This window comes from Mytilus galloprovincialis, chromosome 7, assembly GCF_965363235.1.
Source record: "Mytilus galloprovincialis chromosome 7, xbMytGall1.hap1.1, whole genome shotgun sequence".
Taxonomy (NCBI): Eukaryota; Metazoa; Mollusca; class Bivalvia; order Mytilida; family Mytilidae; genus Mytilus; species Mytilus galloprovincialis.
In genome coordinates, this window is record NC_134844.1 from 82,209,895 (window position 1) to 82,281,983 (window position 72,089).

Genomic DNA, 72,089 nt, shown 5'->3' on the forward strand with positions numbered 1-72,089 from the left:
AAGCTACCCTTCATAAATTATTTGCATACAAACATAGATACCACATAATAGAAAGCTAAACTTTTCTTCAAAAATTACACCACAGATATTAGCGTGTAACACAGCATTTTTGTTTTACGATAACACCATGCATGGCCAACACATAATCAATAACAACAACAGTAGCACTACCCATATTTTTGTACCAACCACATATATCATCTATTTCATATTTACCTATACCATGTATATCCTCGTAAATACCTTCAAAAATCAAACTGACACGCAAGGAGACGGTGAATAGCAATGATTTTATGTTGAACAATGCACATACGATGAACGATTAGCATTACACCGACAATGAATTCGAGATGACGGACGAAAGCAACATAAAAAGACAAAAGACAATCACTAATACTATTGTGCAATCTAATTACAATTGATTGGCTTGAGATATATACCTAAAAAGAGACAGTGGCAAGTCTAATACTGAAATAACAATGATAAACTGATTGTTTGAGTCCTCTATATGAATGCACCGTTCAAATGGTATTAAACATAGGAAAAAATCAATCATTAAAAAATGAAATGAATTTTCTTCATTGCATAGAACTGTTTTCGTCACAAACAAATGTTATGATTTGAATATATGATAAGTTACTCTTAAAAGTTCCAAACGTTTGATTATTTATGTCCCGTAAGATATTTTGTGAAATGGAAAATAAAAAGATTTTTTAAAATGAAAATCGAATTGCGATTATATTTTTTATGATTATTTAATGAATCAAGCTCTGAACATTAATTATTCTCTCATATAAAAATATACATAAACGAATGTTGAAAAGAGATGCATATATAGTTATCAAAGGTACCAGGATTATAATTTAGTACGCCAGACACGCGTTTATATATATATATATATATATGTAACAAGTGGTTAATTACATCCCACCACGAAGGTCTCTGTCAGGCTGCAAATTTATTAACAAAATTCAGGTTACAATTATCCACGCCTTTACCATTTTCTCCATGAAATGTTTTCTGTACGAGGCGTAGAAACAAATAAAAATACTTGGCTTACAAGCTTTGAAATCCTGCTTCGTTTCGAGTACATATATATTTTTATTTCCTAGATAATGCAGGAGTGTTACCCTTATACTGCAACCCTAATAATTTAATATTTTTGGAAGAATGTTTGTTTGTTTGATATTTTCAATCAGGATATATTTACCTTCTATGCAATCTTATGAATAATAGTATTCGAAATTTAAAGGATCTTCACATTGTCACAAATAAATAAGTTACATAATCCATAGATCATTTTGGTAAAGAGCGGTATGAAAGCTAACGGTTACGAACTATATAAAGTTGAGGGCAAATCACTACATTATATTTAAGAATCAAACATTTAATCATGCTGCCGCAGTATGTTTTTGAACGGCCAAAAACAATCAGTGATTGTCCCTTTAATATTAAGTTAATTTTGTGGTGATGTTTGATTGTCTATAAAAATAGTTACCATGACTTTTGAACAACCGGGGAGCTTAATAGAGACTTGCAAAATGCATTTACTGTTGCATTCGTTTAGTGTCCAGTATCACTAAAACATTTGAATCTAGACGCTGGGAAACCGACCTCAATCAATTGATCATTTAGTTTCTTTGAATTACAACTTTTTCAATTGATAAAAACGTCTTTGACAATACTTAGAAAAAATATGATAACTTATCTACGACTTGAATTGGGTAATTGTCACTCATATAACAACAATGGTTTAGTTTGTCGGTGCAATAAAGAGATTACAAGGCAGTTAAGCTCAACATGATACATGAGACATGAGATGAGTTCTTGTCCATTCGTTTTTAATGCGTTTTGCTATTTGATTTTGCCATGTGATTTTACTTTTTTCCACCGAACCTTCCTCTGTAACACAAGAAACGTCAAAAACTTATTTGATATGGCGTACAATACAGAACAGAATTGTTTCCTTAATATTTTCGACCCTGCCATGTACGTTGGTATATACACTCATTAAACCCCACTCCAATTGAAGACCCGAAATTCCCAAATGTTGTGCCAAATACGGCTCAGGTATTCTACACCTGGGATAAGAAAATCCTAAGTATTTCGAACTATGCATACTTTTTGCAAACAGTAAATTTATAAAAATGACCATATGATTGATATTTATTTCAACCCTGAAGTGCTGACTACTGTACTGGTGATACATTCGTGACCGAAACGTCCACCAGCAGTGGCATCGACCCAGTGAGTGTAAATAGTTATTATAGGTACCAGGCTTATTTGTTTTTTGAATTTTAAGGGATGTTTTCCTCTTTGATATGTGATCTAACTTGCCGAATCGCTTGACTTCCCGATGCCGTACTGATAGCTAGTCCGACTAATATTGTATATTTTGGTTCTTAAATCATGCTGGTTTGAGTTATGAATTGGGATACTGTGAGATGAATCTTATTGATTAGAGTCTACACTGAAATTGATTACCGATCCATGCGTCGATTCCTAGCTGTCACTGTTCTTGATACTGGTACGTTTTGTACATTCCTTTGAGTATATACTAGAATTATTGTGGGTATTTCTTTAATCCATAGCCTTTGATAGTGTACGTGGTTCTGGCAACTGTTCAAATCGTTTTGATCTGCTGTTATTTTGTATATCTTGCTGGTCCTGGCTGTTAAGATTACTGTCTTTGAACGATAGCAGTGCCTTTTGGGTAGTTTAATTTTTTTTTAAAGAAACGGATGGCGTATATTTTTCATTTTATCTAGAAGTTTGGCCAGATCCAGGGGGTATAATGGTACATGATATTAATGTGAAAAGAAGAAACGGAAAAAAAGATGCAAGAGTTATATGCATGAACAATGAAGATATCAACACTCTTTTAATGAATTGATTTATTATATAAATGAGATGCACAGATTGTGAGACTTGTTGGACAAAATAGACTTATATATATTACAAACCGAAGAACAACAAATATATGTTTATTTGAAATTCCCTAAAGATTTAGCGATGAATAAGAAAATAAAAATGTGCCTTTTGTAGGAATTTTATTTCTTATCCAATTGATTAGCAATACCTTAGCCATCAACTGAAGCAACGTTTACAAATATTGCCAAAAGACTCCCAAGAGATCAATCCAAACACTCTAATATAATTGTACGGTGTGGGAGTAAGGTCACTCATAGCGACTTTTATGTCTTTGAAAAAAATAACGGAAATCAGCAGTTTAAGACATATAAGACAAAAGGGAAAAGATATCGATCCTAAATAGAATGAAGTAATAAGTAAATTAAAGATATTTGTTTAGCTGATTAAATCCAAGAGAGATGGTTGTTTATCGCTCTTGTGAATCATTTTCTGTTATAACGTCAATATTTAGTATTAATGTAAAATGAATTATATATATGACAAGTTTAATAGCATCAGACATGATATATACAAGGAAAGTACAGATTATATCAGAGTGTCTGGACAATAAGACTGGCAAACATTTATAGCCCAGAAAGTCAACTAATGACTAAACACTTTGCAAACACACAAAATTACAGAAATGTAAAAAATAAATAAACTGAAGATAAGGAATACATGTACTATAAGGCTACACAGATTGTATTCAATTAATTAGATAAAAGATACTGAATTTTGCCAAGATTTTATATTTGAATAAAAAAAAAAAACAACAGGCAAAACATGGATAAAAGCCATTTTCCAATTTCTTGAGTTTCGGTGTCTCAGTGGTCTAAGTAGTTCAACTTCAGTATCAGTGGCAAGTGAACACTGATTGTGTGTTCGAATGACTTTGAGCGTCCAGTTACCAAATATTTATGAATGATCTCATGAAGAGTGACCTGCGGTAATTGATTTAGTTGACAAAGTGGTATGTAATTCAAGATTTAGTTTCAAGACTTTTGATAAGCTTTGGATTCTTTAATATTTTGTTTGGTCTCACTGAAATGAACATTCTATTTGTAACTTATAAAAATAAAATATCGAAGACTGCAAAATGTCGCTAGTGAGTAGATACAGACACATATAATCGGTCAACCAATGCGTGATAGTGAACGTTGTACTAATGTTGTTTTGATTTCTGTTATTCTTTCTCATAACTTTTTAGGAGCACACCCCTGTTCATATAGTGTGAATGTGAGTTATCGTATATAATTGCTTTCTCATTATCTATTGCACAAGTTATTCTGTGGTTCATTCTGAGCAGCAAAGGTTATACTGTTTTTTTTCAACATTAAATATAAAGATGTGGTATGATTGCCAATGAGACAACTCTCCACAAGAGACCAAATGACACAGACATAACCATCTATATGTCACCGTACGGCCTGTTACATTGAGCAAAGCGCATACCGCTTAGTCAGCTATAAAAAAAAACCGTAATGACAATGTAAAACAATTCAAACGAGAAAACTAAGGGGACGACCATTTGATATTCGGGGGGGGGGGGGGAGGGGCAGGATGATTTGTTTTTGATTGGTTATTTATTTTTGTAAACTAAGAGGACATATTATTAACTTACTGCACTTTTGAAGCAAGATTTTTCATTTTCATTAAAGCAAGGGACTGATTATTCATTTTCACAACTATATTTATGATATTCGAAAACATACAATTTTTAAATGATTTGTTTATTATAAATTACGTCTGAGAGAAAACAGAACATGCTTGTTGCAAGGCAATCGCCGAGAACACAATTTGATATGCAGACAGCCGTTTGGTTTTGAAATTTCCTACATGAGGCATTTGCCTGAATGTTGTTACGGCCCTGTTGAAATAAAAGTGAGGTAAGGTTTCCAGAGAAAATATACTTCAAGTTAAATGAAACCAATTTTCAGACATTTTAAGTATATTTAAATAATATTCATACTTTTATTATTAAAAAAATTGGGAAGTCTTTCCCGATTTCTTTTGGAAAAAAACATGAATTTATGAATATCTGGTGCCATCTCATACTTTTGATTAGACCTGCTGAGTTATTTATTTTCAATACATTGCAAGTCAGGTAGTTTATTTTCAAACTACCACAGAACAAACCATTTATTTTTGTGAGTATCATGGCTGAGTTTATTTATTTTCAAATCCTCCTGCCCACCACCACCCCCCCCCCCCATCCCCAGAATATCAAACGGTCGTCCCCTAACTGCCTAATTAATTATGTACAAAATATGAACGAATGTAACACATAAACGAATAACAACCAAAAACATTACAGGTTCCTGACTTGGAACAGGCACATACATACAGAATGTGGTTGGTTTAAACATGTTAGTGGGATACAAACCGTCCCCTAACCTGTGACAGTGGTGTAACAGTACAACATAAGAAAAAGCTATAAAATCAGTTGAAAAAGGCGTTACTCATCAGATTGATACAAATAGAAATACAACATAGAGTGGACATGGCCGGGAACTTGTATATCTCAACAACAAAAAGACACTGAGTGCAGATCTGAGAGTAATCACAGTAACTGACAGCTAGTTCAGAGCCCCTAACAACTAAAAACAATTCATGCATCTAAGACTAAATTATCAATCAGTACATATTCAACATCCAATCGACTAAGTGTAAAGACGTCATAAACAGTCAGAAAAAAACATGGCCTTGTGCATTGCCAAGATACATGTATCGACAGCTTGTAGTTTCATGAATGTGTATATGTATACAACAATAATATTTAGTTTACTTTTAATTTACTGATAACAAAATCACTATTAATACCAATAAAAACAATATTCAATGATTTAATTACAGTGATGAATTGTTTACTGTTACGAATAGGTTTATTTAAAGGATCGATAAGTTTGCCAGGATCGTTTCGTAATTTCAGGGCACGATAAACAACATTTCTGTAAAAATGAGAATGTGCTATCCCATTTGAAATAAGTTTGCTACATGTACAACCAAACTTCATGTTATGTCTTTGTTCATTTTGTTTTCATTTTGTTTTATTTTTTTCGATGCTCCTCTAGTTTGTTCATATTACTATGCTTATATGTTGCAATTTGAATTCCCAAAAGTAAAATTTGTACAAAAAAGATTCATATATAATTTCAAATTGATTGTTAAAACAAAATGAATAAAACGATTTTTGATTTTATAATACAAAAAAAATCTTGATAAAACATGGCTGTCTATGCTAAATTGTTGGGTTTTTTAAAGATTTGAATATACTCTATATTACTAGGCAAGTATCAAAAGGTCAATTGAGTATAGCAAATAAAAAAAGACAAAACATGCATTAACAAACTATAATATAATTACATTAACCTATGCATCAACGATATAATTATGTTGTCTCTTCGACTTTTGCTTAATCAATGAAGGATTTTCTTGAAACATTTCATGTTGCACTTCTGTGTTAAACCAATGTGCCTACTTTGTTATATTTAATGCGCTCTTGCATTTTACTGTTTACTTGTTAGCTGATCTAAATCTCCAATCAAATGATAACCTAATGGTCGTTAGAACCGTAACGTGAAAAAAGGCGACAACTGACAATCTTATAATACTAAGTTTTCTTGTGTATTAATTCATCTTGACGAAATTTTTGCTTTACTTTGATTGTCCTATCAAAAGGTTTCAATCGTCAATCATAGAAAGGAATCATACCGATAATCAAATTCACATTGTGTCTGTCTTTCAACCCTGGTGGTGTGAAACAAGAAAACTATAAAGATGTAAATAGCCGCTTTAGTCTTATCAACCATTGTCATTAACATTGTTCGACCAATCCATCTAGAAACGTCATGGGAACAGGAGTGCTATGTGAATGTGTGACGTCATATTTTATGAAAGTATTTGATACTTCTGGTACAAATCAGACTTGACATTGATGTTTTTTATTTAAATAAATACAATTCAGGAATACACTAGACGTATTAATGCGTCTCGTGTGGTCACATGCGTCTCCACTTAATAATACATTTATAGGAAAACGTGCATGAATATTTATTTGAATGAATCATCCATTCCTCGTGTTTTTTCAGGACAGAATATATTTGTTATCAAATAATACCAGAAATGTTTATCGATAGGATAACTAGAAAAGAAAGGAAGAAAAATGTTTAAAAAAAATTTCAACATAGAATTTAACACGACTTAACACAATTAAGGAGGTATAATAAAACATTATATGTACGCTACAATGTTGAACATTTTAAAATTATTCCAGACTTTCAAAATTAAGTTAAACGGGCATTAGATGACGAATTCGTGTTCATCGATGACTTTTATTCTCATATTTGATTTATAAAAAGTAAAAACACAAAAATACTGAACTCCGAGGAAAATTCAAAAAGGAAAGTCCCAAATCAAATGGCAAAATCAAAAGTTCAAACACATCAAATGAATGGATAACAACTGTCATATTCCTCACTTGGTACCGGCATTTTCTTATGTAGAAAATGGTGGATTGAACCTGGTTTTATAGCTTGCCAAATCTCTCACTTGTATGACAGTCGCATCAAATTCCATTATATTGTCAACAATGCTTATTCGTGTATCCAAATAATACAAAAATAATTACAATCAATTTAAAATTAATAGACATGAAAGCATATATAAGCATTTCGTTTGTATTTTTTAGTCCAGACGCCATCTTATTAACTATTTTGCCCACTTACCCATAATTTGCAAATATTTTAATGGCACTACATGGATAAAACTAGAAGATTCCAAATATCAGGCAACAATTTTAAAACAAATTCGGGAACATTTGGTATTAAATATGAAGTCTCCAAACCCGAGCCCGTCACACGTCACGCCTTTTTTTTCAACTAAGAAATTGAATTTTTTCTTAACTTTGTTGAAACACATGCTAAATTGTGCGATGGGGCTTTTAATGAATTTGTCTATGTAAAATTTGTACCACGTTATTTAATGTTATACGCAAATGTGCCACTATAATCTGACAAATATCTAAAGAAGTAGCTCTGATAGAAGTTTACGAAATAGTCCCTTTATTAACACTTCAAACTTATTAGTATTTCAACAAATTAGCACAATATACTGTTTTTACAAATGAATATGATTGAAAAAATAATAACCCTTTTACTAAAGATGATTGACCATATCTGTTTATTCTACATGAAACATTGAGGATAACATATATATTATCATTTTCAAAATATTTCCAGGAAATATATGGCTATTCTGGTAATTTATGACATGATATATTATTCCGTGAGTCACTGTATTACTTTAGTATATATGTTTATTGTTGTAATCGAATAATACTACATAAAAACAAAGGCAAGGGATGGCCAAAATAAATATGCACTAAATCAAGACATAGTTAAAATATTAAATCTTTTAAATGTTAATTGCATCCGAATATTTGTTTTTATATATTAAAAAAAAGCATTACTCAACGCCATATCAGTGTTAATCATTCATAACTTAAAATATGTTCGAAATCTGTTTTTATGGTAATTAATTAAGATAAACAATTGTACAGTTTGTCCGGTTCTGCTGAATGGCCTCAAAAAGTATTAAAAAAAATAATGATTTAAATAGAAGTTATTAAAATCTCATAATTTTTGTAACATTAAAACATATATAACTAGATATATTCCAATGCAGTGAAGATTTTGTGTGATAAGTCAATAATTATTACTATATAGTCCAATGAACAATACTATTATTTTCGATGATTGTTCTTGTAATATTTGTATTGAATATACACTTTTAAACGATTCTTTCAAAAAAAGAATAACAAAATATGTACATCAGTACAGAACAGTCAACTTATTTTAAATTTCATCATCAAAAACATAATTGTAAATACAAAAATATGTATGAATCAATCTCAGACACGTGTCAACAAAAGTTGAGATAAATTAGTTATTAATCTTTTCAGATTTGCAGAAAAATCTAAAACTTTTTTTTCAGCTATAAGCATGATAAGTGAACTTACAAAAATAACCCGAACCCCAAGGAAAAATTAAGACGGGAAGTCCTTTAGCAAATGGCAAAATAAAAAAAAAAAATAAGTACGTCAAACTAGGTACAGACATTTTCTTATGCAGAAACTGATGGATTGGACCGTTTTTGTAAATTTAGCAAAACCTATAACTTGTAGGGCAGTAGTATAGAATTTCATTATATTGACAACAATGTGCGAGGAAAACAAACACAGGTTTAAAATGTGAAAAATTGGGATACAACAGTCAGCAGTGTTTTTTTAATGTTAATCAACATAATAACATATCGACACTCGACAGGCAAAGTACACGAGAATATAAAAAGAATATGTGATATGGTCGCCAATGAATCAACTCTCCAAAAGTGATCAAATGACACTGAAATTAACAACTATAGGTCACTGTAACAATTAGCTATTCATGTTTTAATACATTATTAATCATGTATACGAAGAACTTTTTGAAATAAGCTTGAGTAGGTAAGCTCAAACCCGAATAATAGACAAGAATGCATATTACCCGAAACAGTTGCACAACTTATTTACCAAAAAGTGCCTAGCCAATAGCTAAAGTAATCTAAAGGTGAACTTTGTCTGAGGAACCTTACTTTCTTTATAATTTCAAAATTTATAAATGATTAATTTATTTTAACATTGTAAAATTGCACTATGTTACAAGATGTAAAGTATCAATAAGATGAATAATAACTATTTATTTCCTGTCATGATTTCCTTGATAGAGAGTTTCTGCTCACAAGGAACCTATTTAACCAATAGTTCCTAATGGTAAAGTTTACATCACCCTTCGTAAATTTTACTGACGCATTCACGAGTTGGTTGACCGTTATGGAGTATACCGTCACGAATACGACTTATTACCGAGTATGCACTATCACGAGCTACACGACGGGTGCCACATGTAGGGCAGGATCTACTAAACCTACCGGAGATCACCCCCCAGTTTTTGATAGGGTTCGTATTGCTTAGTCTTTTGTTTTATATGCTGTGTTCTATTGTGTGTCTGTTAGTTATTTCTTTTTTGTCATGGTGTTGTCAGTTTATTTTCGACTTTTGAGTTTTAATGTTCTTCGTGTATCTTTCGTCTCTCTTTTATATTTACCTGTTAAATGATTTGTGAAATTAAATGTCATTAAACCGACAACTGAAATTATGGTAAAATATATAAGCAGTATAATTTACTCTGGCCTTTGTAAGTCTTGTATGATTTTTTATTTTAGTTTCTTGTGTATAATTCGGAGTTTAGTATGACGTCCATTATCACTGTACTAGGATATGTATTTTTAAGGGGCCAGCTGGGGGACGCCTACGGGTGCGGGAGTTTCTCGCTACATTGAAGACCCATTGGTGGCCTTCGGCTGTTGTCTGCTCTATGGTCAGGTTATTGTCGCTTTGACACATTCCCTATTTCCTTTCTCAGTTTAGTAGTAGGTTAGACAAACATGTGTATTGGCACAGAGATAACGATATTAAAATACTGAGCAACACGAACCCCAAATTGCATAAAATAAAATGATAATAGGTCACTATACGTTCTTCCAAAATGGGCAAAACATATACCGTATAAAGATCTATAGCAATAACATCACTTAAAAGCTCAGAGAAAACAAATATATCAAACGGTTTGATGACAACAAACCGTGAAGGAACAGAGTTAACCGTATAGTTTTGGAAATATCATAGAGAACGGGGAATGTGTGAAAGATACAGCAATCAGACCAAAGAGCAAACAGCTAAAGCTCACAAAGGGGGCTTCAACGCAGCGTTACATTGTTTTTTTATTTTTTCCCCTCCCTTTCGTCAATGGTTTTTTAATGAACAGAATATCAACTTTCATTCTGCTTTCCTCAATTATAAACGGTCTCCCTAAGAATGGTTTCAAGTAATATATTCAACAAATAACAATAGAATAAAACATATCTTTATTATCATATTATCTCCTTCGTGAATAGTTTAATATAAAGCTGATACAACGGTTCACTCTTTGTCATATTTTTTCCACTCTGCGTTTTGTTTCTCGTCTTTGAAAATTATACTCCAAGGTAATAGTTAATGCCTCCTCCAGATTGAAACATGCAGTTCATATTTCCTCTATAAACCTCTTGTACAGGCTGGTCAATTGTATTGTAGGTTACAATGAAATTAGTATATGCTCCAAATTCTTTTGTGGTATAACTAGTTAAGATAATGTATTCAAAGTTTGTCATGCCACCTTTTATTGTAGCTTTCTTGCTTGTCTTTATTACTGTTACATTGTTGACCTTTGTAATATCAAAATCTGTAAAATACATATAATACGAAATATAATCATCACAACTCAGAGTTATATGTACATGTGCAGTGCAACGCAGTTCCCAAATTATATATGTTTTATTAGATTAAAGGTATAAATGATTGATTGATTGTTGGTATTTAAACGTCATCATATGAGCAAACATTTTATGCATGTATAGGACGAATGCAAATTAACAATAAATTCCATAGGTGGGACGGGCATCTGTGGCCGAATGGTCTAAGTAGTTACTACTGTAATCACTACCCAGTCAACACTTAAGTTGTGAGTTCGAACCCCATTCGTGGAAGCACTCGCCTTACGTCTTAATTCACTAGGGTTATCAGTTTTCAGTAGGAGGATTTGAGACTGCCACTGAGCAATTATAATATTTTACAGAGACAGAAATCCTGTCTTTCAACAGGCCACGTACGAACCCCTCAAAGACTTGTAACAAGGGTCCTTAAAATGCAAAGAGCTATCAATCTCTTTACAAGAGGCTTTAACGTCCTCACTATCATGACGTGGCTGTGTACTTGTACACTCTGAACAACCAAACGGACGACCCACAATGAAAAGGTAGATACTGCAATAGATACCGTTCGGAATAAAGGTAGGAGGATTTGAGACTGCCACTGGGAAATTGTAATATTTTATAGAGACAGAAATCCTGTCTTTCAACATGCCACGTACGGATCCGTCAAAGAGTTGTAACAAGGGTCCTTAAAGTGCAAAGAGCGAAGCAATATCTCTACAAGAGACTTTAACGTCTTCACTCTCATGACGTGGCTGTGTACTTGTACATCCTGTACAGCCAAACAGACGACCCACTATGGAAAGGGTTATCTACCTGTCGGGAGAAAGCCATATTTCTATATATAATCCCCAGTGTTCTTGGGGGTAGGTATTATAATGATAATGGTGACATGATCAAATGTTCAGCTTACGTTTCACTGTTGTTCAAATTGATTTGAATAATAAGAAATTTCGAATGACGGTAACACTAGCAAAAAAGATAACTAAAAGTAAACAACCAATTTTCCGCCTAAAACACGGCATATTTGACTCTCATCTTTTTTTGGGTTTCAATTAACTATTTTACAGACATATCATAAAACACAAAAATCGAGATATTGAACAAAAATAAAATTGAATGGAAATAGGAAATCAGTCAAAGAGACATCAACCCAACCAAAGAGCAGATAACAGCCAACAATGGGTCTTGAACGCAGCAGGAAAATCTCGAAAAAACATTTGTATTTATTGCTTTAATCGTAAATTTTATTTTTTCAGCACTTTTTGAAATTGACCCTAATGAATAAAAAGACAATTGGTCCTACCTCTTTTACATTTGTGGTGATTGGACTACAGCATCTATGTCTAGAAATAACATTTACTTAAAACGATGTTTACTGTGAGGCTAGTCAGAATAATGTGTGACAAAGTTAAAAAGGATAGGATATTGCGAGGTACTTAGTTAACAATGTCTAGAACACTGTTATAATCGTGCCAGAAAAATATGTAATGAGTAAACCATTAGTCCTACATCTGAATAAAAAAAGGACAAAATGATATCGATGCAACTGAACGGAAATAAAAATACTGATTTAAAATACAGCTAGCTTAATGTACTTCACTTTAGAAGTATAATGTTTTTCACAATCTAAAAACAGACATTGCATTTTTAATAGATTTCAAACATTTTTCTTCCTTGTCTTCAAATTTCAAAAACATGTTGGTTGCACCTGTGTAATATCTTCATTCATATATAATTCGGCTGGTCATGTTATAAAAAGAAACTTGAATATTATCAATAACATTTCCATGCAAAGTATGTTAATTATTTCTTGTTGACATACAACGAGTCTTAATCCATAAACTTGAACCACAACGTAACATACTAATGACTTCAGTCGAGGATTATGTCAGATGAAGGCAGAACGTGAAATAGGGGGCGTAAATACTTTCTGCAAGAACGTCGATAAAATTCAGAAATAAAACACGTATTGGTTCTCTAAATATATCTATATTTGAAGATCCTTAACGACTAACATGTTTGTTTGGCAGAACCTGTGATAGCTCTATTAAAATACGTTGTAGCCCCAACAACATATTTTGTTGTCGGTAAATCACATTACATAAACTGCTTTTAAAATAAGACAATTGGGTATTCACAATCCCTTTACATCGAACGTGTACGTTCCTGACACATACCAAATAGAAAGTTCTAAACCATTGTATATCTGTTCTCTTTTCTCTAGAATTTAACCAAAAGAAAGAGACGCTGGATATAAATAAACTATACTGGATGCCTTAATTACCAACACAATATCTTCTGAGTTACTGTGAAACTATCTATTCTAAGTGTCTGATGTGGATACTAAAAATTCAAAACAAAAATATATAAGAGAACATGAAATCTATTTCTCTTTTATCGTGCAATTATATAAAACATTTAAAATCTCTACCTGTACTAGCGCAATCAATTGGGAAGATGCCACTGCTGATGGAGATTTTCCACCTAGGTTATCACCTACCAAATACATATAGTCAGCACCTCTGTGTTGACATGAAGTGTCATTGTTTTGGTCATGATTATAAATAAATTGTTTACAAAACTTTGCTTTTTTCGAAATACTTAGTAATTTCACGGTACTTTTCTATCTCAAATTCATGTATTTGGTTTTGATGTTATATTTGCTATTCTCATCGGATTTTGTCTGATGCTTAGTCCGTTTCTGTGTGTGTTACAGTTTAATGTTGTGTCGTTGTTCTCCTCTTATATTTAATGCGTTTCCCTCAGTTTTAGTTTGTTACCCCGATTTTGTTTTTGTCCATGTATTTTCGAGTTTTGAACGGCGGTATAATACTGTTGCCTTTATCTACCCCAGGAACAGATTAACTTTGCTATATTTGGCAAACCTTTCCTAATGTTGTGTCCTTAATGCTTTTCAACTTCGTTTTCTGGTCATTTAACTTTTAATTAAGTCCCTTGTGGACAAACGCATGTTTGGCGTACAAAATTGTAATCCTGTTATCTTCTGATGATTTTATTTACCGGAGGGTTTGGCGCAAAAAACAGGTACTGATAATTCAATACCTGAACCAATCAACAATATGATGAGAAATTAAATATAAAGTTCTGAACTTAGATTAACAATGCGTTAATTAAATGTTTACATATACATAGAGTTTGTCATTCGAAAGAGTATAGTCACAGAAATAGTGAAGGCATTACATACAATGTTTAAGTGTAGCGTACGCTGTAGTCAGCTTCATGTTGTTCTCAAGTGGATGGTACTCCTACACCTTGTTACTTCTGATACTTGAGATAAAGGCAAAAGGCATTTAAGCCTCCGATTTAAATATTCCATTTCTATTTAGCAACATTTTAGCAGCGCCTGTATCTGAAGTAAATATCTTAAAGAGCTCACGTTTCCTATGATGATTTTCTTGATAGAGGGTTGATGCTTAAAATGAAGCGACTAAAACGTGACTTACAAGTGTTTAAGTTGAAGTTATCCGTGCAAAAGATGTGTGTACACCATCACGAGTTGGCTAACCGTTATGAAATATCTATGCCACATATGAAACATTTTGTTCTAATAATCGTTACTACGATCGCGACCACTTTTCCTAAATGCATGGTGACATCGCCGATTTAGATTCATATCACAGTATTTGTACTCAGCATGAGTAAGATATCATGCTGTCACTATATAATTATATATATAGCTAGAAGAGTCGTATATGTGCAACCTTCAACAGCACACGAGATCACACCTAGGGTTCATGTTACTTAGCATAAAGATTCTAAATGGTGTTTTCAATGGATTTATTTAAGTAAAAGCAACGTGATCCATCGTACTTAGTCCTACGCTGTACCTAAGAGCCCATATCGGTTATGCTTCATTATCGTAAAAGATTCTCCAAACTCTAAATAAGAGAAATGGTTTAGACACCCAACCATTCTGCAGTATAAATAATTCCTTGTCTTTGGAATTGAAATTCGATTGGGATTTTGTAAAATCCAAACAAAAATGTCAGACAGTAAACTTATAACGGTTTATGTATATGATTTAAATACCTTGATTATACCGGTACATTTTCTAATTGCATTTCTTATAACGTTCTTATAACGTGACTCTGTACTTAAAAAGATCCCGTCAGTATGATATTCTTTTTTATGTCATTATGATATATTTCTATTATGAATGATTACAATAAACGTTGAACAACAAACGTCAAAATCGGTCTATTTCTGAAATTTATTCTTACATACTTTTGATTTTTTAACCCTGTATGCTAACATTGCCTAGGTAAATTTTAAAATTGTTTGTATGCACATTGAACGACAAATATATTTGACGAATAAAATTTTCTGACGTCCGACACACAAATCACTGAATGTGTATGTAGATAGATGTTTTTGTGTTCTGTTAAATTGTTCCTTTTAAAATTGTTATACGATGATGACTGATGTACCCATATTTTGACTATTTTATTTATTGTGTCTGTTAAGTTAACGCATCAATGTAAATATAACGGAATTTGATAAGACTGTCATCAAAGTGAGAGGGTAAGCGCTATAAAACCAGTTTTAACCCACCATTTTCTACATTTGAAAATGCCTGTACCAAGTCAGGAATATGACAGTTCTTGTCCATTCGTTTTTAATGCGTTTTGTTATTTGATTTTGCCATGTGATTATGGACTTTCCGAATTAATTTTCCTCTAAGTTCAGTTTTTTTCCGACGTAGTCGGTATAGTTTCGGTTTGTGCCCTTTGAACTTAAGGACGCTTAACTATGGCAACAGAATACGCATGCTCGAAAATCCTTTCTGTGATTGGACAAGATGCTGTCATGGTGGGTAATTTGGTTGTGTTTGAAAAAAACGTCTCGTTAATTATATCGTGATGGAAAGCAAGTGAACAACTATATTTATTTGAACTAGATCTTATAAAGATTTATATTTTTGTTAAAATAATTGTTTCTCCAATAGCTCTTTACAACCATGACAGCTGTTTATTATATAATTTTTAATGTAAACTTTGTTGTACGAACGAACATGTCTTTTAGAACGCACCTACGCATGTGAGATTTCCGCGGGGTTTTGGTGAATGTAAACAGAAAGATACGAGGACCGAGAATACTGAACACAAATAGAGAAAACGTTAGTTTAATGTAAACATTAGTAAATGTATATTTGTTTCTTGTTATTTGCACTGGATTTTTTGACAAATAAATTTTTTAGGTATCATCACAATATTCTAATATATTATTCCCTTAATATAACCAGACTTAGTAAAGAATTTCTTGTAGTTACATTCAGATGCAGATTTAAGTCATTGTGCTTCTGAAGGTTATCGAAATAATAGTTTTAAACTTATACTCAAATTTAAATACGTCGGATATCTTTTTTAAAGATAGTTCTTGTTGTGATTTTACTTTTCATTATTTTCTTAAATTATAATTCTACCAACAAACAACAACTCCAGTTTGTTTGTTATTTAACTACGAGCTACTTGGGTAAAACTTAGATTATATTTCAAGTTTAACATTTGCAATCAATTCAAATTATAAAATTAGAACCAACACTAAACATGACAGCTATATTTATGCACTAAGAAAGATAACTCTACTACATTGCCAAGGTAAATAAATGTGAGTTTATACATCGTTCTAGTGGTGTAAGTTTAGGTATCAAAAACGGATACTACTGAATTGCTGCATTTCATTGGTATTTTAATATTTTTCAACTATTTGTTTATTTCTATGGATTAAATCTATTGATCGGGGTTCCGCGTTTCACAACTCTAATTTATGTTGTACAAATGTTTTATAGATGTTATCTCGGTTTATTATCTCAAAAAGAACAAAACACCATGGATAGGATAACTCTTTTTTTGTTTTTACCATAATAGTAATATCGTCGCCATAATTAAAGCATATATTGAATTTTGTCCTACTGACATTGGCATATTTAAATTTCCTGTTACAAAACTTTGAATTGTCGAAAACTAAGTGTTTGCTTATCCCAGGAATAGATTATATATCATAGCCGTATTTTGCACAACATTTTGGAATTTTGGGTCCTCAATACTCTTCAACTTTGTGCTTGTTTGGCTTTATAACTATTTTGATCTGAGCGTCACTGATGAGTCTTATGTAGACGAAACGCGCGTCTGGCGTATTAATTTATAATCAAGGTACCTTTGATAACTATTTACACCACTGGACCGTCGATGCGACTGCTGGTGGACGTTTCGTCCCCGATGGTTTCCATGGTATCACCAGCCCAGTAGTCAGTACTTCGGTGTTGACATGAATATCAATTATATGGTAATTTTTATAAATTTTCTGATACAAATTTTGAATTTTGTAAAAACTAAGGATGTTATTTTCCAAGGAATGGATTACCTTAGCCGTATTTGGCACAACTTTTTAGAATTTTGGGTCTTCAATGCTCTCCAACTTTGTATTTGATTGGCTTTATAACTATTTTGATTTGAGCGTCACTGATGAGTCTTATGTAGACGAAACGCGCGTCTGGCGTATTAAATTATAATCTTGGTACCTTTAATAACTATTTGAATATCTGACAGTTTCAATGCCACTACATGTACTGATACTGAGATACAATCCAAATGAAACTTATCAGATTGGCATTATACTCCTAAATAAACTTTGCTTATTATATAGTTCTTCCACCTAGATTCACAGTAACACAAAAGTGAGGTATAATAAAAATTAATACTAGAATAATAACGATTATAAAATTGTTGTTCCTATCAATAATGCCTCCAAGAATCTGTAGAGAAATGATTACCTGACTTCGTCAAAGATACCACACCTGTCATTTTATATACCTTCACCTACATAAGAAAAATAGGAACCTAGATTCTCACCTAAAAACCCGAATATTTTTTACATTTTACCCTATAGGAGTAACCTACCGTTTGCTGTTACGATACTAATGCTGGACTTGTTAATCGACAGCATATATTTATTGATTTCGGTGGGTTGGTATGTTAACTATTCCAATTGGTAAAAATTGTGCACCCTACTGACCAACAAAATTTTTGTTCTCATATATAGCAGAGTTCATAAAGTGTCATCTAAAAAACAAAAGAGGAAATATCTTGCCATATTTTGTAAATTCACTTTCATATACTAGTATACTAATGTAGTAAATAGTTATCAAAGGTACCAGGATTATAATAGTAAAGTCACTCAATACCACTTATTTAAGTGTGAGATTATCTTTTATATACCCAGGCGAACTTAAAATAAAGTATTTTGTTGGAACACAAAAGGTCTGCCGAATTACAGGCTCCTGACTTGGGACAGACAAAAACATACGGAATATGGCGGGGTCAAACATGTAAGGTAGATCCCAACACCACCCCTAATCTGGTACAGTGGTGTAACAGTACATCATAAGAACAACCAAAAAAAAGTTGAAAAAGGCTTAACTCAACAGATTGATACATATAGAACTAAATTTAACAAAAACACAGAGTGGACGTGACCGGTTGCTTGTACATCCAAACAACAGAAAGACGCTAAGTACAGATATGAGTGTACTCGCAGTTACTGACAGCTAGCTTGAAGCCAATAATGAATAATTTTTGAAAATCAAACATCTAAGACAAAACTATTAATCAGTACACATTTGATTCATTCAATTAATTTAGTGTAAAGACGTCATAAACAGTCAGAGAAAAAAACATGACCTTACACAATGCCAAAATGCAAGATATCGGAGTCGGAATATTGTAGATACAAGAAATTGCATTTGTATATAACATTAATATTAAGTTTGCTTTTAATTTACTAATAACAAAATCAGTATAAATACCAATAAAAACTATACTCAAAGATCTTATTACAGTATTGAATAAATTGGTAACCTTTTGAAATAAGTTTATTTGGATCGATAAAATAACCAGGACCGTTTCTAAATTTCCGGGCACGGTCAACAACAACTCCGTTAAAATAAGGATGTGTCAACCCGTTTGATATAAGTCTACTTCAAGGTACAATTAAACCAAATCTTTATGTGGTAACGAAACCCTAGACTGTTATTAACAAATAATACATATGATTGCGTTCATTTTAATCAAAAACTTCACAACAGTCACGGCGATAGCGAACGAGTTGTGAAACAAACAAAAAATAAGATAGTTACAAAGGAACATCGTCATCGAAAAAAGGAATATTTACAGTAGGGAATGAAAAGTCGTCCCTTTTGTTGAAAATTTTAATGTGGGGTTTTCTGTGTGAAATTGAAATATCTAAATCTAGGAACGGACAGTTATTTAGTTCACATTATATGGAGTTTTTAAACAAGGGTTGACTCTGATTTTTACATTATGATTGACTTAATTGCTAGTGATGCATGCATATCAATTTACGGTTGCCCTTCTACTCACCCGATCAGGGTCCTTTTAAAGTTGAAACTATACCTTCATTTGTTTTAACGATTTTTTTCGTAATGGATAACTAGGACTTTAAGCAAATGTCAGGTTTCAAATGTCACACTATGTTATTCATAAACAACCTGAAGATCAAGTTCAGTTGTAGAATCAATTTCATAACAGCGTGGACAACCGCAATACTTATGTCTTGTAATACGACTGAATAGTTTACCTTTAACTTGTTTGTCATCGGCTATCGATAACACTGATTATACGCTCACTCAGTCTGTCAGAGGCCTTCCAATGGGGATTTAAATAGGATAAAAGAGTAAAGTGCATGCAGATGCACGAGAAGAATAAAAGCAAGTTTAGGTGTTCAAGATTTAAATCAACACACACGGTTTAGTCCTCCACTAGTTGTTCATATCATTTGATTTATGCGTTTAGAACGTCTGGCGACCCCACAGTTTAAATGTCCATAGCACGTACGATATGAAAAATAAGCGTTGCAGAAGAACGGTTACCTTATCTGACACAGTCAATTGATAACCTGGGCGCGCCAAGAAATAATCTTGTTCACGCTGTTATGAAACTGGTTCTATTTAAGAATTCATAGTTACGGAGAAACTGATTAAAGAACGAAGTTTTAATGTCGTTACTGAAACGGAAATGTAGTTCAAAGACAACTGAAATTATTCCATTGATAAGAACAGTTCATGCTCTAATTTATATTTAAAGTTTTTTAATGACTTAATGAAGTTCTTCAACCGAGACTATTTCCAATATGTTATATAGGTTAGACAATACTTGGTCATGTTTTATGAAGATTTAAGCCCAAGGCGAAGCCGAGAGCTTATATCTTCATAAAACATGACCAAGTATTGTCTGACCAATTAAATCTTCATAAAACATGACCAAGTATTGTCTAACCAATTTAGAACATATTCACACTTTCGAGTGACCTTACAAAATTATCCTTTCCCATTGTAATATTCAAACCTAAATAAGAGTTCACTATAATTAACTAAATGTAAAACATAGGTTATCATCATTTCAATGGATGGAATGACAAAGCTCGGACATAGTTTGTGAGGACTGAATGAATAACTTGTTTTTCTTCTGCTTCAGGTAAAATTTATTACTTATATATTTTGAGATTTTTTTATTTTAAAAAGCAACACAATGTTATGTAAATCCCCTTTTTTGAAATTTGACTTTTTTCTATAAATATAAACTCTCTGTTTAAATATTTAAATTCAAACCATTCAACATTAAATGCTCACTTTTTATTGATAAATTTACATGTATTGTGTTTCTCCGAAAAAAATATTTGCCTTATATATCAGCAGTCTGGCATTGTTTTCTTGAAAGAAAAATAATCCCTCAAATGTCAGGTATATTAATAAAATAAGTATTGTTTTACCTACTTCCATACCCAAATTGTGTTTGTTTATTCTATATATGTGTACCGTTAGAAAATGTATGAAAATTTGCAAAATTCAAAATGTTTTGTTTTCATCTTTGCTCTTTCATCTTTAATCTTTATTCCTTTTTCCAGTTGAAATTGCCTCAGGGGATTGAACACTTCGTTAGTGCAGTTATTAAGATTTCACTTTCATAATTAACTGACAATGAAAAGTCATTCATGTATAGTATTTCATAGTTCATGGAAAACCATGTACTATGAAAATTAGAGGGGGGAACTGACTTTTCATTGGACGAAAAGGGGTGATCAGTTCTAATAGCTAAATAGTTATCAAAGATACCAGGCTTATAATTAGATACGACAGACGCACTTTTGGTCTACATAAGACTCACCAGTGACACTCAGATCAAAATAGTTAGAAAGCCAAAGAAGTATAAAGTTAAAGAGCATTGAGGAACAAAAATTCTAAAAAGTTGTGTCAAATACGACTTCGGTAATCTATGTCTGGAATAAGATATCATTGAAAATAGAAATGCTCTCCGATCCACGACAATTGGTACCAACGAAAATAAATGATTACACAGTATACAGTAATTCCAGTATGGTGGATTCAATATATATGTAAAATTGCGGTTATTTAAGATTTCATAATTTTCTTTTTTTTGCCACATAATTTGATAGGAATTTAAGAAACGCTCTTTTAGTTCGGCAGGATGGAAAGGGACATGAAATAACGTACCCTAGTATTGTCTTACCATAAGTTATCTTAACAGCTTCTTTAAGTGTTAGTTTTAAATATATGTCCTCCTTGTAAATGATAAATCATTTTTAAACAAGTACCTGTTATTTCCGCTCCTAAAGCTTCCCATTTCAAATCTCCCTGACAGTCAATGAAAGATGTGCTATATCGCACATGACCTCCCGTCTCCAGCGCAGTTTTAATATCTTCCAAATACACAACTTTGATAGGTTTAATATCAGTTGCATAAAACTTCAGTTTGGCTTCCCTACAAAAATAGATGGGGAAACTACCAAAGATAGATTCAAACTCATAAGAAACGAGAAAACCCTCAACACGAACACAATCAAATCTCAGGTACTCATGTTCGTGTGAACTCGTCTGTAAGTCTTATTCGAGAAATAGGACAGTATGGTTGTTACGACAAATAGAGCATAGCCGTCGTCATCTGTGAAATACATATTCAATAATCATGATAATGGTCAACAAACTCGTGATGGCGCACGTTATACTTTATAGCTTCATGTCAAACCCTCAATCAAGGAAACTATTCCAGAAAAAGCAAGATCTGGCATAATGTATGAACAGGAATATATTTATACTACATATGCATAAGCTGCTTGTATGTTGCTACATAGAAATAAAATTTCATTATAAGGAAGCTGAAATCATCTCGTTTATTGTGCAGTTTTGTTCTCGGCCAACCATCATTATAAAAGTAAAAAAATGTGGTATGATTGCCCCAAAAAATAGCTCTCCACCAGGGACCTAATAACTAAAGGTTACTGTAAGGCACCATACAGCAAAATTCAATTGTATAGTAAGCTTTTCAAGGCCCCGAAATGACATATGTAAAACAACTCAAATAAGAAAGCTAACGGCTTGGTGTATGTACAAAATAATAAATTAAAACCAAATATGATATACAACATAAAATGACAAACACTGAACTGCAGGTTCCTGATGTAAGGCAGGCACTTACATAATTTGGCGAAGTTTTAAATAATTGCTGGTGCCAAACAGTCCCTCTAACCTGTCCCTGTGTTGGAACTATAAAAATCAGTTGAAAAGGGTTTTACTCACCAGATAGATGAGGAACGCAAAGTTATATAATAATGTTCGATTTTTTTTATTATCCTACAAAGCAAACTTGCAGAGGACAAAACTTGAAAACTAGCGCTGTTGTTAAGGACTTTCTTTGCATCAATGGATTGTTCGTAAATTTTTCAATCGCATTCCGATTGCTTTTTAATTCTATGGACCAACGAATTAGAAAATATTGATAAAGTTAATATATCTGCTGATTTTTGTGGTTTCCCATATATACATCTTTTGTATTATTCGTGTAGCATGCTGTTAATTTCAACAGCTTGTATCTGAAAAACGAAAACGATTATCCTTTTTTGTGTATTTTCTGAGGTATTTTTACAAACAGAATCCTGATGTCAAATTAAGAATTTGTAAAGAAAAAGTTATACCTACTTCTTTCCTATATCATTTCCAAAAAAGCAAGTGAAGTTCCAGGATTCTAAAACATGACCAAAGCTTCTATCTGTGACTGAAATATTCCAGTGAGCTATATCGTTTCTATCAATCACAGCTTGTCGTAGAATTATTTCTCGTCCTAGAAAACACATAGAAACTGAGGGAAATACATGAACTACAAGAGGAGTGAAACTCGACAGAGTAAAGCATACTGTTTTATTTTTGTTTTTATTCGTGGCTTTTTTATTAGTTGTAAATGTTGAACAAATCATTAAACATACAGAATACTATAAATTAGTTGAATATGTGAATATGAAAGAGAACAAGATTAATGGTGTTAAAAGTTAAAGATAAATGAATTATTGGTGTGTTTTATTAGAACCTAACAGACAGGAAATACTCCGATATAATATTTTATTTGCGTTTTAAATACAACAGTTATTACTGCAAATACTATCAATGGCAATTTTAAAATCATGCATTCAAAAACAAGCGAAAATCTATACTATTAAACGAGAAGACCTCATTTTTGGTGTCGCTTCTCTTCTTTCCACAATAAATTAATCAACACGACTCTGTGTCCTATATGTACAGTGCATAGTCGCATTTGTCATCCATTCATATGATTATTCAGATTGAGTTCTTTTGGGAGAAAAACAAGAAAAAAGGCATCCGGATATTGTCCCGTCATTGGACGAAATTTTAAGTCAGATTATACTTCCGGTTTGCGTTTTTCTGTAAATAGTACGAATAAAGTGTATTTTAATTCTGTTCAGAGTTTATTAAATGGAGAGGGTCTGTATACTATGTCAATTGACCACCATGGATCGATTACTAAACTAAGAATTGAAAGTAAATACACTTTATTTATATAGTAATATACAGATAAGCGCTAAAATTATTCATGTGAACTTTTGATACCTTTTCTGAAATTCTCCATTCATTAAATATTTTACAAAATTCATTGATAACAAAAAAAAAAGATGTGGTATGATTGCCATGTTGAGACAACTCTCCACAAGAGACCAAAATGACACAGAAATTTACGACTATAGGTCACTGTACGGCCTTCAACAACGAGCAATTAAAGCCCATACCGCATACTCAGCTTTAAAAGGCGCCGAAATGACGATCTAAAAAAATTTAAACGAGAAAACTAGCGGCCTTATTTATGTACAAAAAAAGCAACGAAAAACAAATATGTAACACACAAACAAACGACAACCACTGAACTACAGGCTCCTTACTTAAATGTTCATAACATACTAAATGTATGTTCATATTGAAATTGATAGAAAACCAAAAATTGGGAATTTTGGAAATGAAGGAGGAGGTATAAAACTTCTAACAACACTTTACATACTTTTAACTCCGCTCTGAATGCCCGCGATTTCGCGGGTGTGTTCTAGTATTTATATAAGTCTAAATCCCATGGTTGTTGCATCAAAATATATTAATAAGAATGCTTCATTTTATTATAGTTCCTTGGGGTTGTAAAAGCGATGCTATTGCGCTTCCGCCATTTATAGAAAATGTGCTTTGATCAACATATTTACACCCCAATAAAATTACAAAAATAAGAATTCTATAAGATTAACATCTGTATAAAAAAGTCTCCAATTTTTTAATAAACAAGCAAAAAATGCTCTAGAGTTGAGTGTTGAAGCGATATTACAAACCCCCATATAAGATTTAAAATTAATATTGTAATCAAGTAGGAGTACAAGCACGTCAAAGATGTCTATTTTCTAAAGTCAGTCCAACCGGTTTTTGCTATGTTCCTGTTACTCAGTGGTCAGTTTTCGTTGTAGTGTTTTATGAACCAATATTTGTCTTATCGTCTTTCAGATTTTTTGCGTGTGGGTGTTTGATTTTTTTCTTCAACTGTTGTTTTCAATAATCCCTTCGGTTTCTCAGTTCTAGCTTTTTCTTATTATGTACAAAATGACGATAAGTAACTTAACCGTTTAAATGCTTTCCTCCACTAATACCTTGTGAAATGTGTTTCTTAGAGGTGAACTGGGTAGCCCATATACCATTATAGCTAAACTGGAAGTAGAAATCAACGCTATCTCCAAACGGAACATGAAATTGCTGTTGAATCAATGACGTGTTACAATCTGGTGACGTCATGTAGTAAGAAACACGATAACCAGCCTGTAGATGTTTCATAACATCCTCATAACCATAATTCTTTCTGTAAACTAAACAATACTGACAATAAAATATCTAATTTAAATAGTTTTCAATTAATTATAACAAATTACGTGTAAAAAAAATCTCATTTGGTTTTGTCAACAAATATTTTTTTTATTGATTTTTTTTTTTTATCGAATTTGCAAATGAAACAATTAAAACGAGTATTTATTTACTTTATGCAAATTCAAAAAGGGCTCTTAATTCGAATGGGCATTAAAGTCGTATCGCATATTTTCAGAAGGTAATTTACAGAAGATTATTGTTTATTTACGTTTCAGATAACTTCATCTTGTATAAACAAATCTTCAGAAGAGATTCTATTGTGTAATGGAAGAAAAAATAAAAATACTGCAGTTCTTTTAAATTTTCGGTTGCTGATTTGTTAGGCTAATTCTGGGTCGTAAAACATATAAATAAAGAAAAACGCCTTTCATGTTGGAATACTTACGCTGTCTGTTGATGAATTTGTTGTTGAAATCCATTAGAAACAGTGAGAGCTAAAAAGAACCATTTTGTTTTAGTTAGAAACAATCTCTTTTAGATTAACTTTCAAATCGAAATTATGAAATTTATAAACATCCAGAATATAAAAGAAGTTCTTTCTATACAACAATTGAAAAAAACCGTAACTCGGAAATATGAAATCTTAATTTTTAAAAATCGATAGGGTATGAGGTACGCATATACCAAATATAGAAAAAATATAGAAGAAATTTAAATTAATATTAAAAAAATAAAAATACCTGTACAAAACATCTTCACTTTTTTCAAGTATTCATTGAAACATGAAAAGTTACCGACAATACGAGGGTTCAGTTTACAGCCTGATAAGGGTGTTAGTAACCCCATCATCAAATCATGTAAATAAAGCCAAGGACAAAGAACACATGACAAACAGAAATATCATTATTTGAGGCATCTATATACAAAGTATGAAGCAGCAATGTCTTCTAGCTTCTTCAATATTAAACTTTTAAGTAAAAAATAACGCTGCCATCGCCGCCGCCGAACACTATCCATATATCTCATTGAGACAAAAATGTTATTGACTCAATGTTACTAAAAATAGTAACATCGAGCTAATACCATTTTTAAACTTTTTTATATGTACTATATAAATTTAGGACTCTGCCAATACGTTGGTCAACAGTCCATAATTGATAAGTGTCAACAATTCACAAAATGTATAAAATCAAAATGGTAGTCTAAACATTTGCGTGTCAATATTTCAACCAAATTTTGACAAAACTCAATAATAACCTAATGTTTACATCATTTAACATGCATATTTTCGTGTATGTATATTGTGTATAACATTTATATTTTGATCTATGATATTGTGAACAACGATACTTCAGTTAGCCAAATGTTACCAGGCGCGTAGCTACATTTACGTCAAAACGCCCGGGCGTACACTTGAATTTTGATTTAAAAAAAACAAATCTGAATAAAATCAAAAGAACTTGTTAAATGCACATCAGCCGCGCGCGTGCACTTCTTTCTCCAAAGGCTTGTAATACTGTATGCGAATAAAAGGGACGAAATATACATTTTTTATCCAAATGATATCGTATCATATATATATTTGTTCAAATTCTGTAATACTAAAAGTATGAAATTACTGTGAGTTCGGAGTACTTTTCTTTTGTTCAAAGAAATGCATTATATGGGTTGCGTTCAATATCGTAGCAGCTACATAAATCTGCGTAGGGCTACGTGGATTTTTAAATCTTGACAGCAGCAAGGTTAGCTACACGTTCAGTAGTCAAAAATGTATGTAGCCCTTATACATGTATGTTACTGCTACAAAATTGAACGCAACCCCGATGAGATTCGATAATTTATGTGGTTTGAACTTTTGTCCAGCCTTTGATTTATGTCACGAAAAGGGAAATTGGCGACCCTAAATTTTCGTCGGCGGCGTCAGTTTAGTTTCAGTATGTGGTTAAAGTTTTTTAAATATAAATAACATTGTAAAATCTTTGTGAAACTTTACGGAAGTTGCACAGAAACTGTTTATGATCAAAAGATTATCCAGAGCTTAATAATAGAATTAATGTTTAATTTTCCCGTATTTTATTGAGAAAAGAATTTTTTTGGCAGGTAAAAAGTAGTTACATTTTGGGGTTAATGTTTATTATACATCAATTACTGCGTCAACTTTGGAAGAAGCTTTATTATGATTAATATTTAAAGCCAAAATTTTGAAAATTATTGTACATTTTTCAGTACCAAACTGACAGACTTATCTTTACGCAATTAACAAACGTCTCGGATTTTGTTAAGGGAGCTACGGTTGATTTTTAGGGGAAAAGGGGGGGGTGCTAGGATGAAAAATGTTGTCCTGTATTTTTTTTTAGTCGTAATCTCTGTCCTGTCTTTGTATTTTTCACTTTTTTTCGGTCCTGCCTTTTTTATTAGTATACCGGTTTTTTTTTTTTTATTTTACATAAATTGACATGCTGTTTTCTTTTTTTCTTTTTTTGCCTAGTTGATCATCCTACCTTTTTGTTTACTCAAAACCCCTGTCCTGTCTATAATTTAAATGGTAGCTTCCTTAACTTTGAAACCTGCATAGATGGTAATGACACTTGTACAGAGGTCAATATTCCAGATTAAGAAAAAATATCTTAAATAATGATCGATCTTTTTAACTGCTGTAAAGGACCGATAAATGGATTCACTTTTTGCTCCAAGAAATCCCAGGCGAGAACCAGGGTTCTACAGAACTCTTAGAATGCGAATCATAGTTAATATTGCACCAGAAAATTTCTGAAAATTAATTATTTCAAGTTCATTAACGATTTTTTGGTTGTTGATAGAATGCTTGGCTCAACAGCTCCTTTTACTCATATTTGAAAGTAAATGGTTTGGACGATTTCTCTAAAACCAATGACCGTTAGATTCTAAATTAACACGATGAATAGATTATACGTAAAAAAATCATTTAGATTCTGAGCACAGTATAATAATATTGATGATTATTTAGTGACAGGAATGGTATCTCATTCTCGATACAATATTGCTTTCGTGGGCTTTGTCCCCTCACTTGGACCGAATACCGGCAGGTCCTTACTCCTCGCCGAAGTTCGGGCGTACACGTAAAAATGACCTAGCTACGCCACTGGTTACCCCAAACTCAATCACACATACCTGTTATGAAGAAAGCTCCTAAAATTATAACCATCATACAAGTTGACATGAACTTGAAATGTAAATATTATCAAGTATACACTACGTTATAAAAGCCCATTGAAAAAAAAATATCTTGTAATGATTAATGCTTATTATTGTACGTTATTGAGATCAAATGATATTTCACTGAGTTCTTTATTTTTATCGTATTTGATTTATAGATTGCTTTTGAGGAACACTTTAATATGGTCCAAAGGACATAGTTCATTGCAATAGACGCGTTATAACGTATTGACTGAGAGTATAAACTCCATCCACCTAAAGGAATGACAAAGAACAGTAGTTTATCGTAATGTTTTTATTCCACAATCAGTCTCATAATTAATGCTTTTTGACGATATAACCCTTATAACGGTAGAACGGTAGTCTCCAAAATACTGTTAACGTCACATAACAAAAAGAAACAACTCATACAGACACAAACTAAGAAAACAAAACAAAACAAACAGTTTAAATGAAAGTTGAAGATCTGAGCTTTCATATTTAATAACAGGGGACAATACATATCTACATACAGCATGGTTGAATAATTGCATTTGCAACAGAGAAACGTTTAGTAGACCTTGCTCTTCTTTTTTTCAAGCTGGAACAAATACTTTTTATGTTTTCCGATCGCGAACGTGCATGTCATATTATTTAGATAATGAATTTTCATTGGTATTTTTAAATGTAGTGTAATAACCTTGTCTATAATTATAATACATCAAGTGAATGTGTATTTGATAAGAATATTTATCTTAAACTATTATTATATGATAATGTGAGCACTATTTATACAATAGTGAATAGAAATACACTAAGACAAAATATTAGCAGCACAAATTAGTATCTGTTGATGCTACAAATTTAAAACATCAGAGTGTCTCATCTGAATAGGTTTAACAAAAGGAATATGTATTTTTTGTTATTTGATTATGATTGTTAAAAACGATATTTTAAAACAATTTTTGTGCAATTTTCCTGCCTGATTTGACAGAATGTAATGACTGTTATACAGAGGCTGCATAGTCGATTCCTCCCTTTGATCAAAGACCAGTCAAACAATCAGACCTAATTGTGAGGCATAGTAGGGACTTTCTGCTGTGGGCTAGAAACTATTAATTTAGGTTTATCGTGATGTATCGTAGGGAAACAATGCTGTGGGCCAGAAACGTTCACCTTTATTGTGAGGCAACGTAGGGAATCAATGCAGTGGGCGAGAAACTATCACTAAAGCTTTATGGTGGGGTATAGTATGAAACCAATACAGTGGGGTAGAAAAAAAGAGGGACGAAAGATACCAGAGGGACAGTTAAACCCATAAATCGAAAATAAACTGACAACGACATGGCTAAAAATGAAAAAAGACAAACAGACAAACAATAGTACACGTGACACAACATAGAAAACTAAAGAATAAGCATTACGAACCCCACCAAAACTAGGTGATCAGGAACGGTGAGCAGATCCTGCTCCACATGTGACACTCGTCGTCGTGTTGCTTATGTAATATCAAATCCGGTAAATAGTCTTATTCGGTAGGTAAAATTCATGAAAGTGAAGGGGTGCAAGTACGACGTATAAGGAACATATCCGATATCATTTGTGAAACCGTTTTGTTCCATAACGGTCAACCAACTCGTGATGGTGTCCGTAAAATTTACAAAGGGATGATTTCAACTTCATCATTTTGAACTCTTGGTTTAAAAGGTTCTTTGTGAGCAGCAACCCTTTATCAAGAAAATCATGATAGGAAATGCTAGCATGTGAATTTCGTATCAATTGGGAGATATATACCCCGTATGCAGGTGCTGCTGGAATGTTGCTACTTAGAAAGGGAAAGTTCACAATTGGAAAGCTTTTGACGTTAAGTTTGTTTTCAACCGACCCTCTTTTTCAAATTCTAGATGTAAGTCAAGATATGAGACCGACTTAACTATATCTGTAGTATCCTTTATCTCTAGTTCGATGTGATAGATGCGTTCCACATAGTTACCAAATTTTGAATCTTTTTGTGAAAGAACATCAATTTTATAGCGGAAAGTAGAGTGAAAGGATATCGTTAACTTCTTATCTTTCTTCCTAAGGAGTTCCTGTATGAAGTCAGCCTTATAATAATAAAGATACAAGTCGGCAACTATTACTAAAGCTTTAGTGTGAGGCATAGTAGGGAACTAATGCTGTGGGCTAGAAGCTTTTACCGAAGCTTTATTGTTAGGCATAGTAGGGAGCCACTTCTGTAAGCTAGAAACTATCACCAAAGCTTTATTGTGAGGCATCGTAGGGGACCAATGCAGTTGGGGTAGAAACTATCACTAAAGCTTTATTGTGGGGCATAGTATGAAACCAATACAGTGGGGTAGACGCTATTACTAAAGTTTTAGTGTGATGCATAGAAGGGAAACAATGCTGTGGGCTAGAAACTATCAGCAAAGCTTTGGTGTAATGCACAGTATGAAACCAATCATGTGGGCTAGAAACTATCCCTTAAGCTTTATTGTGAGGCATAGTAGGGAACCAATCCTGTGGGCTAGAAACTATCACTTAAGATTTATTGTGAGGTATAGAAGGGAACCAATGCTCTGGGCTAGAACCTATCAGGAAAGATTTATTGGATACACTGGAGGGAACAAATGCTGTGGGCTAGACACTATCACTTAAGCTTTATCGTTGGGTATCGTAAAAGCAATGTAGTGGATAAGAAACTATTAATAAAGGTTTAGTGTGAGGCAAAGTAGGGAACCAATGCTTTGGGCTAGAAACTATCAGCAAAGCTTTGGTGTGATGCACAGTATGAAACCAATCATGTGGGCTAGAAACTATCCCTTAAGCTTTATTGCGAGGCATAGTAGGGAGCCAATCCTGTGGGCTAGAAACTATCACTAAAGCTTTATTGTGAGGCATAGAAGGGAACCAATGCTGTGGGCTAGAACCTATCAGCAAAGATTTATTGGATACACTGGAGGGAACCAGTGCTGTGGGCTAGACACTATCACTTACACTTTATCGTTGGGCATCGTAGGGAAGCAATGTAGTGGACAAGAAAGTATCGATAAAGCTTTTTTTCGCCATAGGATAAGAATCCATTGGTCAGACTAGAGTCGATTTTGATTCGAGCCGGTTGGCGAAAGAATTCGTGTTTGGAGAGAGAAAAAGTGGTACAAGTAGAAAATGATGTTCTAACACAACTCTGTTTGGAGGTTGTGGTTAAATCATGTGACCGTAAGTTATTTCTTCCAGTTCTTAACGGTACTCTGAATTGTCAACGGTGAGAAGTACCATTCTTAACTGGACAGTAGTGCCATTAAGTGATGGTCATACTTTGACCATGATAATTATGTGCAGATTTAAACTTTTTACTGATATTTCATTTGTCGTTTATTTTCCTATAATAAAATGATCATTAGAATTACCAAACATATGATTGAATACACTTCACAGAGATCTGATTTATGTTTAGAACTACTGTATTGTTAAATATGTTACCTTGAAGATGATAAACATTAGTGTTTTGAATGATTCAAATTTTATAAACAGAAAATTTAAAGAAAATAATAATATCAATGATCTTTCATGTCATCACAAATAGCCGAACACATAAGACAGAAGACATTGTATTCTACCAAAGTCCACACATGGGGTGTTTTAGTACAACAGTTTTTTTAACAAACAAGAAAAGTGTGAACATATTTACATTAGAATAATGGTAAACAAAGGTGAACCCGGAACTCACCAGGATCTGTTCAAAATTGAGTTGTCTATCTTAGGCCACGTACTCTCATAGCTTTCTTTTTTTCATGCAAATGATTTATTTCTTTTCACCATGATGCCATTCAAATACCAAGCCACTTTGACATTTGGTTTTCTTAACAATTATTTGATCATTATTGATACCTATTAAATAAGTTCAAGAAAATTCCATTTGTAAAATAAGTGTTTTCTTATTCAAAGAAGAGGAATCTCAATACTGAATTGTGACTTTCTGTTTTACATTCGTTAGGAATAAAGGCAACAGTAGTATACCGCTGTTCGAAAGTCATAAATCGATTTAGAGAAAACAAATCCGGGTCAGAAACCAAAACCAAGGGAAACACATCAACCATAAGAGGAAAACAACGAAACAACAGAAACACTAAAGTGCAACAAAAAACAAACAACAATGTAACACACACAGAAAAGACTTAAAGATAGCAACTGCCATTTTCCTGACTTGGTACAGGACACATTAAGAAAACAAATGGTGGGTTGAATCTGGTTTTGTGGCTAGCCAAAACTGGCGATTTGTGGCAATGTAAAATATAGCACTAAAAGGGCAAAATTACATGACAGGACCTCAAGTACAAAAAAATGCAAGAACATTCAGGACAGAGAAATACACAAACAAAAAAATACAATTATACATTTCGACATGTAAATAGTCATCAAAGGTACCAGACTAATTATTTAATACGCCAGACGCGCGTTTCATCAACATAAGATTCATCAGTGACACTCAGATCAAAATAATTAAAAAGCCAAACAAGTATAAAGTTGAAGAGCACTGATGACCCAAAATTTCGAAAAATTGTGCCAGATACGGCGAAGGTTATCTATACCAGGGATAAGAAAATCCTTGGTATTTAGAATAATTCATGCATTTGCAAACAGTAAATTTACATTTAAAAAAATGATCATATAGTGGTTTAACCATTTTTGCAATGAGTTCGAACACATATAAAGTGTGATCTAAATTCTGGGCATGACATTCCACATTAATAACCTGGATAAAAGGATAGTTTAAACTTTTATGGACTGTGGATTGAAGTATACAAGAGAGAATGAGATATTCAGACAACGGACTGCGGATTGAAGTATACAAGAGAGAATGAGGTATTCAGACAATGGACTGCGGATTGAAGTATACAAGAGAGAATGAGATATTCAGACAACGGACTGCGGATTGAAGTATACAAGAGAGAATGAGATGTTCAGACAATGGACTGCGGATTGAAGTATACATGAGAGAATGAGATATTCAGACAATGGACTGCGGATTGAAGTATACAAGAGAGAATGAGATGTTCAGACAATGGACTGCGGATTGAAGTATACAAGAGAGAATGAGATATTCAGACAATGGACTGCGGATTGAAGTATACAAGAGAGAATGAGGTATTCAGACAATGGACTGCGGATTGAAGTATACAAGAGAGAATGAGATATTCAGACAATGGACTGCGGATTGAAGTATACAAGAGGGAATGAGGTATTCAGACAATGCACTGCGGATTGAAGTATACAAGAGAGAATGAGATATTCAGACAACGGACTGCGGATTGAAGTATACAAGAGAGAATGAGATATTCAGACAATGGACTGCGGATTGAAGTATACAAGAGAGAATGAGATGTTCAGACAATGGACTGCGGATTGAAGTATACAAGAGAGAATGAGATATTCAGACAATGGACTGTGGATTGAAGTATAGAAGAGAGAATGAGATGTTCAGACAATGAACTGTGGATTGAAGTATACAAGAGAGAATGAGATATTCAGACAACGGACTGCGGATTGAAGTATACAAGAGAGAATGAGATATTCAGACAATGGACTGCGGATTGAAGTATACAAGAGAGAATGAGATATTCAGACAACGAACTGCCGATTGAAGTATATAAGAGAGAATGAGATATTCAGACAACGGACTGCGGATTGAAGTATACAAGAGAGAATGAGATATTCAGACAACGGACTGCGGATTGAAGTATACAAGAGAGATTGAGATGTTCAAACAACGGACTGTGGATTGAAGTATACAAGATAGACTGCGGATTGAAGTATACAAGAGAGAATGAGATATTCAGACAATGGACTGCGGATTGAAGTATACAAGAGGGAATGAGGTATTCAGACAATGGACTGCGGATTGAAGTATACAAGAGAGAATGAGATATTCAGACAACGGACTGCGGATTGAAGTATACAAGAGAGAATGGGATATTCAGACAATGGACTGCGGATTGAAGTATACAAGAGGGAATGAGGTATTCAGACAATGGACTGCGGATTGAAGTATACAAGAGAGAATGAGATATTCAGACAACGGACTGCGGATTGAAGTATACAAGAGAGAATGAGATATTCAGACAATGGACTGCGGATTGAAGTATACAAGAGAGAATGAGATGTTCAGACAATGGACTGCGGATTGAAGTATACAAGAGAGAATGAGATATTCAGACAATGGACTGTGGATTGAAGTAAAGAAGAGAGAATGAGATGTTCAGACAATGGACTGCGGATTGAAGTATACAAGAGAGAATGAGGTATTCAGACAACGGACTGCGGATTGAAGTATACAAGAGAGAATGAGATATTCAGACAATGGACTGCGGATTGAAGTATACAAGAGAGAATGAGATATTCAGACAACGAACTGCCGATTGAAGTATACAAGAGAGAATGAGATATTCAGACAACGGACTGCGGATTGAAGTATACAAGAGAGAATGAGATATTCAGACAACGGACTGCGGATTGAAGTATACAAGAGAGATTGAGATGTTCAGACAACGGACTGTGGATTGAAGTATACAAGATAGACTGCGGATTGAAGTATACAAGTGAGAATGAGATATTCAGACAATGGACTGTGGATTGAAGTATACAAGAGAGAATGAGATATTCAGACAACGGACTGTGGATTGAAGTACACAAGAGAGAATGAGATATTCAGACAACGGACTGTGGATTAAAGTATACAAGATAGACTGCGGATTGAAGTATACAAGAGAGAATGAGATATTCAGACAACGGACTGCGGATTGAAGTATACAAGAGAGAATGAGATATTCAGACAATGGACTGCGGATTGAAGTATACAAGAGAGAATGAGATATTCAGACAATGGACTGCCGATTGAAGTATACATGAGAGAATGAGATATTCAGACAACGGACTGCGGATTGAAGTATACAAGAGAGAATGAGATATTCAGACAAAGGACTGCGGATTGAAGTATACAAGAGAGAATGAGATGTTCAGACAACGGACTGCGGATTGAAGTATACAAGAGAGAGTGAGACATTCAGACAATGGACTGGGGATTGAAGTATACAAGAGAGAATGAGATATTCAGATAACGGACTGTGGATTGAAGTATACAAGAGAGAATGAGATATTCAGACAACGGACTGTGGATTGAAGTATACAAGATAGACTGCGGATTGAAGTATACAAGAGAGAATGAGATATTCAGACAATGGACTGTGGATTGAAGTATACAAGAGAGAATGAGATATTCAGACAACGGACTGTGGATTGAAGTATACAAGAGAGAATGAGATATTCAGACAACGGACTGTGGATTGAAGTATACAAGATAGACTGCGGATTGAAGTATACAAGAGAGAATGACATATTCAGACAACGGACTGCGGATTGAAGTATACAAGAGAGAATGAGATATTCAGACAATGGACTGCGGATTGAAGTATACAAGAGAGAATGAGATATTCAGACAACGGACTGCGGATTGGAGTATACAAGAGAGAATGAGATATTCAGACAACGGACTGCGGATTGAAGTATACAAGAGAGAATGAGATATTCAGACAACGGACTGCGGATTGAAGTATACAAGAGAGAATGAGATATTCAGACAATGGACTGCGGATTGAAGTATACAAGAGAGAATGAGATATTTAGACAATGGACTGTGGATTGAAGTATACAAGAGAGAATGAGATATTCAGACAATGGACTGCGGATTGAAGTATACAAGAGAGAATGAGATATTCAGACAATGGACTGCGGATTATTAGTTACATAGTGTGCTAGTGACCTAATACGGTATATATGGGGTCAGTAAATATGGAATTTACTGACCCCATATATACCGTATTACGTCACTAGCACACTATGTAACGAATTTATCTTACCGACTATCTGAACGTATGAAATTAAGACTAGTGATTCTCAAAATGAGCAAGTCTTCAATACTATTAGCATTAAGAAAATACTTCCATTGATCCTACAAAAACAGATGCCAACAATAACGATTTGTAAGGTTTAAATGTGTTTTATGAATTTATTTCAATCTTAATCATCAATTTCTTCGTCTGTTGGAACTTTTAAGATTTTTTTCTCAGTACCGTTTTGTTTTTATAAAGGGACATAACACCATTACTAACCGTGTATGAAATAAGGTAGGCACTTAAAGTTAACCATTGAGGGACGTTAACTACCGAGGGTAGTAATGAATATTCATCTTTACCGGATGATTGACAGCGATGTAAATAAAAACATGAGAGTGATTACCGTGTGTCAACGTCATATCAAATTAATTCAATTTAATTGTTAGAAATACTGTTTTCTGCTGAAAATTAATAAATAAATAAAATTGAATTGAATAGAATGGAATTGAGCTATGTACAATACAGTATAAATATTAGCAATTAGAATTAGACGGTAGACAAGCATAATTTTGCCTATTGATTCTTTTTTGCATGCCTATTGGTTATATCATAATGCACTAATTGTTTTGATACTGTTTAATGTTTAAATAAGGCCTGTATGTGAACCATTTATGCACTTTTAATATAAAGATCAGATTCACACAGGATCATACAGGTCGAGCTAACTATTTTATGTACGAGAGCTATTACTAATGTAACGGTGATGCTGAGATAATCTCCCTTTGCTAGAATATGGGATGACGCAAAATGAACTATATCACTGTGCAAGAACGGAATAGCAAAGTGAATATATAAATCAAACTGTATTTGGATGATTTGGTAAATGTTTATCCAACTTACTGGATATTTTATGGAAAATTTTGCCATTTGTATAGAGGAATTATACCTTTTCAAATGAACTTGGGAGAATAATACACTAATTATAGAATTTAAGGCAACTGAAACGGAGTTATCTTGTCAAATATACAAACACTTTTTAAAGAATAATATTTTGGTCCAAGAAACCGAAGGTGTCATAACATTTAATTTCTAATTATTGTGCTGATTATATATGCGATTATACTTAAAAACATTGCCTTGTGATATTTTTGTGTAATATGTAATATATCTGTTGTATATATATGTTGAAGAATTGAATAAAGATAAAAAAAAAAGCCTACTGCCAAAATTACAATATAATCCAAAGCAGGGCTACAGCTAATTATGAACTAGTGGATAGATATATTTATATAAGTACTGTTCATGTCTGAACGAAGTATTAACTATAAAAATAATTTGTTGTTGTTTAAAAGAATCAGGTCTAAAACTATGGAAAATAGTTTTAATCTACTGAAGGTTCTGTATCAAAATTTAATCTTGTTCAAAGTTAATTGTTATGGTGAAATCTAACATGGGGAATGTGTAGTGTCACTACAAGTATCAGGACAAAATGGCTTGATCAAAATATAAGAAGTGACTTTAGTTTAAAGACTAATTGTGCTTTCATTTATTTATTCTTCAAAGATATTAAAGTATACAAACTGTTAAAAAAAAAAATCAACTTCGTAGTCTTTGTAAATATAAGTTTGTTGCGTGCAATTGTCAAATATATAATGTGATGAGTGTCATTATAGCCTGTTATGAGATTTTGATTACAACGATTAAGAAAAAATCCTGATTAATTCAAACGCAATATTTCAAAATGCGAGTCTTAATTATTGTCGCAATAATAAAAACCTCGCATTAATTTCTGAATTTACAGACATCTGTACCGTGAGCGTACCGTGATCTGTTAAGGTTTTTTTATAGTTAATTCCGGTGTCACTTTGTCTCTTTTAGAGAGTTGTCTCAATGGCAATCATGCCATATCTTCTTTTTTATATAATAAAACAAAAACCTGAACGACTTTACATCATAAATTAAAATGCATCCTAGTCGTGATGGAGACAGAGTCAAATGAACAAATGGACTAGATGAAACTGAACGAAAAAAAGAAAGACATTTGATCTGATACGAGAAAAGATTATATTTGCTTCGGTTTTTTTTCATTTGCGCCAATCTGCACTTAATTAGCGCCTATTTTTTTTTTTTTATTTCTTTGCGCCAAATTTATTTTCTTCATTTGCACAAATTAACAGGTAAACACAAGTCATGATGCATGTAAGATGTATAGAATTTATTTATATAATTAACAAAAATATTCCTTCTGGCCTTTTGCCACCTGCCACTTGCTCACACGTGACGGGGAGGAGGAGGGGGATTGGAAGCAGGATAAGTTTATTGCAAAAGTTTTAAAACTGTGTACATCACACTTGAAGTAACACTTTATAAAATAAGATTGTAACAGTTTGACATAAAAAGCACATTTTCATATGCACAAATCTTTTTTAACTGAGTATTGTCATGCAACACTTCTGGTGAACTGCAACCTTGTGATATCTTCCCTACAATAAAGCATCCCCCTTTTTTTTATCAAAAACAAACTTTTCATGTTATGGTACATTTGCTGCCACGTTGAGAGATCTGATTATCATTTTTACAAGTTAATGCCTGTTTTTTCTTTATGGCATCGGTTCCATATATGAAAGTAAATGTTCGGGTACCAGAAGTGTGATTAAATGATGATACCCATGAGCTCAAAATGTGTCTATATACACATTTATCTATATTGTAGCTTGTGTTCATTAAACTGCTGCGTTTGGTAAAAAAAAAGTTTAATTTTATCATCTAAATTTATCAGACCTAACCTTTCGAATCAATTTGGCGCAAATTAAAAAATGTCAATGTGCGCAAATGAAAAAAAATATGCTTTTTCAAAATCGGCGTAATTAATTTGTCATACGTACATTCATCGATCACATATTACTGGTTATATTAAAAAATAATATATATTTAGATTAAGAAGTACTTTAAGAAATTGATTGATTGTTGTTTGCCATCAGTACAGCCGCTAATATTTCAGACAAGTTAAGGGAGAAAACTAAATAATGAATACAATAGGGAATGTTACTGGTCAAATAAATCTCATCGGTCATTCAGAGTGAAATATAGATACGAAACTTTGGACTGCCGATTGAACATAGTTTGTTTTGATAACAACCGCCGGTAGGTATAGACAAATACGGTTGATAGACGATATATAGGAGCACTATAGTGTAGGTTAACCACAGACGGTAGGTATAGACAAAAAACTGTTGATAGACGGTATATAGGAGCACTAAATTCTATGTTAACCACCGACAGTAGGTATATAGAAATGCTATTGAAAGACGGTATATAAAGGAGATCTATATTTTACGTTAACCTGGCACCGACGGTAGGTATAGACAAATACTGTTGATATGCGGTATATAGGAGTACTGTATTGCTTGTTAACCACCGATGGTACGTATAGACAGGTACTGTTGATATACGGTATATAGGAGTATTATATGTCATGTTAACCACCGACGGTAGGTATAGAAAAATAGTGTTGATAGACGGTATATAGGTGCACTGTATTATATGTTAACCACCGATGGTAGGTATAGAAAGGTACTGTCGATAGACGGAATAAAGGAGGACTATATTGTATGTTAACTACCGACAGTAGGTATAGACTAATACTGTTGATAGACGGTATATAGGAGCACTATATTGTATGTTAACTACCGACAGTAGGTATAGACTAATACTGTTGATAGACGGTATATAGGAGCACTTTATTGTATGTTAACTACCGACAGTAGGTATAGACAAATACTGGTGATAGACGGTATATAGGAGCACTATATTGTATGTTAACTACCGACAGTAGGTATAGACAAATACTGTTGATATACGGTATATAGGAGCACCATATTGTATGTTAACTACCAACAGTAGGTATAGACAAATACTGTTGGTAGACGGTATATAGGAGCACTATATCGCATGTTGACTACCGACGGTAGGTTTACAAAAATACTGATGATAGACGGTATATAGGAGCATTATATTGCATGTTAACCACCGACGGTAGGTATAGATAAATTCTGTTGATAGACGGTATATAGGAGCACTATATTGCATGTTAATCACCGACGGTAGGTATAGACAACTGTCAATAGACTGTATATGGGAGCACTGTATTGTATGTTAACCACCGACAGTAGGTATAGACAAATACTGGTGATAGACGGTATATAGGAGCACTATATTGTATGTTAACTACCGACAGTAGGTATAGACAAATGCTGTTGATAGACGGTATATAGAAGCAGTATATTGTATGTCAACCACAGACAGTAGGTATAGACAAATATTGTTGATAGACTAAAACTCTTGATAAACGGTATATATAATAGCACTATATCGTATGTTAACTACCGACAGTAGGTATAGACAAATACTGGTGATAGACGGTATATAGGAGCACTATATTGTATGTTAACTACCGACAGTAAGTATAGACTAAAACTCTTGATAGACGGTATATATAATAGCACTATATTGTATGTTAATCACCGACGGTAGGTATAGACAAATACTGTTGATAGACGGTATATAGGAGCACTATATTGTATGTTAACTACCGACAGTAGGTATAGACAAATACTGTTGATATACGGTATATAGGAGCACCATATTGTATGTTAACTACCAACAGTAGGTATAGACAAATACTGTTGGTAGACGGTATATAGGAGCACTATATCGCATGTTGACTACCGACGGTAGGTTTACAAAAATACTGATGATAGACGGTATATAGGAGCATTATATTGCTTGTTAACCACCGACGGTAGGTATAGATAAATTCTGTTGATAGACGGTATATAGGAGCACTATATTGCATGTTAATCACCGACGGTAGGTATAGACAACTGTCAATAGACTGTATATGGGAGCACTGTATTGTATGTTAACCACCAACAGTAGGTATAGACAAATACTGGTGATAGACGGTATATAGGAGCACTATATTGTATGTTAATTACCGACAGTAGGTATAGACAAATGCTGTTGATAGACGGTATATAGAAGCAGTATATTGTATGTCAACCACAGACAGTAGGTATAGACAAATATTGTTGATAGACTAAAACTCTTGATAAACGGTATATATAATAGCACTATATCGTATGTTAACTACCGACAGTAGGTATAGACAAATACTGGTGATAGACGGTATATAGGAGCACTATATTGTATGTTAACTACCGACAGTAAGTATAGACTAAAACTCTTGATAGACGGTATATATAATAGCACTATATTGTACGTTAATCACCGACGGTAGGTATAGACAAATACTGTTGATAGACGGTATATAGGAGCACTATATTGTATGTTAACTACCGACAGTAGGTATAGAAAAATACTGGTGATATACGGTGAATAGGAGTACTGTATTGCATGTTAACCACCGACGGTAGGTATAGACAAATACTGTTGGTAGACGGTATATAGGAGCACTATATTGTATGTTAACCACCGACGGTAGGTATAGACAAATACTGTTGATAGACGGTATATAGTAGCACTATATTGTATGTTAACTACCAACAGTAGGTATAGACTAAAACTCTTGATATACGTTATATATAATAGCACTATATAGTATGTTAATCACCGACGGTACATATAGACAAATACTGTTGATAGACTGTATATGGGAGCACTATATTGTATGTTAACTACCGACAGTAGGTAAAGACAAATACTGGTGATAGACGGTATATAGGAGCACTATATTGTATGTTAACTACCGACAGTAGGTATAGACAAATGCTGTTGATAGACGGTATATAGGAAGCACTATATTGTATGTTAACCACCGACGGTAGGTATAGACAAATACTGTTGATAGACGGTATATTGGAGCACTATATTGTATGTTAACTACCTACAGTAGGTATAGACAAATACTGTTGATAGACGGTATATAGGAGCATTATATTGTTTGTTAACTACCGACAGTAGGTATAAACACATACTGTTGATAGACGGTATAAAGGAGCACTATATTGTATGTTAACTACCGACAGTAGGCATAGACAAATACTGTTGATAGACGGTATATAGGAGCACTATATTGTATGTTAACTACCGACAGTACGTATAGACAAATACTGTTGATAGACGGTATATAGAAGCAGTATATTGTATGTTAACTACCAACAGTAGGTATAGACTAAAACTGTTGATAGACGGTATATAGAAGCACTATATTGTTTGTTAACTACCGAAAGTAGGAATAGACACATACTGTTGATAGACGGTATATAGGAGCACTATATTGTATGTTAACTACCGACAGTAGGTATAGACAAATACTGTTGATAGATGGTATATAGGAGCACTATATTGTATGTTAACTACCGACAGTAGGTAAAGACAAATACTGTTGATAGACGATATATTGGAGCACTATATTGTATGTTAACCACCGACGGTAGGTATAGACAAATACTGTTTATAGACGGTACAAAGAAGCACTATATTGTATGTTAACTACCGACAGTAGGTACTAGTATAGACTAATACTGTTGATAGACGGTATATAGGAGCACTATATTGTATGTTAACTACCGACAGTAGGCATAGACAAATACTGTTGATAGACGGTATATAGGAGCACTATATTGTATGTTAACTACCGACAGTACGTATAGACAAATACTGTTGATAGACGGTATATAGAAGCAGTATATTGTATGTTAACTACCAACAGTAGGTATAGACTAAAACTGTTGATAGACGGTATATAGAAGCACTATATTGTTTGTTAACTACCGAAAGTAGGAATAGACACATACTGTTGATAGACGGTATATAGGAGCACTATATTGTATGTTAACTACCGACAGTAGGTATAGACAAATACTGTTGATAGATGGTATATAGGAGCACTATATTGTATGTTAACTACCGACAGTAGGTAAAGACAAATACTGTTGATAGACGATATATTGGAGCACTATATTGTATGTTAACCACCGACGGTAGGTATAGACAAATACTGTTTATAGACGGTACAAAGAAGCACTATATTGTATGTTAACTACCGACAGTAGGTACTAGTATAGACTAATACTGTTGATAAACGGTATATAGGAGCACTATATTGTATGTTAACTACCGACAGTAGGTATAGACGAATACTGTTGATAGACGGTATATAGGAGCACTATATTGTATGTTAACCACCGACGGTAGGTATAGACAAACACTGTTGATATACGGTGAATAGGAGTACTGTATTGCATGTTAACCACCGACGGTAGGTATAGACAACTACTGTTGGTAGACGGTATATAGGAGTACTATATCGCATGTTAACCACCGACGGTAGGTTTAGAAAAATACTGATGATAGACGGTATATAGGAGCATTATATTGCATGTTAACCACCGACGGTAGGTATATATAAATTATGTTGATAGACGGTATATAGGAGCCTTATATTGCATGTTAATCACCGACGGTAGGTATAGACAACTGTCAATAGACTGTGTAGTGAAGCACTGTATTGTATGTTAACCACCGACGGTAGGTACAGACAAATACTGTTGATATACGGTGTATACGAGCACTATACTGTATGTTAACTACCGACAGTAGGTATAGACAGGTACTGTTGATAGACGGTATATAGGAGCTCTATATTGTATGTTAACCACCGACGGTAGGTATAGACAAATACTGCTGATATACGGTATATAGGAGTACTGTATTGCGTGTTAACCACCGACGGTAGGTATAGACAAATACTGTTGGTAGCCGGTAAATAGGAGCACTGTATTGTTATTGGTTGCTGTCTTTGATATTGATTTTACGTTTATCGTTTCAGCATTAATCGGGCTGTTAGTTTTCGTTTTCGTCACATCTAGTAAGGAATGGGTTTTAGTAGCATTTTATATGAATACATATGTGTAACTCATGGCTGATTCACGTTCGTTTGTCTTTGGTGGATAAGTTTCACATTGGCAATAATACCACATATCTTCTGAATTTTCATTGCATCATCTAAACATGTAAAATTCGTATATAGAAAATATATACGTATAGATAATATATATATAATATAAAAAAGTAGATGTTGTATGAATGCCAATGAGACAACAGTAGTGTTTGTGGGACAGAATGACCCCCATTAAGGTGGACGTCGGACGCTGACGCCATATTTAAAAGTTGGCGCGGACGCCGACGCCATATTTGGGTCTTAAAGCGGACGCCATAGTCGACCCTGAAATCAAGACGCAAACTTCGGGTTGGACCATGTTACTCGGACATCGAGACGCCGACGCCATATTTGGGCTTAAATCCTGGACGCTATATCTTAATGTTTGACCAGGCTACCCTCCAGAGTGAATACTATTAGTGACCCTAGAAAGAGTTTTTCAAGACTTGAGACCTGCTACACATCCATGTAGGTGTTTTGAGATTTTTTTTTCTTTTCTTCTGTTTTTTTTCTTCTTTCTATTTTCACTTTTTTTTTGTATCATTATTTTTCATTTAACCAAATAGGGCTACGAGTTTACTGTCATTCTGAATCGTGTCAGTGGATGAAAAGTTGTTGATAATGTCCTTCATCTCGAGTCCCCGACATCTCAATTGGACGTAATAAATGCAATACAGGCCACATGTATCTGAATCATCGGGTTGGATTTGATTGCAAACCACACAGTATTTCGGTCCATTGACGATGAGTACATTTCTGAAATAGCGTTGGTACGTTTTCGGTCGTCGTCCTAAGGAGTCGAAAAATTCTGATGGAACCGATGCGGGAAAATGAAATGCAACCCAATGACTCCCCTTTTGATCACAGTTGTCCGTATTGACCGCAAACCTTCTAGGCCTGTCGCTCACATATCTAGGCAAGTCTTCTGCTGAGCAAACGGTCACGGGCAATCCACTCAAATCATCCTCCACATCTTTCCCGGTCATCGGGAGAGCAATGCCGTTTTTATTCCCACATCCTTGCTGATGTTGGGCTTCTAATCCACGTAGGTGAGCAAACACTACTCCGCAATCCTGACAGGCGATGAGATCTTTTCGTGTTTCATCATCTTCTGACGAACTATGTGTTGTCTCGTCGGCAATATCTTCGTCTGATGAGACCGAACTATCGTCTTCAATAGAAGTGGTGCACGAAATCGGAACAGAAGTACAAACGTCTCATTTAGGCTTCTAATTCCGGTATGAACGACACCTTCAATGCACATTCCCACGATCCATCCAACGTATAGCGTTTTGGAAGGCGCACTTTGAAATTGCCACGTACGTTATTTTCAAACGATGGATGAAAGCGAGTTTTCGCTATTAATAAATAAACAAAACTCGTCCATAGTGTTAATTCCAGTGAAACCTTTAGTATCTCTCTTATAGCTTTGTTATACTCAAACCCGTATTTAAGGAAATAAACGGAAATAGTAATTGATTGCTTAACGTCCAGTGGCAAATAGTTCATGAATGTTTAGAACACGTTAACCATAAATACAATAGGTATAGGTCTTGTAAAAGAGGCCACCCCGCGGGATAAAGGGTATATTGGCTAGGAACATAAATTTTGCCTTGCAATAGGCTAAAATGTGTTGTGTATAACTATATAAGTACAGTAGACTAATTTATCTTCTATACGGTTGAAATAATTATTATAGTCAATACAAATTTTTTTGTTTCTGTATAATTAATGAATCCTCCTGATCATCTTTCCTCCTTAAGCATTTAGTAATCTTCATCATAATTTTATGTTGAGGACTATATAGACATAAAACTTGTTTGATTGGACCGTATGCTAAGAGCCGGCCACCTACAGAGCCAGAATCAGCTCATTTATACCGGTTCTTGTTTCTCTGCACGGACATAATTCTTGCACGTGCACAAACAAACACAAAATGCTACTGCAATTATATACAGTCATATTTGTTTGTATTCCTCTATAATTTTTTTATAGTTTAACATCCCATAATTCTTAATTCCTTATATTTAAGCAGCCGTATATTTCTCTATTCGATATATTTTACAAGTCCCTATTTCACTATTCTTTATATTTATTTTGGTCATTTCTTTATTCTTTATTTTTCTCGCCCATATCATTCTTTATTTATTTTTTCGTCCATTATTCTCTATTCTGTACACCCAATCCAAACTCCTTGTATATAAATATTGATTGATTAAATATATTATCCGTGTATTTTTGAAGATAAAAACCAATTACGACCGTGGAACTTTCAAATATATAGATAAGATTATGTTAAATGAGAAACAATTTTAAATGACCAGACGTGGTTTTAGTTAATCATTTGGGTTGAAATCCTAATCATATGATAGTAATTATATGTGGTTGAAATGAGTTGGAATGCAATACTACTGAATGTTTACGGTTGTCATGCTTATCTAAAAAATAAAGATAATTATTTACAACAAATGGAAGGTTTTAACGACCTTGACTGGCTATACAGCCCTTGCACGGTCGGTAAATAATTATTTAATGTCACAGACTATATTTTTATAATTGGTGTCCGTTAATTAGAACCAAATAAAAAAGTGTACACCTGTAAACATGTTATTGAAAGAAAGTGTATAAAGACACTTATTTTTAATCACCAGATGTCCTTTATCTCTTAATCTAATTATTTGAGATGTCATGTTAATCAGTACCATAGGATATTAATTAAGTGATTCAAATAAGTCGGAAAGCTACGGACGCCCATAGGACCTCCCACAAATATAATTTAAATTCGAAATCACGAATTTAAATCGTTATTACGAATTTTATAATTCGTTATAACAGCTTAAATTTGTGACAATGAATTGGTGGAAATCGTTATATCAGATTTTGTAATTCGTTACAATTTATTACGAATTAAATTCGTTATCACAATTTTTTTGTAATGTGTCGTTATAACGAATTGTATACTTGGTTATTACGGATTAAATTCGTGATAACGAATTTGTGGAATTTGTTATCACATTTTTTTTTATGTAGTTTGTGATTCCAGATTAAAAATATTTTCACCTAAATTTGAACTAGCTCACCTGGCACACAGGGTTAAGTGAGCTTTTTTCTCTTTACTGAAACCTTTTGGTCAAAGTTAAACAAACTTGACCACGAGCAATTTAGTTTTAACGATTTCTATTTTAAAAATTAGCAAAATTGATTGGACACTTAATTTGGTTGTTTGTTGGTTTTGTTTTGTTTTTGTAAATTAGCGCTGAATGGGCACAACTTCAGAACGGTAAAAGTGACGTCACCCAATTTCAAACGTGATCATCAGTGTTTTGTGTTAATAAACATTGTGTATTAGTTCAATAATATTTGGTTGAGGCAAACTAAATGTAGAGGGCGGAAATTACAGAATAAGCACTACGTCTTTGACCATTTGTAAAGGGGCATAACTCACAAACTATAAAAGAGACGCCATTCAATTTCAAATTTGATCTGTGTGTTTTAGTAATTGGCATAGTGTATAAGTTGAATTTATAACATTTGGTTGAAGCAAACGGAAACCATTTCTGGGAACGTACCCGACAAACGGACTGTACTGACGGACAAGGGCTAGACTAAACTTCTCCCACGCCTAGCGGCAGGGGCATAAAAAATGTGTTTGATACCCATAATTCGTGACAGTAACATTTGTATTCCTTTTTTTTAATTTAAAGTCTTCTTAGACAGGCGATTTCCTTCGTGTGTATCGCCAATTAATATATTTTACACAGAGGCAAAAGAAGTAGTTTCGGCAACATGGTTAATCGGTGTGTAAATCCTAAGATTTTCATCCCTAGGTTTACACTTCGATAAACCATGTTGGCGAAACTATTTCCATTGCATCTGTGTAAAATGTATCCAGGTACACACATTAATGATATTCACCGCTTAAAAAAAATTTGGTAGAAAATAAAAAATAAAAAATTTATCGTTATCACAAATTACAAAAAATTCTACAATTCGTTATAACGATAAAATCGTTATAACGAATTTATCGTTATCACAAATTACAAAAAATTGTGATAAGGAATTTAATTCTTAATAACGAATTACAAGATCTGTTATAACGATTTCCACCAATTCATTATCACAAATTTAATCTGTTAAAACGAATTATAAAATTCGTGATAACGATTTAAATTCGTGATTTCGAATTCAAATTATACTTTTGGGAGGTTCTAAATGGGCTTCCGTAGAAAGCAATACTACTGAATGTTTCACCATTGTCATGTTGATAAGATAAGAAATCCAAAAATTAAAAATATAAAGACAAATATTTTATGTATTGATATCAAACATTTTAATCCAATTCTCTTTACACGGGAATAGTTCCGCCTACTGCATTGAGTGACAGTTTTTCTGATTAATATAAATAGTTTATCTTGGAGAATTCTTACTGTTGTTATAAACATGTATAAGCAGTTAATTATTTAAGAGGTAGAAGATTCTTTTCAGAATTATCACAGACTTATTACCGAGGGGTTGGGTAACCGTTTATCAAAAACAAATTCTCGTCCGTTTTCGAGAATATACCGTCCACTTTTAAGGGTATGACGTCACCTTAAAGGGTAGTCTGATGCAACATTAAGGTATAGCGTCCAAGTTTAAAGCCCAAATATGGCGTCGGCGTCTCGATGTCCGAATCACACGGTCCAACCCCAAATTGGCGTCCCGATTTCATGGTCGACCATGGCGTGTTAAGGCCCAAATATGGCGTCGGCGTTCACACCCAGGTCCACATATGGTGTCAGCGTCCGACGTCCACCTTTATGGGGTCATACTGTCCCACAAACACTACTGACAACTCTCCACAAGAGACCAAAATGGCACAGAAATTAACAACTATATGTCACCGTACGGCCGGCAACAATGAGCACAGCCCATACCGCATAGTCAGCTATAACAGGTCCCGAAATGACAATGTGAAACAATTTAAACGAAAAAACTAACGACCTAATTTATATACAAAAAATGAACGAAAAACAAATATGTAACATATAAACAAACGACAACCACTGAATTACAGTCTCCTAACTTGGGACAGGCACATACATAGAGAATGTGGCGGGGTTAAACATGTTAGCGGGATCCCAAACCTCCCATAACCTGGGACTTTGGTGTAACAGTACAACATAAGAACGAACTATAAAAATCAGTTGAAAAAGGCTTACTCATCAGATGGAAAAAAAAATACAAATATATAAGATCCATACAATACATACAGACCATATATCGAAACCAATATATACTAAGCATTCAGCCAATCAAACAAAATGCATCTTAGAACCAAAGATCATTTTCACACTGTATATGGGTTAGAGATCTTAAAAAGAGTTTTTTGGACACTGTATATGGGTCAGAGATACAGTTTGTATACAAACTGTATCTAAAAATTAGACCCATAGATAAAGCATACAGAAAATGCATACAGACTGTATATAAGAACCACAGGCATTGCACACACTTTATCTTGCAGTAACAGGCAAAACATACAGACTTTTATTTCAACTTGGAACAACTTACAATGCATACATACTGTGTCTCTGATCCATAGACAGTGTTGACCGACTAAATCTAAGATATACCGACAATAGAAATATCTTAGACTCATAGTCAAAGCATATAAACAATGTATAAAGACTAAGAACGACGTACAATACATAAACTTAATTTAATTTACAACAAAGAAAATGCATACAGACTGTATCTGAGAAGCACAGACAATGCATTGACTGTGTGTAATCAAAGAACCTTTGTGAGCACGCTCACATACTTCACATCCCGACATTGTCACTAAGCAAACAAAATGTCAACAGATTATTTAGTTCAAACACGCATGAAATTCTGTTGTGTAATTTCAGAAGATATGCAGAAGTATATTTAGGCCGAAATTCTAAGTTCAGAAGGCAAAGTTCCTAATTCCTAACAAGAGTTCACACGTTGAAATTTCTCGCCTTATTTATGTTGATAGACCTAAATATAAAGCTTTACTACAATTATCACATAAACTTATTAATAACATGACCAAAGAAAATGAGATCAAGGTCATATGACCAAAATGAGGAATACATTTACACCTTACAATCATTCAATACAAATGAGGTCAAGGTCAGATGACACTTGGCACAAAAACTAAACACTGAACAATGAACCTCTAAAATAAGGTCAAGGTCAAATGAGACTTGCGAGGCTGACATCATGAGATATTTCCAGACACCAAATATAGTTGACCTATTGCATATAGTATTAGAAAAAACGAACAAAACTCAAAAGCTTAACTTTGACCATTGAACCAAGGAAATGAGGTCAAGATCAGATGACACCTGCCAGTTGGACATGTACACCTTACAATCCTTCCATACACCAAATATACAAAAGACATATATCTTATAGTATCTGAGATATAGACTTGACCACCAAAAACTTAACCCTTTTCACTGATCCATGAAATGATGGCGAGGTCAAGTGAAAACTGTCTGATGGGCATGCTGACCAAGGTACGCAAATACTAAATATAGTTACCCATAATATGAGAGAAATTACAAAAACTCTTTAACTTTTTTTTCAAGTAGTCACTGAACCATGAAAATGAGTTCAAGGACAATAGACATATGACAGACGGAAACTTCCTAACTTAAGGCATCTGTATTTAAAGTATGGAGCATCCAGGTCGTTCGCCGTCTAAAATATAAAGCTTTTAAGAAGTGAACTAACGCTGTCGCCGCCGCCGCCGGATCACTATTCCTATGTCGAGCTTTCTGCGACAAAAGTCGCAGGCTCTACAAAAACAATAATGTGTCCATCGTACACCATTCCCCACTTGCCCTATCATTTTCTATGTTCAGTGGACCGTGAAATAGGGGGGAAAAACCTTCTTTGGCATTAAGCTTAGAAAAAAACATATTATTGGAAACATATGTACTAAGTTTCAAGTTTATTGGACCTGACCTTCAACAAAAACTACCTTGACCAAAACATTTAACCTGAAGCGAGAAAACGGACGAAGGAGCAGACGCATAGCCCGGAAAACTAATGCCCATTTACTATCGTAGGTGGGGCATAAAAAAAATTAATCATAATTTTCTGCCAATATGCACATTTACATAGCATGTCCTAACTATCTAAAAAATTCATGAAACTCTGTTGTGGTCTTTAGACAGATTTTATGACAAACTGTTGTAGGAGTATATAGAAAATCAATGAATTGATAATTTCATAATTTCCTCATTATCTACAAAGATTTATAAAACTCTGTTATGTGGTTTCAGAGGAGTTGCAATAACGAGAACAGGACTGACAGACCGATGGATCAAAAACATTGTACCATAAAGAACTTTGTTTGGTTTGGTATAATAAAGGGTCTGCTAAATAATGTAAGGCTGAGATAAATTAGTCATTTGGTCACACCAGTTTTTTGGCGAGGTTCGTTTTGTTCAGTCTAGTTTGATGTTCTTTGTTGTGTTTTGCATACTGTTGTTTGTTTTTTAATCTTTCTCTTTTTTTGCCGTGGTTTTGTCAGTTTATTATTGACTTATGTGTTTGAATAAGCCTTTAGTATCTTTCGCCTCTCTCTTCGGTCAATTTGATTATGTGGGACATACAGATTTAGACCAAAAATTGTCTCTGATTGTTTCGTGATTATTGCAGATGTAAATCATACTATAAAATTGAGAATGGAAATGGGGAATGTGTCAAGGAGACAACAACCCGACCATAGAGCAGACAACAGCCGAAGGCCACCGATAGATCTTCAATGTAGCGAGAAACTCCCGCACACGGAGGTGTTCGTCAGCTGGCCCCTAAACAAATACTAGTTCAGTGATAATGGAAGTCATACTAAGCTCCGAATTATACACAAGAAACAAATTAAAACTCATACAAGACTAACAAAGGTCAGAGGCTCCTGACTTGGGACAGGCGCAAAATTGCGGCGGGGTTAAACATGTTTTTTGAGATCTCAACCCCTCTCCTATACCTGTAGCCAATGTAGAAAAAACAAACGCGCAACAATACGCACAGTAAAACTCAGTTTAAGAGAAGTCCGAGTCCGATGTCAGAATACGAAACAAAAGAAAATAAACAAAATTACAATAATACATAAATAACTACTAGCAGTTATTGACATGTCAGAACCAGACCTCAATTAAACTGATTGAAAGATTATGTCTTCATCATATGAATATCAGGCACAATCCCTCCTGTTAGGGGTTTAGTATTATACCGTCATGAAATATACAACCCTCTTATTTACAATATCATTTGATCAACACCTATTTACAAGGGTCTATTTGATATGATTTTTCTCATTGTTGAAGGCTGTTTGGTTGCAAATAACTGCTTACATCCACTTTATTTGAACTTCAGTGGATACATGTAGGTGTCTCATTGGCAATCATACCACATCTCCTTATTTTTACTGTATTGTATCAGTACTGTTACCTAATAAAAGTACAAAACAAGCCAGCAATTTGACAAAACTAAAGACATACATACTTGATTTTACTTCTCTTAAAGATATTAACAAAATTTTCATAGTTCGTATCTGAACATGTACACAGCCATGGGAATTTTAAGGGACTATATTTCAGTGTGCATATATTTAGTAGCTAATCTGGCTACTTCCTGTTTATCAGACCGGTACCTTAGAAAAGAATTGTGACAATACATCCAATCCTTTCAAAAACCACAGACTAACTTCACTAGGAGCAGCAGTTAGTTGTCATAGATACTCTAGATGGAAAGATAATCTGCCACTTTTATAAAAGAGACTACACATAGTTTTTGAAAGGGTATAATCGGTTTGTGCCGAAATTACTTTCTTTAGTCCAGAAACTCATTTGTGTTAAATGGTAATCTCCACCCACATTTAGGACTGGCAGTTATTTTAGTTTTTATCAACAGCTTGCACTTTTTCTAAATTATATTTGCTTCTTTTAAGACTGACCAAAACTGTTTTTTACCATTGTGGTTTGATTAAGGTAGTGTATATCAAACAGCTGTTGGAAATATTTTGGACAACCCTCTTATTTACAATATCATTTGATCAACACCTAGTGATCTTTGGTGGTATCTCGCATAACATTAATAAGGTCTTTTTTAAAAGGTAACTTGAAATTATTGGTCCCATATATATGTGCTATAGCAAATGTATGGGCTGCTGATCTGCATATGTGATAGCAATAATTTTTATGTTTTCAATGACCCCTTATTTCTTCACTCCATATTATAAGATAAAAATAAATGTTATTTCATATTTTATTGGTTTTTTAAAAGGTATCATAATTTAGACATAAAGACAAAACTAAGCACAGTGAAAAAAGTCTACTCTGTCCTGTAAAAGTTTGAGATGTTTTTGTTGTTCAATCTTTATCACTTGTATGGAAACACTAAATCTTGATAACCTACAACAGAAATATTATCACTTTTATTTCAATTCCATTGTTGCAATGATCATGCATGTAATAAAGAAAATGATAAATTAGACCAGATCTCCACATTAATAATATCAAAACTAGAGTCTTTTTATTTACAATTGATGCAAGATACAGAATTTGTCCATACCAACCATCAGTGTTTCCCATCCAATACAGTACTCCTATACACAGTCTATATACAGTATTTGTCGGATTTTGTCCATACCTATCATCGATGGTTAACATAAAATACAATACTCCTATATACCGTATATCAACAGTATATGTCTATACCTACCGTCGGTGGTTAACATACAATATAGTGCTCCTATATACCGTCTATCAACAGTATTTGTCTATACCTACTGTCGGTAGTTAACATACAATAAAGTGCTTCTATATACCGTCTATCAACAGTATTTGTCTATACCTACTGTCGGTAGTTAACATACAATATAGTGCTCCTATATACCGTCTATCAACAGTATTTGTCTATACCTACTGTCGGTAGTTAACATACAATATAGTCCTTCTATATACCGTCTATCAACAGTATTTGTCTATACCTACCATCAGAGGTTAACATACGATAAAGTACTCCTTTGCATCGTCCATCAACAGTATTTGACTATACCTACCGTCGGTGGTTAACATACGATATAGACTAGTACTCCTTTACACAGTCTATCAACAGTATTTGTCTTAACCTACTGTCGGTGATTAACATACGATATAGTGCTCCTATATACTGTTTATCAACAGTATTTGTCTATACCTACTGTCGGTGGTTAACATACAATATAGTGCTCCTATATACTGTTTATCAACAGTATTTGTCTATACCTTCTGTCGGTAGTTAACATACAATATGCTCCTATATACCGTCTATCAACAGTATTTATCTATACCTACCGTCGGTGGTTAGCATAGAATATAGTGCTCCTATATACCGTCTATCAACAGTATTTGTCTATACCTACCGTCGGTGGTTAACATGGAATATAGTGCTCCTATATACCGTCTATCAACAGTATTTGTCTATACCTACTGTTGGTAGTTAACATACAATACAGTGCTCCTATATACCGTCTATCAACAGTATTTGTCTATACCAACTGTCGGTAGTTAACATACAATATAGTGTTCCTATATACCGTCTATCAACAGTATTTGTCTATACCTACCGTGGATGGTTAACATACAATATAAAGGTCTCCTATATACCATCTATCAACAGTATTTGTCTATACCTACTGTCGGTGGTTAACATACAATATAGTGATCCTATATACCGCCTATCAACAGTTTTTGTGTATACCTACTGTTAGTAGTTAACATACAATATAGTGCTCCTATATAATGTCTATCAACAGTTTTGTGTATACCTACTGTCGGTAGTTAACATACAATATAGTGCTCCTATATATCGTCTATCAACAGTATTTGTCTATACCTACCGTCGGTGGTTAACTTACAATATAGTGCTCCTATATACCGTCTATCAATAGTATTTGTCTATACCTACTGTCGGTAGTTAACATATAATTCAGTGCTCCTATATACCGTCTATCAACAGTATTTGTCTATACCTACCGTCGCTGGTTAACATACAATATAGTGCTCCTATTTACCATCTATCAACAGTATTTGTCTATACCTACTGTCGGTAGTTAACATACAATATAGTGCTCCTATATACCGTTTATCAACAGTATTTGTCTATACCTACCGTCAGTGGTTAACATAGAATATAGTGATCCTATATACCGTCTATGGACAGTATTTGTCTATACCTACCGTCGGTGGTTAACATACTATATAGTGCTCCTATATACTGTTTATCAACAGTATTTGTCTATACCTACCGTCGGTGGTTAACATACGATATAGTGCTCCTATATACCGTCTATCAACAGTATTTGGCTATACCTACCGTCAGTGGTTAATATACAATATAGTGCTCCTATATACCGTCTATCAACAGTATTTGGCTACACCTAATATCGGTGGTTAACTTACAATATAGTGCTCCTATATACCGTTTATCACCAGTATTTTCCTATACCTTCTGTCGGTGGTTAACATACAATATAGTGCTCCTACATACCGTCTATCAACAATATTTGGCTATACCTACAGTCAGTGGTTAACATAGAATATAGTGCTCCTTTATACTGTCTATCAACAGTATTTGTCTATACCTACCGTCGGTGGTTAACATGGAATATAGTGCTCCTATATACCGTCTATCAACAGTATTTGTCTATACCTACCGTCGGTGGTTAACATAGAATATAGTGCTCTTATATACCGAGGGGGATAACGGATCTGCATCTAGAATTTATCATGCTGCCCTTTTTTTGGATTTTTAAAATTCTTGTTATCCCTTCATGTTTACATTCATCCCAAATAATACAACAGTAGTCAATTAGGGGCAGAATACCCATTGTATTATGTTTTCTTGCATTTATATTAAAAAAAAATCTTTATTTAAGAAAGATGGTATATTCTGGATGATATATTAGCACAACCTTGGTCAATTTGATTTCTCCAGTTATTTAGTGGGCTGTCAATTTTGAAACTGATATTTTTTCACATGAAGAATTTTGTAATACTTTAATTTATTATCAAGTTTGGTTGAAAAGTCTGAATAGTTTCTGCTTTGTTCCAGTAATCAAACATTTTGTTTCATTTGCATTTATGAACATGTTATTCATTTTACACCACTCTTCAACCCTGTATAAATCTTCTTAAACATCATCATTTATATTTTCTAGATGTTTCCCCCTGATTTATGATTAGTGATGTCATCAGCATATACAACGATATAGGTCTGTTTCACTTTTTTCAATGCATGATAAGGGAAGGTCATTTATAAATAGCACAAACAATAGAGGACAAGGTATAGAACATTGGGGGACACCAAATTTTATATGTTGTTGTTCAGAGTTAACATTACAAATGTATACCTGTTGTTATTCAGGTATGACTTAAAAAAACTAACAGTAGTCTCACTAAATCCATAAATGTCGAGCTTTAAACAATGAAAGTCATGATCTACCAAATCATAAGCTTTTTTTTAAATCTTAGTAAAATTGCTAGGTTTAACTTACCAGCATTCATTTCTTGCAACCATGTGTCAATGATATTAAATAAATGTCAAGCTCAATCCAGTATATATTCCAAGTTATGGACAAATGATAATGCTATTAAAAATACCATATCATAACCAGTGCCTTTCTCTTTTTCTATTTACAGTATATGACTAGGTAATAATGATTCCTTTTTTCAACTATTTTCATACTTTTTGTTTCCTCTGCTTTTGTATCAAGGGCATAATTGTTTATGGCAAACTAAGCATCTGCATATTCAAACTATTCCTAACTATACTCTACCTCAAATTCTGGAAACTGCAGAATTTTTGTCATAGCAGTCTTTAATATATGGTAGCTGAACTATTTCTATTTTTTGTAAATCTGGATTAATAAGTCTTTTGTCACTGTTTTAACCATTCTGGGGCTATAGAAAAAAAACATTACAGAATTATCAAAATTATTTGTGCATAATGTTTGTGTACAGTCATTCAACTAAAAAAGGACAAAAATTATTTTTTTGTGTATAAATAAATAATTGTGATTGTAATGTCTTAATATTATAAAAAAAACTTCAAAAGATTAAATTTAAATTATAATCTAAACATGAAAGAGCTCATATAAATCAACCTTTTACTCAGATTTATATCTAAAACCAGTTATAACTAGCTATAATATCTTTGACTTCACAAATATCATCATCTAATTTTACAAATCAGTATTTATTTGGTAGCACTTCCTGCACACTAAATATGTTATGCCTACATATAAACTTTTTAAACATACTTATAACACTGAGCAATATTTGCTACAGAAAATGCCACAACACCATCGTAGTGCTTTTTCAAAGTTTAGATGTGGTGTAGCACCATTAAAAATTGAAACTGGTCGATATGAAAGGGAAAATCTAGACGAAAGAGTCTGTTTTAACTGCAATATTTTAGAGGATGAAAAACATGTACTTTTGAATTGTCCCTTGTATGAAGATCTAAGACATGCTCTTTTTATTAATATATTGTGTCATAATGATATGTTTTTAAACTTGTCTGATGAAGAAAAATTTATATATATGTTTAAAAATACCAATATTTGTAATATTGTCAAAACCTGCGATAACATTTTACATGATTTAACAAGGAGAAACAGTATTTTATATCATTAACTACTGTATTTGTAGTATTTTATAAAATGAATAAGTATTATTTGTATTTTAATAGTCTCTCATAATTCTTTTAAGAATGGCACATACATGTATTTAATTATTTTAACTATGTTTACCATGTTTACTGTATAATTAATTTTATAATTGTATCTTGTTTTAATCATGTTGTATGTGGTGAGACTTTAATAAACTATTGAATCTGAATCTGAATCTGCCTTAGGTTTAATTTTGATGCAATCACATTTCAGAAGGTACATGTCTTGAACTGTTTTAATGAATAAATTACAGTTTTAAACTCAGTTTAGGCTGACCTCATGAGGTCAATAGTCTTAAACAATGTCATCAAACTATCAGTTTTACTGTAATATATTGATATTGTGACATTTATGGGAAAGACCATATGAGTTAGTCATGTTGGTCAATACAATGGAAAGTTTATAGCTGAGACTACTATAACACTATGTGTTATACTAGTAGTCTCAGTTTATAACTATGTTAATGTTAATTATATACATGACATAATAATTAAATCATTTAAAAAACTATTCCAAAGATTTCTCTCAAATCAAGTTTACATTTTTTTAGAGACGAGTCTGTCTGAAATATATTCAGCGGTAGTCCAAATAATTATGACTTCTTAAAAAAGCTATATTATGGGGAAAGGGGGGGGGGAGGGGGGTATATTATGGTTTTTTTTTCATACAGGAGGAATTAAGACGTCAAAGCAAAAAAAAAAAAAAAAAAAAAAAAAAAAAAAAAAAAAAAATAATATGTGTTCAGTCTTGGTTGTTTTGTTGGATTTGTTTTTTTGTTTTTTGTTTTTTGTTTTTTGGTTTTTTTTTGGGGGGGGGTCGTTTGGCCAGATGTCTGTGTAGTGTTTTGATGGGGATTTTTTTTCTTTTCTTTCGGACATTTATGTCTTATTTGACCTATATCATTGCATTCTTGCATCTTCTTTCCTTTTACAAAACATAACATATTTGAAATGACCAATTGGTCGGGTTTTTTTTAAATGTAAGATACATCACTTATAGAAAGAGACAATTTTTTACAGTTCACTGAAGAACATCAGTGCATTTTATAGCTGACTATAAGGCATGACTTAGTCCATTGTTGAAGGCCGTTCGATGATCTATAGTAACTGTTGTTAAGTTCACTGTAGTTTGGTCTCTTGATGAGTGTTGTCTCATTTGCAATTATACCACATCTTCTTATTTTCAAAAATATCCTAAGTAATTGTATATCCATTCCTTTAAACAAATTCTTGCCTTAAGCTAGGGGGATATTATGTAGATAATGAAGTTGAAAAAGTAAGGATTACACAACACTAAATTATATGTTAGAAATAATAAAATATGGTCCTATAATTGACAAGATATCAATAATGATTATATCTATTAATTATATTGAGAGGGGAATCCTGACAATGTTCCTTTGCTTGCGTCTGTCTGAACTCTTTGTAGAAACATTTTTGTTAATGTTTTATTAAGTTTGGCCGGCTTTGTCTACAGTAGTTTTTTTGTTGCTTCAATGACAGGGAATGACACAAAATGAAGTCTGAAGGCTTCTTTAAAGATATTTACCACGTTAAATGTCCATGGCTTCATTTCAGGAAATTTCTTCTTACTTGTTGTATACCAATGAATTTAATATATAATATTGTATATTGAATTTGATTTTGTCTGCCTTGAATCTTTTTGCCATAGCTTCTAGTTATTCTGTTAAGGAATTGTCTATTTTTAAACATTATAATCTGCAAATAAGGAAGTTGATTGAGTGGCATTTATTTTGTGTGATATTCTGTAGTTGAGAAAAAGGCGCAAATATTGAAAAATTGCGTAAACTTTCAATATTGTATATTTTTTTCGATGAAATAAATTGCGATAACAATTAATACCTATTGAATTTGATGTAACAGTTTTTGTTCATCAATTAAAACCAGTCATTAGAGTTGAGGCGAAAACGAACGTCTTCATGTACACGTCTCCTTGTGCATGAGCTGAAAACATTTGCCATCTCTAAACTTTACATATTCTTCGTTCATCAGTATAAATATCGAAGACAGGTTGAAAGGTTTATAAAACATTTTTCATTTGCAATTACTAAAAGTCTGCCCAGAGCCAATAACATCTAACAAATAAATCTTGTTCTCTCAGACTAAAGTATCAATCAGTGCACAACCAACAGGTTTAGTCATAAAGTCAGAAAAACGCCGTGACCATGAAAAGCTTGAAAACATATACAATGCAAAGTTCTCAAAAAGTCGTGCTACGATGGTTTTGACCATCGAACTTTTAGAAATAATAGTTAGGACCAGCACATTTTCTTCAATGGCAATCATGGAAAAAAAGATTTTGAAAACTCTGCGATATTTTTTATATATACAAAAAAATCCAGTTCTTTATTTAAAAAAAAAATGATATACAAAACGTCCTTTTCTTACATATACCAAACAAACTTTGACAAATTAATGTATAGTTTAAGGTTATTCCTGAAATGAAATGGTCGAAGCTTAAGTCAGATATCTACGGAAGCCGGTTAGTGTCAGGGTGGAGTTTTATTTTTAAGTCTTTGTACGACTTAGTTAACTTGTTATAACGACTTAACATATCTATCTCATTATAACAACTTAGCTAACTTGTTTTAACGACTTAGCTTACTCGTTTAAACAACTGAGCTTACACGTTAAAACGACTTAGCTAACTTGTTGAAACTACTTAGGTAACCCGTTTAAACAAAATAGCTAAGTTGTTACAACGAGTTCGATTAGATAAGTCGTTATAACAAGTTAGATAAGTCGTTTAAACGAGGAATCTAAGTTGATTAAACGAGATAAATTAGTTGTTTAAACGAGTTAGCTAAGTCGTTATAACGAGTTTGATCAGCTAAGTCGTTATAACAAGTAAGCTAAGTTGTTATAACGACTAAAAAAAAAATGAAAACTCCACCCTAAAACACTAACCGGTTTCTGTAGATTTCCTTAGCAAAAATGAGTTAAAAAGTATAAAGACAAATGTCATGAACGCAGCAATTTCTTCCAATCAATTTTCTTTGTTTTTATACTTATCGTACAATTACACCAATGCTGAAACATAATATACTATTGCAGTCAGGTCTACGGAATTAAATGACGTATCTAAATGTTCTAATAAACCATCGTAAACTTCATTTATGTCATCCAAAATAAAATAAAATCTGATATATTCGACGTAAATGTATTTTTTGTTTTATTGCTTCTTCTACAGAATATCTTCAAAAGAGGACCACAACCATTATTTTACTCTTTACCAGAAGACGTACTAGTTAGAGATATACAGAAGAGACCAATGAAATATGCCCCATATGTGTATTGTCCATCTATTGTCCATTGAAATCAATATTATTCACTACTAGTGTGCTGGTGGTATGTACCACATGATTGTGTATGTGTCTAGTTAGGTTAGAGTCATAGTCTCTCCATCACTGCTGGCTAGCTTGCTTTGCAGGTAAAAAGAGGGGAGCTTCTTTAGCGTCACTGGCAGCAAAAAATAACAAGAATGTGGAACCTTTAACCTCTATATTATTTGGAAAAGATAACTAATATATTGAAAATGACTTTGTAAATGTGAATTATGGATTAATTGAAAATATATTGAACATATTTATTTTAATCAGATTTGTGTTTTTAGTTATTAATATCTTCTAAATTACCTCTTGCTGAACTAAGTTAATTTTGGGAGAATATAGAACACAGTCGTCCTTTGTACATATTTTTGTGAAAGCCATTTTGACTTTCCTTAATTTTCCAAATCAAATTATTACATTCAATAGTAAAACTTTGTCAATTTTGGCGTAGTTTGTTTTTGGAACATAGCCTGTCGATCTTGCTTCTTTTACAGTTAACGATCGCGAATTTCTTTTTATTTATAGAACATTTTGTAACCATTTTGAAGGTATGTTTATTGATAAAGGATTTTATCTGTAGATTTGTTTTGTGTTATTTCTTAATCAGAGTGAATGGATTGTTCCAATATCACACACGGGGGCATAGTTAGTATATTACAAACACACAATTATTATGCATATCAAACAATATTCTTCGTGTTTTTTTCTTTATCTAATTTCTGTCTCCATTCACTGTGACGCGGTATACTAAAGTCTAGGGTTGTTTTATTAATATATATAACTGTTTTATCGTAGATCAGCAGCACGTCCAATCTTTCTCAAGATAAAGTGCTTCTTCACTCAGTTTTAAATGGATGAAAATGTAGGTTTTCTTTAACTTAATCTATTTTGATAAGCTTCGAAAGCAACACTATAATATCTTTCTGAACATTATCAAAATTCCTAGTATTGTGATTTTAATATGTCTTAAACATTTTTAACTTTGTTGGCTTATGCTATGCTGCAAAATAGCAAAGCTTTGTTTTTTTGCACAAAATATCAAATTACCTTAGACGCTCTTGAAGATCAATATAGCACTCTTAGGATTTCTTCTATTCAAATTTGGAAACAAATTACAGGTTACAAAAAAAAATAAAATGAAGAAAAATGAGGAAAATTAATTGATTGACTGTTTACTTAATGTCCAATTGGGAATTATTTACATGTTGATGACGAGAACAACAGACATCTATTAGGTACTTCAAGGTGTGTACACCAAGAGTCTGGGTATTGTAGTTATTTAATCAGTCAAATACCATATAAACATGCTTTGTGTTGATATTACATTAATGTTTCTTCATTTGCCGCTTCGTGAATAATCAAAATTATTTCGTATTTTGTCAATAAATGCTTATTAATAAATTATCTATTACATAATAAACAGCTCTTATGGAAATCTGAAATTTTAGTATTCGGTTGTAGAAAAACAATCTATAAAATTACGTGTTGCCTCTGTCATTTCAGATTATAATAGTATAATTAAATCTCAATCATGGCTTGTCATACCATTTATATACTTAACGGTCATTTAATTGGTCTTTTCATCTGAGAAATAACGGAACTTTTTAATATATGTCATCCATCAGAAAGCTTCCGGTACAAAATTTTTTATTCTATCATTCCATTATTTATAGTTTCATGAGAGAAATAACTGGTCACTTGCTTTCATTTTGTATGGATTTAAAGAAGAACAAAACAAACAATACATCGTTCAATTCATATCTACAAGTATAAAAATAAATGCTATTCATATTTTGATTCTGAAAGTAAAACATAAAACCCAAAACTACGGCAGAAATTGTCCGTGAGACGGATGCATTATTATCATCATTATTAAACTCGACATAGATGCCAGCATTGAAATTGTGTACGCCAGACCCGCGGTTTGTCTACAATAAGACTCGTCATTGACGTACAACTAAAACAGACAAAAAGGCATTTATTATTTACAGATTTTTGAAACTAAAAAAATATGTTATTTGCATTTAAAATCTGTAAATACGAGATGGAGCTATCGATTTCATAGTAGATATTTAAAGCTCGTGAAATATCTTATATAAAATTTCAATCGTTATTAGAATATATTTATCAAATATGGACATTTGACGAGGTCATTACGTTATATATATGGACCTGTTCAGATTATACTGACCGAGGACGAAGTCAATATAATATAAGAGGGTCATATATAACCTAAATACCTCATAAAACATAAATAAATACAAATCAAAATACATAACCTACTTTTATTTCTTCATCCTATAGTTACAGGCATGCTTCAATTACAAATGTTCCACATGTACAGCATCCATCTTACATTATAATTAAGTATACTAGAAAAACATTTGATGTGCAATAAGATGCAAAACTTATGGTCTGCAAAATATGTTTCAGCAGACCTCATTCATTGATTTCTATGAAATATTTTCGATCAAAAATAATATCATAGGAACATACTTCACTTTTTTTTTAAGACTTTCAATATTGGAACAAAATTTATGCAGCTGTGATTTTTTGTTACGGAACTTATTTACCATTTGGTAAAAAAAATTTGTTCGCCAGAACAAATTTTACAGTGCTGGAACATATTTGCAGTGAGATAAATTTCGATGGAACATCTGTACAAGTAATGTGTCTTTATTGTTATCTGTATACAGTTAAACATAGGTATCATATGTATACATTTGTGTTCTGTTATATACAATTACATCTGTACATGAAAATGTGTCTTTTTTTAATCTGTTAACAGTTAGGTGTTACATATGTCTATATTGTTTTCTGTTGCACGTATAACCCCGATTGTTTTAAACATAGGAAACATTTTAAAATTACCGACAATGTTCATATCAATTTCTATCTTGTCAACATTTTTTTTTTTTTTTTTTCAAAGTTTTTGAAAAATCTCTAAATATTGAGGATCTGATGGTTTTTCCGGAAACTTCTTGACATCTCGAGCACATTAGTATTCATCGTCACATGTTCATGTGAGGAAATATTCTGTAGATCAATGAGTGGTATATTTACAACTCATTACACGAACTACAACATAAACATTAAAACACTTCAAAATTGTCACAAGGAAATAGTCTCTAGTTATCGGTGAATAAGTATTTCAAAATAATGTCATTGTTTACATAGAAATACAACCTTTTGACCAAAAGGATCACTTCTATTTCACGATGTGCCGATTTGACAATGATTGATGTCAGCTAAATGCATAAGAGAACTTTCTAAAACACATTTCTAGGATATAGATCACCGTATTAAACTGATCAAGGAATTTGTATGCATTCAGCGCTTTTAAACAATATTGACTACGACATGTATCAATCATTCAAACAACAACATACAAATATTTATATTTACCAAAAATTAAAATAACACGAATTGTTTTTTTTTATTTTTTTAGGAAAAACTCACACAATTCGCTGATATTTTTGACGGAAGTTAAATTATATATAAATAATACTGATAATTAAACTGACTGCATGGGTGATCCCCATACCAAACCCTATAACACATACGAGAAATAATCCACTGCAACAGCCTAACTAGCCTCAGTCTATATACCATCTAATAAAAGTAGTTCAGTAATGTATATCCGATGTCAATATGCAGAATATTTCAGGTATTTTTGCAAAAAATTACAAGAACTTTGACAGGTTGGAAACAAGTGAAGGGCTTTGCCACATAAAAATCATAAGCTATTTACGTGAATACTCGAGCTTGAATGCATACTCATGGAATGTTTCTATTATCCGAGGGAAAGTGCACACCTTCTTTTGCAGGAAAAAAACTATGACAAGGCAAACGAGGTTCATTGTTTTAATTTTTTTAATTTGATCTGTCAAATTTTCAGGCATTAAGTTTATTTCCTAAAATCTGATGATACCTATTCAACCTATTGCCGAACATAATTTTAGTCAATACGTGAACTCGGGAATATATGTATGTTCGGTGATTCATTTTTGTCGAGCCTTCGACTTTAGTCGAAAAAGCGAGACTAAGCGATCCTACATTCCATAGGCGTCCACAAATATTCACTCTGTGGTTAAAGTTTTTGAAATTTTAATTACTTTCTTAAACTATACTGAATTTCTACCAAACTTGGACAGAAGCTTGTTTATGATCATAAGAAAGTATCCAGAAGTAAATTTTGTAAAAATAAAATTCCATTTTTTGCCGTATTTTACTTATAAATGGACTTAGTTTTTCTGCGAGGAAACATTACATTCACTCTGTGGTTAAAGTTTTTAAAATTTTAATAACTTTCATAAACTATCCTTGATTTGTACCAAACTTGGACAGAAGCTTGTTTATGATCATAAGATAGTATCAAGAAGAAAATTTTGTAAAAATAAATTTCCACTTTTCCGTATTTTACTTATAATTTTTTTTTGACTCGCAACATTTTTCCGATTTTTTTATTTGATAAGTAAATTTGTTAAACAATAATTAAATACCCCCAGGCCATCTTGTCTATTTCACTTTTTTATCTTGATTATTATCATTAAGGTATAATATGTTTATTGAGGACAACTTTCTTGAATCTTTGTGGTCTATATTCGAATCAGGGGAATCAATGAATATATACCCTGTAGAAAAGTATCATGCAAGTATCTTCAGGCAAAGATTAAACTTTGGGAATCATAAGAAAGAAAGTAACAAAAGATTACTACAATTACCATTGGAGGTTTTGACATGTTGATAACTAAAGTCAACGAGAATGATAAGAGAAATTTATGTCTTCCTAAAGGAACTCTATTGTATTTTGGAAAATGCACATTAAGTAACAGGTCATGGTGGTGGAGACCCCCTGTTTAAACAACTGAATAATGATGATATTAAACTATTTCTTTCACTTTGAGAAAGTTTTGATATGAAAAAAAAAACATATAGGGAAAGGAGTAGTAGTGAAAGACTTTAACAGTAGAGGACAAGTTGATTTGATAGATCTTTAGTTATACCCAAGTAGAAACTATTAATTTCGTATGTTGTTCCAAATTCACCTTACACAATTTTGTAACATAAAAGCTCTTACGTAAAATGTGCCTCAGAGTTGCTTTTAATCTAATTATATGTGGAACTACCGTTATTTAAGAGGGACACGGTTTGAAGGTGCAGTGTCCAAATTGTACGATTGATACCAACAGAGTTCGCCATCGTTTTGGAGTTATGGAAGCAGGTACACACTATGATGGACAGAAGCAAAAAAAAAAAACAAAAAACAACGACACAAGAAGTTGGTCAAACAGTGGCCGTACCAATACCAGTATTATCTGAAGGTGAAAGACCTCCACATTTATGACTTTATATTCTATGTATCAGTAAGGAGATGAAGTTGCCTTGACTAAATGTGGATCCTGAATTTTAAGGTAAAATAGTGATTTGATCCTATTATTATAAGTGAAAAAAAAAATACTATAAACAATTATAGACACCCTCTGCATTAATAATAAATTGTCCGTATTGTGTTATTTAGCTGGAAAACTTTTCTATAATTGGTATATCATTTGTCCCAAGAAGTACTGCGATACATTGTTAAAATCTTATTGAGATATCTAGCATGTGGATTTTTTTTTAATTGGTATGTATTCTTTTTAAAATAAACATGAAAAACTTCTCGGATAATATTTGCTACGAATCTTTTTCATGATTTTGTTGCAAGTAATTTTCCAACAGTTCTATTTTTAAGGTAATCAACATTTTCAAACAAAATGAGTCAATAAAACTTATTAAGACGTGTAAAAAGACAGAGAAGCAAATAATCTAGCATAACAGATATAAGGGAATGACCATTTAACTTCAAATGGGGAGAGGCGTTATAATTCATTTAAAAATTCTACTCCCCAATTTGAATTTGAATTTCACAATGTGAAAAAAAAATCTGGTCAAGTAGACGATAAAAAAAATCACTCTGAATCCAGATTCTCCCCATACCTTACAGTGTTAAATTTAAATAGAAATATTTGATTTGTAGCGTCGAAGAACAATGCAAACGGAGTGGTCGTTTTTTAACTGGCGGAGACCATACAATGATATCAAACTGTTCATTGTGCTGATGTATTTGTAAATCTCTAGTTTACCTATTGATAGAATTTTTAAAACAAACAAAAAACATATGATAATCCTTACTAATTAACCTACACATATAGAAGCCTCTTGCTTTTAGGAAAAATATCCAGTTTCACAAATTAACGTCACAAGTTTAGTAAGTTATTTAAACAGGAATTAACAACACTTCATAGTTACAATCCAATAGTTCAAAACGTGTGAAATTTTAAACTAATAATATGCTTTCGTAATCATAGATGGTCTTATTGAATGTTGACGCTGCTAATGGACTGTCTACTTAAAATAGCTATAATATGACGAATACACCACGTTTATATTGGCAAGTTTTCTTTAGCGACTAAACTGAAGGAACAATATTTAGATTTGCTCACCTTACCAGAAGATCATACTTGATATTAGAACTAGATTCATCGAAATATAACTTGTCTATAATCTTCAATTATCTCCCCGATATCTTAGTCAAAACCACAGATAAGCAATTAGTATATATGAAATAAATGTCTTTTAACATGAAAAAACCAGCGGCAGAGAAGACAGTCAAAATGGTAGTTTGTATCACTTTTTGTAACGGTTAATAGTCTATGGATGTTTTATAAGTATCACAATTCTCGGGTGGAATTAGGTTTTCAGTTATACAATCACCCTGTATAACCCTGATACAAATGAATCCGGATGTTGACGGATTTTAGGCGATAATCAGGACACATTAGGTAGCAATACACAGCTAGGAAAAAAACTTTTAATTTTTAAACACCCTCTTTCACCTCCTGTCTAACAAATAAGGCTTAGTATAAGTGTTATGCATGTATATATTTATAGAAAGAAAATCTTCCATAGATTTGATTTCTAATGGTCATAATGGTGAAATATAATCCATTTCGGGTGTAACCATGGCAACGATCTACATTTCTTTCATACAAAATATAGAAAAAAGGGGATGAACATGTCACAAAAGTCTCCAAAATTTGGTCCAAAGGAAAATTTCAATCAATTACAGTGATACCTTTCCTGAAACCATATTTTTATATCTATCAAGTGGTAAAAAAAATCATATGCATTTCTGCTCGTTTTTCCATAGCACTACAATAATTTATGGACCTATGGGCGGTTCGGATAGGAATATGCGGACTGTCGAACATATAAATGGCATATAAAACATGCTTAAAACAATATAAGTGTTCATATAACCCACTTAGAAGGCTATATTATTCTTCAATTATCTAAAAATCAATTTATTGTACAAAAACTTTCATATTTAAAAAATTCACCATGGCCATAATGCGAAACTAAACTTCTAACTGTGTATTGCTACATCAATGTTGAGATAACAATAATTTCAAATTCCTTTCTAGCAGATAGAATGTGATGTGTGAAACCTGCAAAGTCATTGAAGATGAATTTCATTTTATTCTCAATTGCAAGGTAAAAGAGAATATCATACAAATTGAATGATGAATATTTCATTTCCCTAAAGGACATTTTTTTTTTATATATATCACTTACTTATAATTAGATATGTTAGAATTATTGGCTTATTGATAAAATGGCGCGTTATAACTGAGGGCAGAGATCAGAGGCATAATTATAAAATAGATATTAAATATTGTAAAACTGTAAATTTAGCACCGATGTTTTTATGTTTTTTTATTATTTTTTTTTTTTTATATTGTTTTTTTTTTTTTTTTGTTGTTTAAAGTTGTATTGTCACAAACGGGCGTATGACATTTGCGCCGATTTTTAAAAAGTGGTGATCTTTCATTTGCGCCGATTATGCACAGGTAAATTTCAGGAGAATGCTATTTTTTATTTATCAATATAAACCTCTTCCGTTTGCCAGTTGTACATATGTTATGAATTGTCAATTAAACATGTATATCTATATATATTAACTGTGTCTGCAAATAGATTGTTATCGTTTTCATTTGGCGCAGATCTGGTGGAGGAAAATCAAGTCTGTTGGTCAAAGTATAAAGACAAATTAAGTAACACAGGTAAATGGCTTTCACAATTTTACGGGCAACCATTCCTACTTCCAGATGAAATCGAGGACTGATTCACGTTTGACTATATGTCTGACGCTCCTTCAGAAGACACTTGTCATGCATTCTTAGAACTTATTTATGTGTTCAATTTCACGTTATCCCCCTTATTTCTGGGCAGCTGCAGCTGTTGAAAATTGTAAGAGGAAGAATAACAGTCCAGAATTGATTCATTCGCATTACAATAAACAGTTCTATTCACACCACTCTAACATATTATTTTATTAGTGTCATCAAGAAATCCAGACCGTTGCTTACGTCAAAATAATCATGAGAACTCTTGAAATGCCTGCCTCTAAACGTAACAAATAAAGTAGTGATGAAATTACAAGGAAGGAATACATCAGATGTGTAGTATACAAATAGTCGGCAAGAACAAATTTATAATTACATATTCTGTTTTTATGAATTTTAATGTTGTGCTTTTAAATGCTGTTAATAAAATGATTTTAGAATCTTATTCTGTGTTTTGAGCGATTGTAATTAGAGTGCTTTTATCTTAAAAATTGCCATATCTTTCCTACTCGAAATCCTATTTTCATCTCCTCATTGTGCAACGAAAAAACAGTTACATGTTATAATTGACAATACATTACATGTGAACAACTGGCTAACGGGAGAGGTTTATAATAATAAATAAGAAATACATTCACTTATGATCTACCTGTACACAATCGGCGCAAATGAAAGAAAAACACGGTGCAGATGCAAAACGTCGGTTACCGGTCACAAACATTGTCAATGTTTCATGACAATAAATAAAATTGTTTGAATTAAATCAACATTGGTTTATTCATTCTTTTAATGATTTCATACCTTAAAGTTTGTTTGATAAAATTATGACAAAAGAGAAAGTACGCCTGGGTCAGCGTGCAATTAACATTACATGAGGATTCACAATGAAATGGAGGCACCATCTTGTAGAAGTTGTTCTACATTTGACTTTATTACAGAATTTAATCCTTTTCTTCTTTTCTGTTTGAATGATGGGATAACCTCATGGAACGACACAATTCTTTATAACCAAATTTCTTGTAAAACGTTTGAATTATTCCAAGAATTTCCACAGATATTAAAACTGACTAGATTTCATCATGTTGAGATAAACCCTACTAATTGATGTAATGTAACTGTTTAAAGGTGGTGTCATGAGTTATCCGATATATCTACCTGTACAGGCCTCAAGTTAAATGACTATTTAGTCATGTATGGGGGTGTTGAACGATCCTCAGTTCCTTTGATTGCTTCTTACGGTGTTTTATAAACATTTTTAGCAGAACAATAAATATTTACCTAGAGGTTATTTATGTACTTTGGAATGCGAAAACAATTACTTTTGAACTATGTAAGAAAAAAAAGAGCTATTGATTAAAAACTTCATAATATATAATGAAATAATAATTGCAAAAGTATAAATAACATGCTTTTGCAAGAAAATGTTTTAAGCGACAACGTTGAAAGTCGTGCATGTACCCTCGTACCTCCATCGTCTGAATTTTCTACAATTGTTTATTGTCGTAGTTTAAAACTTATTACAATTACACATGTGACACTCAGTCATCTCAGTCATTTATCGTTACTATACTTTCCTTCAACAGTTTTATACACAACGTTTGAATGGTTGACACCTAGATCTCAAGCAACATCAGTTAAAGATTAGATATTATCGTTTAACAGTTATTGGCAACAGTTTCTTTAGATATTCATACTTATTCACTGATTCTCTGATCTACGAAATATGTTTGTGACCGGACCGCATTTTTCGAATATGAAATTGACTTATCAAAATTGTTAATTTAGTAATCTTAGATCAGTGAAATATAATTACTTAATTGTTTGGGTTAGTTGTCATCGGATACCTCTCATAATCAAATATATGTTATTGTTTATTGCTTAATAGATACAAGAGAGGAGATTGTGAATATTTATTTAGATCAATGTCCGGTCCATCATAGACCGTTTCTCAAATCGAAGTCTTAAGGGCATACGATACAGTTACAGTGAAGGTAATGACGTTGCTAACGTAAAATGTTATTTTCGCGACGTCAAACTCTGACATATCGGGAAATGCATTTTTCGACTGATTTTTATCATTCAAACTGATTTAATTTGAAAACGAGTGCATGGACCCCTATTTTTTAAAACAGCAATTTGTTTCATTTTGCAAGGAGATTATGTGACCCAAATTTTATAAAACTGTAAATAGCGCAATTTTTTTAATTTTGATAAACATGCAGCAAAAAATGACGTTTTTTCCTCTATTCATGAACATTTGATAAAGATGGAGTTATTTCGGAATAAAAATTGCATAATTGTTAATGATACTTATAA

The 72,089-nt window shown here is 32.9% G+C and overlaps 1 protein-coding gene across 1 annotated transcript; it reads right to left on the reverse strand.

Annotated features, from left to right (window-relative positions):
* Window positions 1-10,855: 10,855 nt before the first annotated feature.
* Window positions 10,856-28,739, reverse strand: LOC143082005 (uncharacterized). Its single transcript, XM_076257601.1, has 6 exons — window positions 28,646-28,739; window positions 25,941-25,989; window positions 25,285-25,497; window positions 23,291-23,432; window positions 21,910-22,076; window positions 10,856-11,228 (listed from the first exon to the last, which is right to left on the reverse strand). The coding sequence occupies exons 2-6, from the start codon at window positions 25,972-25,974 to the stop codon at window positions 10,981-10,983; spliced, it is 804 nt and encodes a 267-aa protein (XP_076113716.1). The 5' UTR covers window positions 25,975-25,989; window positions 28,646-28,739; the 3' UTR covers window positions 10,856-10,980.
* Between the last annotated feature and the right edge of the window lie 43,350 nt (window positions 28,740-72,089).

Excerpts from the sequence above, each read along its gene's own strand:
- LOC143082005 (XM_076257601.1), bottom strand. The coding sequence starts at position 25,974 with ATGGATTTCAACAACAAATTCATCAACAGACAGC. Across the intron at positions 25,498-25,940 it reads CAAATTCATCAACAGACAGC|TTTACAGAAAGAATTATGGT; the intron begins GTAAGTATTCCA and ends AGTATTGTTTAG. Across the intron at positions 23,433-25,284 it reads TAAGAAACACATTTCACAAG|GACGAGAAATAATTCTACGA; the intron begins GTATTAGTGGAG and ends TGTGTTTTCTAG.